The sequence below is a fragment of the Arachis ipaensis genome, chromosome B1 (genome assembly GCF_059453495.1).
Source record: "Arachis ipaensis isolate K30076 ecotype BB chromosome B1, ASM5945349v1, whole genome shotgun sequence".
Taxonomy (NCBI): domain Eukaryota; kingdom Viridiplantae; phylum Streptophyta; class Magnoliopsida; order Fabales; family Fabaceae; genus Arachis; species Arachis ipaensis.
The window spans coordinates 117,833,992-117,906,080 of record NC_142436.1 but is presented as its reverse complement, the minus strand read 5'-3'; the positions used below and the strand labels follow the sequence as shown (position 1 = coordinate 117,906,080).

At 36.7% G+C, this 72,089-nt stretch overlaps 4 protein-coding genes, 1 non-coding gene and 1 pseudogene across 5 annotated transcripts; 1 reads left to right on the top strand and 5 right to left on the bottom strand.

The window, feature by feature from the left end:
- Positions 1 to 20,416: 20,416 nt before the first annotated feature.
- On the bottom strand, positions 20,417 to 21,275 carry LOC148578078 (uncharacterized). Its single transcript, XM_088502956.1, has 4 exons — positions 21,207 to 21,275; positions 20,729 to 21,014; positions 20,546 to 20,656; positions 20,417 to 20,466 (listed from the first exon to the last, which is right to left on the bottom strand). The coding sequence occupies exons 1-4, from the start codon at positions 21,273 to 21,275 to the stop codon at positions 20,417 to 20,419; spliced, it is 516 nt and encodes a 171-aa protein (XP_088359082.1).
- Positions 21,276 to 27,765: 6,490 nt separating this feature from the next.
- On the bottom strand, positions 27,766 to 28,624 carry LOC148578077 (uncharacterized). The gene is made up of 4 exons (XM_088502955.1): positions 28,556 to 28,624; positions 28,078 to 28,363; positions 27,895 to 28,005; positions 27,766 to 27,815 (listed from the first exon to the last, which is right to left on the bottom strand). The coding sequence occupies exons 1-4, from the start codon at positions 28,622 to 28,624 to the stop codon at positions 27,766 to 27,768; spliced, it is 516 nt and encodes a 171-aa protein (XP_088359081.1).
- Positions 28,625 to 31,185: 2,561 nt separating this feature from the next.
- Positions 31,186 to 48,853, bottom strand: LOC107632640 (uncharacterized). Its single transcript, XM_088503352.1, has 9 exons — positions 48,645 to 48,853; positions 48,527 to 48,572; positions 47,979 to 48,044; positions 34,632 to 35,022; positions 33,697 to 33,937; positions 33,400 to 33,600; positions 33,214 to 33,306; positions 33,026 to 33,127; positions 31,186 to 31,771 (listed from the first exon to the last, which is right to left on the bottom strand). Exons 6-9 carry the CDS (start codon positions 33,553 to 33,555, stop codon positions 31,436 to 31,438), a joined length of 687 nt encoding a protein of 228 aa, XP_088359478.1. The 5' UTR covers positions 33,556 to 33,600; positions 33,697 to 33,937; positions 34,632 to 35,022; positions 47,979 to 48,044; positions 48,527 to 48,572; positions 48,645 to 48,853; the 3' UTR covers positions 31,186 to 31,435.
- A 4,686-nt stretch (positions 48,854 to 53,539) lies between these two features.
- On the top strand, positions 53,540 to 54,231 carry LOC107632661 (vacuolar iron transporter homolog 1 pseudogene; annotated as a pseudogene).
- A 2,814-nt stretch (positions 54,232 to 57,045) lies between these two features.
- On the bottom strand, positions 57,046 to 60,706 carry LOC148578076 (uncharacterized). The gene is made up of 4 exons (XM_088502954.1): positions 60,461 to 60,706; positions 60,110 to 60,394; positions 59,942 to 60,034; positions 57,046 to 57,189 (listed from the first exon to the last, which is right to left on the bottom strand). Exons 1-4 carry the CDS (start codon positions 60,704 to 60,706, stop codon positions 57,046 to 57,048), a joined length of 768 nt encoding a protein of 255 aa, XP_088359080.1.
- Positions 60,707 to 69,613: 8,907 nt separating this feature from the next.
- Positions 69,614 to 69,721, bottom strand: LOC148578075 (small nucleolar RNA R71). The gene has a single exon (XR_015903304.1). It is a non-coding gene; the product is annotated as a small nucleolar RNA R71 (small nucleolar RNA).
- Positions 69,722 to 72,089: the final 2,368 nt, after the last annotated feature.

Below are 72,089 nucleotides of genomic sequence, written 5' to 3'. Positions count from 1 at the left end.
TAGACTGCAAAGTGGTTTTTTCGCAAGTTTTCGACTCTTTCATGAACAATGTATTCGAAATTATTTTTAATCATGCTCTCGAGTTCTGTAAGCTTTGTCTTGGGTTTGAAATATTCTCTTCTGTAAACCTCATGTTTCCTCGACTTAGCTTGAGTTTGTTTCAAACTGATGCGCTGGTTTTCTTCTTATTGATCCTATTGAACTTCTTTGATCTAAGGGTTATCTTTGAAGTTGTCAACTGAATTGTGTCTAGCAAAATTCATTGCTTGAACATCCTTGTTTATCTGGAATTGGATACATTCTCTCAAATCTATGAGTACTACCCTTGACATTTGGCTCTCCTTTCTAAATCTTGTATCCTTCTGAGTAGACTCGAGAATTGTTTGATGTCACGTGCGATTTGTAGACGTAGTAACACAATGCATTAGTTCTTTGAGACGTGATATGCGTATACGGAAGTTGAAGCGGTAGGTGTGCAATGTTATGAGTTTTGGGTGTTTCGTTCCTTGCGAACGGGCTTGCAGTTGTTAGGCTTATGGTCGGATATGAGGATGGCAAAGTGCAAAGTGCTTAATGGGGTTGGAAAGTTGAAGCCTTGAGGTTGTTATGAGATTAGTGCGCGGATGTTAAGCACGTCGTTTTAACTCCATCCTGTTTTATATGCCTTTCTTTTCTACCACATGTTGAACCATGTCACTTTTTACATTGAGCTTGTCTTGTAATGTTTGCTTTGCAATCATACTTCTACCTTTGCATCCTTATGCATATGACTATTAAAGTATTTGAAGACCGTATATATGTTTATATTTTGAGATATTTTCACTTTCTTAAATGTGTTCAAGGGTAAACTGTTATGAAATTTCTTTCGTTTTGTATCAATTTTCGAGGACGAAAATTTTTATAAGGTGGGTAGAATGTAAGACCCAGAGCTTTTGAAAAAGGGCTATCATGAGCAAATTTCAAATTCAGTATTTTTGTAGCTTTAATTTCAGAGACTCTTTATTAAAGAAAATTAAAGCAAGTTTTGATTTATTGAATTTGAAATAAGTTATAGTTATTATCCAATTTTACAATTATTGGATTATTTTCTATATTCAAATTATAAAGTTGGTAGTTGTGAAATAATAAGGATTTCCTATATGATTTGGATTAGATAAGTAATATTTTAAATATTAATACTGCTATTTTGGAAATTGAAGAAATTAAGTATATTATTTCTAATTATTTGATTTGGTCCTTTTATTGAAAGTAATTTGTAAAATGGATGAGCAAATAGTATTTTTCTATATACAATTAGTATTGGATTTAATTTGGGTTTCAATTACTATATTATCCCTATTTTTAAGTGAAATTACTAAAATGCCCTTAACCCTAATTTTTAAAATAATGAAAACCCTAATTCCCAACCCAGCCGCCGCATCCTATCTGTTTCCCTTCCTTCTCTCAGTAACGCAACACACACAGCAGCAACAGCTGCAACACGATGCATAGGAAAGAAATGGGTAGGAGGAAAACGGGAAAGAGGAGAGGGGAGAGGGGAGGAACGGCGCCGGCGAGGAGCCGCTATCGCCGCAGCCGCATCGTCGCTGAGTCTCGAAGGGAGACCGTGTCTGGAGCTGTCGTCGTCAAGTCACCACGAGCCGTCGATCGCACTCCAGTTCAGCCCGCCACCACCGCACCGTCTGCGCCGTCGCCAGGGAGAGCGGAACCGAGGAGAAGGTTGGTCCGCGAGTGATGGTTATCGCGGGCTTGGGGGCCGTCGCACCTTCATCGCCACCGCGCCCATGCCGCGTCGCTGCCGTCGCCCTCACTGCATCGCCGCCGTCGAGCTCGCAAGCGTGGAGGAAGCACAGCGCCGCCGGCTTTGTCGGACTTCCACCGTCGAACCTGTCCCTACCACCGCTACTGGCCATACGCACAGAGAGAGAGAGAATCTGCGAAAAAGGAGCTGCCGCGGGGTTTCCGTTGCCACCACGAGGCTCGGCTTGCCGCTGTGGAGGGTTGCCCCCTTTCCTCCACCGTCGCCGAAAATCCATCACCGGAGCTGCTGGGCTTTCCGTATGTTGCTGTGGTGTCGCCGGAGCTTCAGGCCACTGTGCCGGCCGCCGGAGACCACAGCTGAAGCCTCTGGCTTCGTGGGTTCTTATTGTTGTAAGTTGCTCGGCTGTACGCCATTGTCGGAACCGAGCCAGATTTGCCGGTAACTGCTCTCTCCTTTCTTGAATCTGTTCCATTTCTATGTTTGCTCCGCTATTCTGATTTTGTTGGTAACCCTGCTGCCTTACCAAACAAAATGGTGTTACTGCAGCTAGGACGGTGCACAGGTCCCTGATTCTATTATGTGTTACTCCATCGTTTTGTTTCCAATAGCTGTAGTAGGTATTCTAATCTTGATATCATTACCGCTCTTATTTTTGCTGTGGATTAGTGAGAATTCTGTGATATTGACGTGCTAGGGTCGAGTTTTGGTAATCGCATGGTTGGAATAAGAGTCGTTCCTGTTGTTGTGAAAGTAAATGGAACTGTGTATGCAGCTGCCGCAGAATGCGAACCGAAAGAGAAAGAGTTTATGTCGCGTAGTTAGATTGCATTTGAGGTAGGGGCGCTTTCCGAAAACTATAGTTTATTATTGGAATTATTACATATGGATACTGATATGAGATATTGTGTATTTAGTGATTGTATCTGCCTTATGTATTATTTGATTGAGTCGAATGATTATGGATGTTTGTTTGGCTGAATTGTTGTGCGGCTTTGTGAAATGTAATGTTTTGAAGTGATTCTTTAAAGATTTGAAATCTGAGTTTAATCCGTTGAGGATTGATTTGATTTGAGTCAATTATTTGATGATGTGGAGAGTCGAATGCACTTTTGAATTCAGCCTAGTTTATTTTAATTGACTTGATCTTGGATAAATGATTTGTTACTGAACCGTTTCTTTAAAGCTTTGGAAATGAGTTAAATCGGTTGATATTGAGTTGACTTTGAAATGGTTTTCTTGAGATATGCCACTGAGGCGACTGTTGGATTTAGCTTGCTTTTGAATTGATTTCTGGATTTGAGCTGTTGAAAAGGAATGAGAAACGGTTTAGTTGGGACCCGAACCGGGTGGCAAAAGTCCAAGTTTTAGGGGAGGTGCTGCCGAAATTTCTATAAAATCCGAGTCTTTATTGAAATGTTGTCTGGAAAATGATGAGTTAAAGACTTCTGCTATTTTATTTGAATTATCAAGAAAAGGATGATTCATGCTTTCGAAACGAGTTAGTAAAGAGGAAATTGTGATTTAGTCTTGCTTCTTAAGAAAGGCATTGTATCTCTTTCGAGAGAAAGTTATTTAGATGAAACTTGTGTTTTAAAGCGGTTTGAATGCGAAAAGGGTTTATGCCTTTGAATTTGACTTGGGGGTTTCAATTAAAGAAGTTTCAATGACTTTGAAAGAACCTGAATGTCTATTGACAAGTTTTATTTTGAAATGTTGTGAGAAAGGTTTTAAGTACTCTTTGAATTCTGAATCCTTGCAAGACTAAAACAATTTTAACAGATGAAACGTTTTAGAATTTGTCATGGGGGTTAAAGCTGGTTTTGCCTAAGTAGAGGAAACGGCTTTGAAGGAAGTAAATGATTACGTGACTCGGTTTGGCTTGGATCCTATTTTATTACTCAAATCGGAAAGCCAATGTTTTAATGATTTTAAATGAATTTGGCGAAATGAGTTATGCTGTTCTCCCCTAAAGACTTGGGACTCTGTCGAGAAACTTTGTTATAAAATCCCATTGTGGGATGGGTGATTTTGAATGTTCCCAAAATGAATCTTTAACTTTCCATGGTTTTGGAAGTTTTGGAAAGAGAATGCCGAGAGTGGCTTTGTTTTAAAAAGGGAACTCACTTTGAGTAAATTTGGCTTGTGAGCCTGAGATGATTTGAGAAATGAGATCTTTAAAGTCAAGGCTAAAAAGAGTTGAAATTTGATTTCAAAGTGAAATGGCTTGAGAAAATGATTTATGGCTTAAATGCCGATTTTATGAATTTGATGATTTTGAATGTGGAAGTGCTGTTTTATTATGAGCCGGAACGGCTATGTATGATTATGAATATTGAGTGGTTCTGGATTGAACCGTGAGCCAGAATGGCTGTGTGTGATTATCAATATTGGCTGGTTCTGGACTGAACCGTAAGCCGGATGGATGAGATGGATGTTGATCCATGGATGAGAATGAATGCATGTATATGCTGAATTATTGATAATTGTGATTTTTGCACTCCCACTATTGGAGATGAGGGTTTCCCTGGGTAGTAGCAATGGCTAGCCACCATGTGCTCCAGGTTGAGACTCGAAGCTCTGTTAACCCAATGTCGTAAGTGTGGCCGGGCACTGTGAAAGGCCCGGATGAGCTCGCCCCCATAAATATTCACCAGTGATGGTGATGGATAAATATTCACCAGTGAGGGTGATGGATATGGATCATGATTATGATCAAGTTTATGATGAGTATAACTCGAGTTGGGGATGCACGACAGAGGGACAGTCCAATGGTTAGCTACCAGGACTTGTCGGGTTGGCTCTATAACCGACAGATGATATCATCAGCCACTAGGGACAGGCATGCATCATATGCATTTGTGTGACATTGGTTGGGTGTGCATATTATACTTGGTTTGCCTATGTGATTAATTGCTAACTGTTCTACTTGTAATAACTGTTTGTTTGTGCTTGAACTTCCTATCTGTGTTTGCATATGGGACTCTGTTGGATTGTGGTGATTGGTTGTTGGTTGGATTGTTTGGGCCTAGGGCCGTGGTTGGAAAGAGATGAACTGATGGTTGATTTCGGTTTTGTGTTTCTGGTTTGGAATAAAATTATGAAAGGCTATTTTGGTTCCGCATAAATAAACCGTTTTGAAATGCTTTTGAGTTTTTGAGAATTGAACGGTTCTTCTTTCCGAAAAGATTTCCTACTTTACTTTCATTGTAAACCGTTGCTTTTGAAAAGAGGCATAAGACGATTATGAATCACTGGTACGGTTTATCTTCACGTATCCTATTACAGTAATTCCCAAAAACCCTCTACTGAGAACCCTTTCGAGGATGATGTTCTCACCCCCCTACATTTTTCCCCTTTCAGGATATGGGCGCAGAAGTTACGAAGAGCTTATTTAATTGTTGTTATAATGCTCTGTATTGCTTTAGTTATGGTTTATTGTACCCTCGCCTTTATCTTGATAAAATCTGTAAGAGGGATAGGAATTGTATTGGATTATGTTTGTAGTATTACTTATATATATGTATGTATATATATGGATGTACTCTTTATGAGTTTTTGTACGTTGTATGGTATTTATGGATGTATGATATCGGATGAAAGTACTTTTGGATCGGTATTGCGGTTTAAAGTTTTTAAACAGGCTCATATTTTAGTATTAAATAATGTAAAAGTCGTCGTAATGTCCGAGCTATCAAAGGTGCGCAGCCGGAAGCGTGAGCTTTGGTAGTTAGGGTGTTACAAGTGCAGTGTGGCAAGATATCATTGGAGATGGTAGACAAGTCCCTGAAAAGGCATATGGCATGGTGGAAGATGTCCTAGTGAAGGTTGAAGACCTTTACATCCCTGCTGATTTTGTAATCCTAGACAATGGGGAGGACAGAGGAATCCATCATCCTAGGAAGGCCTTTTCTAGCCACTCCTAATGCCATTATTGATGTGGAAAGAGGAGAGCTATTCTTGAGACTACATGAGGATTGTATCTTGTTCAAGATACCCAACCCCCAATCTCCTTTTGACATAGGTGGTACCATTATGCAGCACATTGTGTTTCAGCCTTCTCTCTCAGTGCAAAGCTTTACAGAGTCCCTAGACACCAACTCTAAGTTTGGTGTTGGGCACCATCATCAAGCACTGGAAAGGAAGATAATAAGAAGAAGGTACCTAAAGGCTGAAAGGACAAGAAGATTCCCAGTGAAAGCCTCTCACCTGACATGAGAGTTGTCTTCACTAAGAGTCCAATCGTTCTACACACAGTGAGTAGGATCCTATCTCTAGATCATGTGGAGCTCATACATGAGAGTACAAGAAGAAAGTTCACTATAAGGGATGAAGATTTGAGCCCCTACCTACCTCTGTAATGGAGTTGTCCGTCAAGTTAATGATGGTAAAGAAGCTCTTGTTGGGAGGCAACCCAACTATTAGCATAGAAATTTCTATTCCTTTCTATTTACTTTAGCTTGAATTTTAATTTTAGTTTTAGTTTCTCCCTTTCTTTTTGATGTTTGTGATCATGTGCAGCACTTAGAACAGTGATAGAAATACTCATAACTGGAAAAAGAACACCCTGGGAATATCCTCTTGCTAGCATTGAATGCCAGACAAGGAGAAAGATCGGGGTTTAACGCCTACGAAGGAGCTAAGAAGACCCACTCCCTGATCCCCTTTGGGCGTTCAATGCTCATTGAGGAGGAATTGCTGGCGTTGAATGCCAGACAGGGGGCAGTCTAGGCGTTCAACGCTCATTGAGGAGGAATTGCTGGTGTTGAACGCCAGACAGGGGGCAGTCTGGGCGTTCAACGCCCTAAAGGGAGCATAATCTGGCGTTGAACACCAGCCAGAGAACAATGCTAGACGTTCAACACCCTAAAGGGAGCAGCCAGGCTTGCATCTTAACCCCCCTATGAGTGTTCAACGCCCATTCCTTGCATTGAACGCTAGGTAGGGGGCAGGGAATTCGAAGTTCAAGGCTTCTCAGCCAGTGGGTCCCACAGAATCTCCACATACCCCACCTTTCTTCTCTCTCCTACCTTTTCTAAACCTTGAAACCCACATCCTACTTTTCCTCTTCCCTATACACACTCTTCCCCAAACCCATCATAAATTCCATCACTTTAATTCCCCACCAACCCCACCAACTTAAAATTCAAATCTTTCCCACCCATTCTTCCCTCCTACATAGCTGAACCCAACCCCATCCCTACCCTATAAATACCCCCTCATACCTCTCTTCATACTCACACCTTCTACATACTCTCGCCCTCTTACCCTACACGCTTTCCACACCCATCTTCTTCCTCATCCCCCACTTGGCCGAAGCCTTCTTCCTCTTCTCCTTCCTTCCTTCTTCTTCTACACTATTTCTCTTTTATTCTTTTTGCTCGGGAACGAGCAAAATTCTTAAGTTTGGTATTGCGAAAGCTTTTCTTTTTTACTTCTACCATTCTTACGTATGGCACCAAAGACCAATGAAGCCTCAAAAAAGAGAAAGGGAAAGGCTCCCGCTTCCTCTTCTAAACCATGGGAATCATGAAAATTCCTCACCAGATCCCACCAAGATCACTTCTATACTATGGTGAGGCACAAAAGGGTGATTCTTGAGGTCCCCTCTAGGCTCAAAGAGGATGAGTATCCAAAAATCCTTGAAGAAATTTGGAGAAGAGACTAGGAAATTCTGGCCCATCCTATCTCAGCTGTTGGCACACTAATGGTGCAAGAATTCTATGCCAATGCTTGGGTCAGAAAGGGGCATGACACCAGCGTAAACCCACAACCCAAGAACTTCCGTACCATAGTTCGAGAGCAACTCTTAGACTTCAGCCAGGAAAGTGTGAGGTTGGCATTGCAATTGCCTCAATTGCAAGGTGACCCACGCTCTTACGTAAAAAGGGTCAACTCTGATCAGAGGTTGGAGCAAGTGCTCACAAACATCTATGTGGAAGGAGCCCAATAGAGGCTAGATGCACACGGTAAGTCGTACCAACTGAGTAGGCTTGACCTCAAGCCAGTGGCTAGAGGATGGCTAGACCTTGTGCAATGCTCTATCATCCCTACTAGTAACTGGTCTAAAGTCACTATTGACCAAGAAATAATGGTGCATTGCATCATGTTCAGAAATGAAGTAGAGGTGCACGAGGTAATCTCTCAAGAAATATACAAGGTAGCCACAAAAGCCTTTACCAAGGTAAGGCTAGCCTTCCCACACCTCATCTATCGCATGTGCAATTTGGTTGGGATCAACATTGCAGGTGACGCCCTCATTGAGAATGATAAGCCCATCACAAAGATGAGAATGGAGAATGTCAGAGAGCCAGCACAATGACCCCAACAAGAGCCTGTGCAGCCACCTCCACCAAAAATTTCTGACATGCCTCAAGGGATATATTTTCCTCTCCGTGACTATTGGGATCAACTAAATACCTCAATAGGGGAGCTGAGCACGCCACCATCCTCCATGAGATAAAAGAAGATTAGAGACGGATGATGGAGGAACAGGTGAGGCAAGGGCATGACATAGAGGAGATCAAACGCTCTATTGGATTCTCCAGAGGGAGCAGCAGCCGACATCAGTAAGGTTGTTGAGTCCCATTATCCCTCTATCTATTTCATTTTTGTTTTTACTGTACTTTTGTTTGTTGTCTATTTTCTTTTCTAAGTTCATGATCACGTTTAGTATTTTATTTTCTTGTTTTATTTTGGTTATAAGATATCCTCTGTATCCTCACCATGCTTAAAAGAAAAAAATTATTTGAAATAGTGAGATACATAAGTTTCAAGTATATCATGAGTTATTCCAATTATGTTGATGTGGTGGCCTTGCATTTACTTTCTGAATGTATGAATTAACAGTGCATGATTAATTTGGAATTGAGAATGTTGGCTCTTGAAAGAACAAAGAATTTAGAGAAGTATTATTGATTCTCTGAAAAATTAAAATTATTAATTCTTGAAGCAAGAAAAAGCAGCAAAAAAAAGAGAAAAATAAAAAGAGCATGGATCCAAGGCTTTGAGCATCAATGTTTAGGAAGGCAAAAAATTAGCCTAAAAAGCTCAAATGAGTTGCTTTCCCCAACTAAATGCTTGTGGTGTGAAGGGGTCAGGTAAAAAGTTTGAGACTGAGCAGTTAAAGTCGTGATCCTAAAGCTAAAGAGTACGCTTAAAAACTCTTGGAACCACTGTCTGGGAATTTAAGCAAAGCTAAATTCGAATCCAAAGGGTTCCCTCAGTTAAGTGCCTGTGGCATTTATGTATCCGGTGGCAATACGGGAAACAGAACGCTTAAAGTCACGGCTAGGCTCAAAAGGTGCAAGGCACCAAAAGAAGCTGTATTCAATAATCAAAAAGAGCTAAACTAAGAGAATCAATAATACCATCCAGATTCTAGTTCCAAGGGATGTCAATACCTCTGAACTCCAAAGGAAAGTGAGATGCCAAAACTGTTCAGAAGTAAAGAGCTATTAGCCCCACTCAATTAGTTGGAACCGAGTTCCATTGAAAACTCTAAGACTTATTGTACCTCTCTCTTGTTTTTTTGTCCTATTTGTTTTTGGTTGCTCGATGATAAGCAACAGTTTAAGTGTGGTGTTCTGATGAGCGGATATTTTATACGCTTTTTTATACTATTTTCTTAGTGTTCTTAGTATATTTTGTTAAGTTTTATTATGTTTTAGTAGGTTTTAATGCAAAATTCACTTTTTGGATGCTACTTTGAGCTTTTGTTATTTTTCTATGATTTTAAGTAAATTTTGGGTGAATTTGGTAAGTTTTGGCAAAGTCTGATTCAAAGGCAAGGAAAGCATAGCAGATGCTGTCAGATTTTGACCTCCATGCATTCAAATGAGCATTTCGGGAGCTATAGAAGTTCATATCATACGTTCTCAACGGCATTGGAAAGCTAACTGTAAGAGCTTTCTAGAAATATATAATGCTCTATACATTTATTTGGATTGGACAGTCCAAAATGGGCTTTGAATGCCCAAACTACCCTCTAGTGGTCGTTCAACGCCCCAAGAGGACCAAGACCAGCGTTGAATGCCCAAACCTGGCGTTTAACGCCACCAAGGAGCACAAGGCAGCATGGATACACCCCCTAATGGGCGTTCAACACCCATTCTTCAAGTTGGACACTAAGCTCAGCCCAAGACACTCACCAAGTGGGCCCAGAAGTGGATTTCTGCACCTTTCTGCTTAGCTTATTTCACTTTTGTAATTTTTAATTATTAGATTAGTATATATAAGGGGGAGATCTTCTCGACCACATTAGAACTGTACACATTATTCTCTGTACAGTATGAGCAACTAAACCTCCTAGGTTAAGGTTAGGAGCTCTGTTGATTTCTATGGATTAATACAATTACTTTTTTACTTCAATCTATATTTGATTATATTCTATGATGTATTGTCGTTCTTCATCCCTATGAATCTCGATTCTATATGATTTCTTTACGAGTCCTGACTCAGATAGTATTGAGCTACAGCTTGAGAATGTATCACGGGTTCCAACAAGTTATCTGGGCTAATTGGGGTATGTAACATAAAACCTCGTTAGTTAGGGGTAATTGAGGTTCATGTGGCTCTAAGGGCTAGAATCATAGAGCGTCAGTCTCTGATCCGGAAGATCCGACCATATTTGTGGCATTTTGAGTAGGGTCATCAAGAGATTGAATTGTGCGCGCTTCACCCTCTCCCAGATTGTTCTAGCCTGTTCGGGTGTTTGGTTTGGATCTGAGAAGATTAATGACCACGACCAATGGCTTAATCACTTACAGCCTTGCCATTGAAGGAATCATTCATCATTGGAGTAGTTAGTATGACGTGTTAATCAAGAATAAGAAGCATCTCTGAAGCGTTAACTGATTTCTCATCACTGTCTCTACATTAATTCTTTATCGCTCTCGTTATTTCTTGTTTATACGCCTTCAACAAATAATAACTATCTTTCTATTCGCCTGACTAAGATCTATAGGATAACCACAGCTTGCTCAATCCGACAATCCCCGTGGGATTCGACCCTCACTCACCTGAGGTATTACTTGGACGACCGGTGCACTTGCCGGTTCAGTTGTGTGAGTCACAAATTCGCACATCACTAAAGCACAAAAATATATTTATAGATATTTTACTTTTTTAACTACAAAATGTATTATTTTTTGCCATATTTGTTGAAATCCTAAGTTAAATATGAATATTAATTTTTGAAATAGAATAAATATATTTTAAATTTTTTACATTTAGAAACAATATTCTATTAATGTTAGAATTATTTGGATAAATAAGTAATAGTGAATATAGAATTATTTATGACGGATAGAACTAAGTACACCCTTTTATTGAAAATATAAATTTAAAAATATTATAATTCAATTCTCAATAGTCAATCTCTCATTGAACCATTGTATATTCAAAATATTTTTGAAGAAATGAAATAATTTTTGGTATATACATTTTTGTAAAAATTTAATTAATTCAAGATATTTATTGTCATTGATTAAAAAAAATTGAAATGATAATTTAATATTTTTATACTTTTAAAATATTATTTATTTATTTTTCTAGCATTCTTTATCATTCAATGATCATATTAATATAATTTAATTCAATAAAATTATTTATCATCATTTGATTGAATAAAAATTCTATTTTATCTGAAAATTTTAGGATTTCTCAACCTCAAGATCATCCATGTTAAATCATTAAAAAATATAATTGAGAATGCGGAAGCGTCCCTTCATTCGAGAGCATGATTGAAATTAGAGAGCTTGACTCTTGTGGTTCTTTGATTTTCGTCAACTAAAATCTTCTATATTCCTGATAGGGCTGAATCACAACTTCAATGTGGGAAAATAGCTACGGAGATGAGTTTGATGTGTTGGAGACTAAAATCCTGAAGTCATTATTTAGGTGAAAATTCAGATGCATTCGACTTCACGTGAAGTTGATAGCTGAGAGCCGTTAGATGAAAATTTAGTCAAATCAGTCAAATCATCTAACGATTCTCAATTATCAACTTCACGTGAAGTCGACTGCACCTGAGTTTCCACCCATTATTTATATTTGAGTGTGACACTCATTAAACCCTAAAACTCAAATAAAATAGTATCTGTGGTTTTAATCTCATTTATCCAAATCAAAAGTAATAATGACTTATTTAATTCAACATTTATGACAATAAATAAGATCACCGTTATATAAGTCATTTAATGTGAAATTATTTAATTTGTGATTATAATCAATATATGTATTACTCATAAATATATTAAGAAATAATAATTTTCTAATAATCTTCCACTTGGACTATACATATATATTTTTCTGAGATAATCACATCTTATAAATTTTATGCGCACATCTGAATGTTATTTTCCTGATTACTTTAATAATCTAGGCTGTCTCATATATTAGTTATGAAATTACCGCAACTTTTATCACATTAGTGTCGCAACGAAACCACGATGAATGCCATACTAAAATATTCAACCACATAGATCAAATTTAGATGAGAAAATTCAGAAATTACATGCAAAAATGATCTTATACATGCCTATTTTCAACTGGTCCAACGTGAATAAAAATTTATTTTATTCAATGACAGACTCAGATAAAACTACAACGGTAACGCTCGGGCTTATAGCGACGTCGACTAAGTAATGAGTCTGTGGAAGAAGAAGAGAAGAACTTAATAGACTCACAGTCAGAGAGAGAGAGAAGGGGAGAAATTTACCTAGAGAAAAGGGACTCGGCATGAGAAAGGTGGCGACGGGCTCAACAACAACGATAACAGGATAAGCAGCGATGGTGACATGAGCTGTGAAGGAAGATGGGAGCTGTGAAGGGGTAGGTGGCGATGGGCTCAGCAGCAACTAAGACGGGAGCTATGAAGTTTTTTGTGAAGAGGAAGATTTTGGGTGAAAATGACTGGGTTTCTCTTGCATGGATATAAAGTATGGATTGAAGCTGTGAATTACTGAATCTGTGATGTGAGGCAAATCCTAATTTCTAAAAAGTGTTTATATATATATATATATATATATATCCGGAGCTGGTACACCCTGAACCCGACCATGCGCTGTCCTAAGCAAAATCTGCCTCGACTCGGGTCAAGTCATTACCTTTCCCAATCGGATATGGACGGGTCGGTTACTCGCGTATTCGGGTACTTCTGTCAAGTCTAACCACGTATTGATACTTCATTTATTAAGAGTTTACCGCTAGCCAATAGATTGCTACACACAAGGCGAGATTCTAACTTCTAATAGTTGTTTAAGCGGACGAGTGAAATGATCACTCAACAAATTCAAATTGATTAAGACAAATACTAATTATTTTTAATATTTTAATATTATAAATTTTGAGAGTTTAATTTTAATTATAACTTTATAAAATATTTATAATAATAATTACTATATATATTTTATTTAATTTTTTAGTATAATTTTTATATAATTTTATATATTATTTCGTATTGAGTATGAAAATATACACTAATTTCTTTATATAAATAATGGGTGTCCCTATTAAGGGAGTTACACTTAGTTTTATACTTTAGTATATTTCTATATATAAGAAATGTTAGGACATTATTAATTTTTTAATATTAACGAATATTGACTCAATATTTTATTTTTATATTATTAAAATTTAAATTTAAAATTTAAAATATAGTACTTAAAATTTAAAATTTATAAAATATTAATAAAAAATTAAATTTTATTAGCTATATAATATTTATTAGAGATATAATTATTTATATTGCTTTCTTTTATACGATTAAATTTTTGAAAAAAATATTATAACATAGTTTCAGAATTCAATGTCAATCTAGAGTTGGATCTAACGTTATATCTGTATTGGAGTTTGATGAGACAAAGAATAATTGAGAACTCTCTGATTTTCCCTTGAATCTAGCTAGGCGTGAAGCAATGGAAGAGTTGAATTAATAAGCAAAGCAATGATGAAAGTGTTTGCGTTTGTAACTTTAATTAATTTGCATCTCTGATAGGATGAGATAATGCTTATTATTGTAGTGACTGATTGCTTTGGTGATCTTCACATTCCATACTCTTTCTTTTTTATGATACACACAACTTTAATGCTTTCCTCTTTAGTAATCCATATAACTTGTACTTCCTTTGTTCTCCATCAGTAATGTGTAGGGCTGGCAATTCATATCTTACTCGCGGATATCCAATCTGGTCTAATTCGTTCGGGTAGGGTAGGCTACCCAAACTGTTGCGAGTAGAATAGGGTACGGTCCGGGTATGCCTGCAGATAGGACAGGGTACGGGTTTAAGGTGTACCCTATCCTACCCCATCCGCACCTCATATATAACACATATTTTATAAAAATTAAGTATATAGTGAAGAAAATGAAAGTTGAACTCATAACCTCCCTTATGTAATGACTTACAATAAATGAACAACCACCAAACTAGTTAGTTAATTTAATAATTTATAGCATTAGTATTTTATTTTTTATATTATTAATATGTATAAAATTTGAAATGATTGAATTTTGTAATACCCGGTCTAACCGAAATTAATTAAATAATAAGTTAAATAAGAGCGAATATGGTTGGAAGATTTGGCAATTGGAATTTGATAATTCAAATATGATATTTGGATTCAGTGAATTTTTTCGAGTCGGAAAACATAGTTTTCTGCGTAAAAGCGCGCAGTGAAATTTTGACCGACAGTACCGGCTGAGATCTGTCTGGTACTACAGCTGAGGAAATTGATTATGGGTAAATAAGATTAATAAATGAGGAACTATAATTAGGGAAGGTAGAAATATTTAAAGTGCAATTTAGAGCGCTAATCTTAAAGGTTTTGGCCCAAAATTGGGTCAATGGGCAAAAATAAGTGAACCGGGCCTAAGTGGGCCCAAGACCCAACATATATAAACATTAGTTATGAGCATTTCAGCTCATTTTGTCCTAAAGAAGGGGTGTTGGGCGCTGAAATTGGGAAGAGAGAAGAGAAGAGAGAAAACCTAACTCCCTTTGATCTTCAAACCACCATAACTTGAGCTACGGAGCTCCGATTGACGAGCCGTTTGCGGCCACGCGTCGCTCTTCTCATCCTCTACAATTCTATCTAAGTTTTGTGGTGAGTATTCCATTCATCTCTGCCCAGTTTTCGAAATTCCCCACTGTTACACGTTTTTGGGTAATTAGTGTTGAAATCTTGTGATTTTGGGTGTTTAGGGATACTCCAACATGGATTCTAAGTGGGTTCTATCCCTACTTCATATGGACTGAGATAAGAAGTGCTCAAACCCTTGTGACTTGTCATTTTTATGAGCCCTAGGTTGATGTATGTATGTGATATTGGTTATGTTAGTGTATTTGGTGATGTTGGTGCACAATTGGGAGATTGGTATTGCTTGAGGAGCTTTGGTGAGGCTTGGAGCTAAGGTTGGTGAAGACTTCCAAAGAAGAGGATCAATTGGTTTGGCTACAAGAGGTACGGTTTAAGTTTCATTTAAGTATCGTGTGTTGTGATGAGAATTCCTAGGCTAGATGCCCCTAGGATTAAGTTTGGATTGTGTAAATGGTTGGTGCTAATATGCATAGTTGGTATGTAATGTGAATTAATAATTTGGGTTGAGAATTGTGTGGCCTTGTATGCTTGGTGTATTGAGAATTTGATGTACTGGGTAATGAGTATTGATTTGTGGTTTATGCATTTAAATTATGATATTGGGCCGGAGGCCGTGGATTTTGGGCCGGAGGCCGAAAAAAGGTAAGAAAGGTAAGTTGATGTGTGCATTGTATGATGACACAAGTGATTGGATGAATTTCAGATAATGAATATATGAATGATTGGGTTGGTTATTGAATAATAAGGTTTGAGGAGTTGAGGTATGGGATTTGGTAAATTTGGGTGCAATTATATAGATGAGGTATGTTGGTTTTGGTTGAGATATATTATATGGTCATATATGTGATTATGATTATTGATGCCTTGATGGTATGATGATGCATTAGAGATATGTTTGTCGTGATATATGCTTGAGGAATGATTAAGGTTGATTTGTGGGTAAAGCCACGTGATAGTGAGTACGATATTGATTATGTATACTGATGGTTGATTGGAAATAGTGTTGTTGAAATTTGGCATGAGAAAGAGTATATGATATGTAAATGTGTTTGAGTTTGAGAAAGTGTCAACGTGCGAGTTGAGGAGGCTTGATGTTGATTTTGGTATATTTTGATTGATTTCAAAGAAAAGGCTGAAATTGGCATGTTTTGATTGATTTTGAAAAGAGTTGAAAATGACTTGTTTTGAAAATGGCACTTTGTGGTTTTGTATGGAAACATGGTTTTGGGGCATACTTTGACGGGACATAACCTGGACTACGGATCTCTGTTTTCTGCCAAATCTGTTTAGAAATGAAATTGGATCCGGGATGTCCATGTCGTTCGAAGGACGGGTGAAAAACAATTTAAAATGAGAGAGTTATGTCCGTCGGAAGATTGGGGGTTGAATCTGTAAATTCTGCAGCTTTTAACTTAGAAAATTTTTAGCAGAACGACCCTAGGCGCGTAGGCGCACCTGGCGCGTGCGCGCCGTTCTTCCAGAAAGCACCATCCACGCGTGCGCGTGGTGTGCGCGGGCGCGTCGATGCGCTGTACCAAATGCCCATCTATTTTCCAGAGAGTTGTGCCAGGGTCGTGCCAGTTTTGTGCCTGAGCGCAAGAGCACCCACGCGTACGCGTGGCTGACGCTTGCGCGCCGTTTGGATATTTTTCAACCCGCGCGTTCGCGCGTATGACGCTTGCGCGTCGATGAGTTTTTGGCCATCCACGCGTGCGCGTGGAGTGCGCGTACGCGTGGCCCTATTTTCATGCCAAAGTTGATTTTTGAGTTTTTAAAGCCAAACCTCATACTTTTAAGCCTCCGATCTCACCCCTTATGTATCAAATCATTATGGTATGCCTAGCAATGAGGAAGGAGCTAGGGGATGTGGTAACTTGCGAGTGAAGCAAGGGAAAAGGTTATGATCAATGATGATCAGATATGATTATATGAGATATGGAGGATGGCGGTGGAAGTACCGTGTATGCCATGAGCCGAAGGGCTATATTTATTGATAAATGGTTGGTTCTTGATTGGACCATGAGCCGGATGGCTGAGTTCTTGCCAGATACGGCAGAGCCATGTTGATAAATTGGCTAGTTCTGGATTGAACTGTGAGCCGGGTGGCTGAGTTATTGCCGAGTTACGGCAAAGCCATTATGGATTATGGATGAGTATAAAGGCATATATGATAAATTAACGAATATGATAAATGAATAATGATGAAAAATGTTGAATGTAAGCATGCTTGTGTTTTCTCTCTGGTTGTAAGGGTGACAGGGCACCGATACCCTCTAATGGCGACAGGGCGCAGATACCCTCTAATGGCGACAGGGCGCAGATACCCTCTAATGGTGACAGGGCACATATTCCCTCTAATGATATTAATACGCAACAGAGAGACTGTGCCCGGGTTAGCTACCGGACATGTCGGGTTGGCTTGATAACCGACAGATGATATCATCAGCCATAGGGCAGGCATTCATCATTTGCATATGTTTGAATTGTTTGGGTTTGCCTATTTGTTTTGGATTTCTACATTATATATGCTAAGTTACCTGATTATGTGCTACTTGTTCTACTTGTACCCTAATTGTGTATTACTTGCCTGTATTGCTTGTGTTTGTACAACTGAGAGGCCCCTCATGTTGGTGTCGGTGGAGGTTGAGGGCTGTTCTTGATGAGATGAATTGGTGATGCGATTGCATGATGATGGTGATCATTAGTTGAGATGATTTGTGTAACACCCTAACTACCAAATCTCACACTTCCGGCTGCGCGACTCTGATAGTTCGGACATTACGACGACTTTATATTATTTAATACTAAAATATGAGCCTGTTTAAAACTTTAAATCGCAATACCGATCCAAAAATACTTTCATCCGATATCATACATCCATAAATACCATACAACTTACAAAACTCATAAAGAGTACATCCATATATATACATACATATATATAAGTAATATTACAACCATAATCCAATACAATTCCTATCCCTCTTACAGATTATATCAAGATAAAGGCGAGGGTACAATAAACCATAGCTAAAACAATACAGAGCATCACAACAATTAAATAAGCTCTTCGTAACTTCTGCGCCCATATCCTGAAAGGGGAAAAATGTAGGGGGGGTGAGAACATCATCCTCGAAAGGGTTCTCAGTAGAGGGTTTTTGGGAATTACTGTAATAGGATACGTGAAGATAACCGCACCAGTGATTCATAACCGTCTTATGCCTCTTTTCAAAAACAACGGTTTACAATAGAAGTAAAGTCGGAAATCTTTTCAGAAAGAGGAACCATTCAATTCTCAAAAACTCAAAAGCCTTTCAAAACGGTTTATCTATACTGAAACAAAATAGGCTTTCATATTTTATTCTAAATCAGAAATATAAAACCGAAATCAACCATCGGTTCATCTCATTCCAACCACGGCCCTAGGCCCAAACAATCCAACAATCAACCAATCACCACAGTCCAACAGAATCCCAGTAGCAAACACAAATAGGAAGTTCAAGCACAAACAAACAGTTATTACAAGTAGAACAGTTAGCAATTAATCACATAGGCAAACCAAGTATAATATGCACACCCAACCAATGTCACACAAATGCATATGATGCATGCCTGTCCCTAGTGGCTGATGATATCATCTGTCGGTTACCAAGCCAACCCGACGTATCCGGTAGCTAACCCGGACACAGTCTCTCTGTTGCGCTTTATTATCATTAGAGGGTATCTGCGCCCTGTCGCCATTAGAGGGTATCTGCGCCCTGTCGCCATTAGAGGTCGGTGCCCTGTCACCCTTACAACCAGAGAGAAAACACAAGCATACTCGCATACAACATTCATCTCAGCTATCCGGCTTAAGTTCACAATTCATTCAATTGCATACATGCATTTATACTCAACCATGGATCACCATCCATCTCAGCCATCCGGCTCACGGTTCAATTCAGAACCAGCCAATTTATCAATAAATACAGCCCTTCGGCTTAAGTTCATAATTCATAATCAGTCATACGGCTCACAACTCATTCGGCAATCAGCCATAGTTCAATAGCATACACGGCCATTCCGGCTCACAACAAAACAACACTTCCACCATTCAACATCATCAAATTCATAAAACCGGCATTTAAGCCATAAATCACTTTTCTCAAGCCATTTCACTTTGAAATCAAATTTCAACTCTTTTTAGCCTTGGCTTTAAAGATCTCATTTCTCAAATCATCTCAGGCTCATAAGCCAAATTTACTCAAAGTGAGTTCCCTTTTTAAAACAAAGCCACTCTCGGCATTCCCTTTCCAAAACTTCCAAAATCATGGAAAGTTAAAGATTCTTCTTGGGAACATTCAAAATCACCCATCCAACAATGGGATTTTATAACAAAAGTTTCTTGCCAGAGTCCCAAGTCTTTAGGGAAGGTCAACTTATATAAATTCCTTAAAATTCATTGAAACTTTTAAAATCATAGATTCCCGGTTCAAGTAAACAAAACTGAATTTATTATGAAACCGATCATACAAAATCACAAGTTCCAACCCGGTCCAAAAATCAACTCATTTGAAACGGAACCGGTTCATTTGAATCAAACCACTTTCAGGTTTCTTTTTGGAACCCATTTTTCTAGCTCTTCCAAAATGCCTCAAACTTGATTACTCAATCAAAAGTCTAAATTCCTTTAAAATCACTAAAAGCTCCTTTTTATATTGAAATCAATATTAGAGCATCATTCTTTCCTTCAGTGATTCAAACTGTACAAATAGTTCGTTTCTAAATAAGCCGAACTCAACGCATAAAGTTCATTAAATAAATTAAGCTTGAAAACATAAATATTCTCTTAATAAATCAATTAATACAATTTCTCAAATCCAACCCTTTTTAAATAACTTTACAAACAAGAGTAGGATTTTGTAGAAATTTCGGCAGCACCTCCCCTAAAACTTGGACTTTTGCCACCCGGTTCGGGTCCCAACTAAACCGATTCTCATTCCTTTTTAACAGCCCAAAACCAGAAATCAATTCAAAAGCAAACTAAATCCAACAGTCGCCTCAGTGGCATATCTCAAGGAAACTATTTCAGAAATCAACTCAATATCAATCAATTTAACTCATTTCCAAAGCTTTAAAGAATCGGTTCAGCAACAAATCATTTATCAAAACCAAATCAGTGAAAGCAAACCAGGTTGAATTCCAAAGAGTATTCTATCTTTCACATCATCAAAACAATTGACTCAATTCAAACCAATCCTTAACGGATTAAACTCAGATTTCAAATATTTAAAGAATCAGCTTCAAAACATTACATTTCACAAAGCCGCACAACAACTCAGCCAAACCAACATCCATAAACATTCGAGTCAATCAAATAATACATAAGACCGACACAATCACCAAATACACATTTTCTCACATCAGTATCCATATGTAATAATTCCAACATATAGAAATATAGTTTTTGGAAAGCGCCCCTACCTCACAACATTGGAACCACAACCCAACTCGTTAACCAACTCCTTTTATCTCGACCCGAAATCACCGGCAATCAAAATCTCGGCTCTGCCCGCTCTCTCAAAAGCAGAAACAGCCCCAAACGGCACAAGCAAACCGGATTCTAGCTCCTAAAACCATTAACATTACGATTACTTTATTACACAGAACAGAACACTAACGCAGAGCTCTCGAAACCGGAATACTTACTGAAACTAAGAAAGAACGGCTGAACCGAACAGCAACGGCCTCTGAACCGGTTGGGCGGTAGCCCCAACAGCCACCTCAAGCGGCAGCGGCAACGAATTCCAATCACGACAACTGAAACCAACATGCAGTGACCATAATATTCTCGGAATTCAAAAGGACGGAGGCTAATGACAAGACCCTTACCGGCAGTGGCTTTTTCGGTGATGGCAGCGAGGTTTTCCGACGGCATGAGCTTACCGGCACACCCCATGAACGACGACAAGGCTCCCGACAGCTGCTGGGCGCAGCGGCAGGGACAGCTCCGCGGTAGTTCTTCTCCGGCGTGGCTCTCCTCCTCTGACTCTCTTCCTTTCTCCAGCAATGGTGGGTCTTCAGTGACGACACCAGCCACAACAGGGACGGCGACGGTGAGACCCCAACAGCGAGGAGATTCACGGCGGCAGAGCAACCCAGACTGGCGACGGCGCGACTGGAGGCCACGGCGACGCTGGCAACGCGAAAAGGGTTCCGACGCGGTGGGTCGCGCTCCTCGCGTCACTGGCCGCGTCCTCCTCCCTCAGAGTCGCGCGGTGTCTCTCTCCCCTCTGGGCTTCTTCCTTCGTGACGTTAATGGCGGCGACGCTCCTCCTCGCACGGTTCTGACAGCAGCTCATGGATGGACCAAACGACGGCGGCACATGGACGGTGGCGCGGCGGCGACGCGTGGGTCGATGGCAGGGCGTGGGTCCATCTCTCCCTGTTTCGCGACCTCTCCTTTTGTCGTTCAGATCTCATTTCCTTCTCCCTCAAATCTCTCTTTCTCTTTGTTTCTTTCTTTCTTGGAGAACAAAGGAAACTGTGTGTGTCGTTGTTGTTGCTGCTGCGCAGCAAAGGCAGTGAGGAAAGGGGTTGGGCTGCGCAGCGTGGAGGAAGGATGGAAGGGAATGGGTTTAGCAAAATTAGGGTTAGGGGCATTATAGTAATTTTACATAAAATTGGGGATAATATAGTAATTGAAACCCAAATTAAATTCAACACTATTTGTACATAGAAAATACTATTTGCTCATCAATTTCACAAATTATTTTCAATAAAATGCCCAAATCAAAATAATTAGAAATAATATAATTAATTTCTCTCTTTTTCAAAATAGCAGTAGTAATATTTAAAATATTACTTATCTAATCCAAATTTTATAAAATCCTTATTATTTCATAACTATCAACCTTATACGTTAAATATAGAAAATAACCCAATAATTATAAAATTGGATAATAATCATAACTTATCTCAAATCCAATAAATCAAAACTTGCCTTAATTATCTTTAATAAAATAATCTCTGAATTTAAGGCTATAAATAATTGTAGGATTTGAGACTTGATCATAATAAGACTTTTCAAAGATTCTGGGTCTTACATTCTACCCACCTTATAAAAATTTTCGCCCTCGAAAATTGATACAAAATGAAAGAAATTCCATAACAGTTCACCCTTGAACACATTTAAGGAAGAAGTAAAAATATCTCAAAATATAATCATATATATACGATTTTCAAATACTTTGATCGTCATATGCACAATGGTGCAAAGATAGGAGTGTGATTGCAAAGCAAACATTACAAGGTAGGCTCGATGCAAAAGATAACATGGATCAATCATGTGATAGTAGGGCAAAGCATCAAAGGCTATAAAACAGGATGGGGTTAAAACAACGTGCTTAACATCCACACACTAATCTCATATCAACCTCAAGGCTTCAACTTTCTAACCTCATCAGGCACTTTTCAACCTCATAGCCAATCATAAGCCTAACACCCGCAAGCTCGTTTGCAAGGGACAAAACACACACAACTCATCATAACATTACACACCTACCGCTTCACCTTTCATATACACATATCACGTCTTAAAGAACTAACGTATCGCGTTACGTATACGTCTACAAGTCGCACGTGATATCAAAACAATTCTCGAGTCTACTCAGAAGGATACAAGATTTAAAGAGGAGAGTCAAATGTCAAGGATAATACTCAAAGAGTTGAGAGAATGTATCCAGTTCCAGAATAACAAGGATGTTCGAGCAATGAAGTTTGCTAGACACAATTCAATTGATAACTTCAAAGATAACCCTTAGATCAAAGAAGCTCAATAGGATCAATAAGAAGAAAACCAGTGCATCAATTTGAAACAAACTCAAGCTGAGTCGAGAAAGCATGAGGTTTACAGAAGAGAATATTTCAAACCCAAGACAAAACTCACAGAACTTAAGAGCATGATTAAAAAATACTTCCAAATACATTGTTCATAAAAGAATTGAAAACTTGCGGAAAAAAAACCACTTCGCAGTCTGAAATAGAAGGTTAAGTAACAATATCCTTCAAGAGAGTAACAAAAGCATAACCGTGTCTTTGCTTTAATGCAAATTCACGTTGAAGTAGACTTTGTAGAGTTCTAAAACAAAATGCACACAAGTTTGACTAATAGCTAAAATATTTCCTCAAACATTTTAGAAAGATAGTTAGGTGCACAACCTAACCAAAAGCAATCATAAAACTCGGAAGAGAATCAAATGCTTGTTCAAAAATTCCCAAAGTTCATATTCAAACAAGCGTGTATAACATTCATAGCAAGGGTGAAAGAGGAAGTCAAACTCTTTTTAGAAAAGAAATTCCGAGATAAAAATTTGCTTACAATTTGGTAAAGGAAATAAGTGGTGCATTAGAACAAACCAGTTTCCACTAAACAAGGAAGCTTTCCAAAACCTCATTTAAAATGGCGCATGCCAACTTTAAATTAATTTCGTCAAAATTGGACAATGGTTTCAATCTCAATCAAACAACAGAAATAAATTCCATCTAGTATTCTTCCAAAGAGAATTCAAAATTCCTTTGAAAGTTCAAAACAAGACTCCAAAAGTGTTTCTTGAAATCACCATCTCAGAAGAACATTCAAGAAGTTTAAGATGTACTAAAAATGAGTCAAGCCTTGCAAGAAAGGATCTTAAACCAAAGTAGTCCAAACAAGATTTACTAGGCATGAGTCATCAAACAAGCTTTCAATTGATCCAAAAGAATACAAAAGTCATAGGAAAAGACAACTCAACCATTAGTAATTTCTCAAGGATAAATCTTTGACTAAAAACTCTTGCAGAGATAATGAGAGAATAAACGATGTACTAATTTGAAACGAATCAAACTTACTCATATACGAATGAGATTCACAAAAAGGAAAAACCAAGATCAATGGCAATATTCACAAGATGCAGAAGATCAGTTAAAAACAAGGTCAAACATGACATTCATGGAGATGGAAGATTTTATAGAGAATTTAGTCCGTTCATAGGAAGAAAGCTATGAGTTCAAAATTTTCAAAAGAACAACAATGGCATAACTCAGGTGGTATGCTAAATCAAACTCAAATAAAAATGAATTAAGTAAAGTTTATCAAACAAAACTCAACCGGGACAAAAGCGAGAAATCCCCTTTTTTTTTCCAGAATTTCGGAAAATATCCAAATACACAATTAAATAAAGATGTCCATTGGAACTATAGTAAAATTACTAGAAAGTCAAATTTACTTTTAAGGTAAGTGCAATTGCGTAAACCAGTAAAAGTACAGGCAAGGTATTAGAAAGAAATAGTTGTTAAACTGCATAAATAATTTCAAAGTTTCAGATATAGAAAAGTATATATCTAATCAACAGCAATTTATAAAATCTCAAAATTGGCTGTGATCACTGTCCAGTAAGAGAAAAACTGAATTAACAATTTCTCAAAAAATGGAATCAGAACCCGGAGTTAAAAGTCACAGCACATTAAGACAAGTTCAAGGCTATATCAAAGAATACTTGAATCAAGAAGAACTCAAACAGAGGAAGATAGATGCAACAAGGATCTTAAACCAGCATATGCACTTAAGGTCAAACAAGAATGCATATGGATAGAGGAATAGAGTTGAAAAAGTCAAACTACTTTTCAGAAGGACTAGCAAACAAGAACTTCAAGTTAGGATATAAAAGAACGGGTCGACTTGAACAAAATTCAAGACACACAACTGAATAGCCTCGAGAAATAGTCTCCAACTTTTCCAAAACCCGCGATTCGCTTTACTCAAAACTCGGATTTCATCTATGATAAGCCATCAGTGCTTTCATATACATAATTCACTAGTATTAAGCCGGCCAAACTTAATACCAAGAATTATGCAATGCAAGACTAACAGCGTTAATCAATAGACTGTCATGTGCATAAAGCTCTAATTCTCGTCATTCGACAAGACCTAATACATGACAAACACTCAGAGTATGCAACTAAAGCATAGTCGGTCCATTCCTCAGGCTCTACAGGAAGGACTGCTCTGATACCATAATGTAACACCCTAACTACCAAAGCTCACACTTCCGGCTGCGCGACTCTGATAGTTCGGACATTACGACGACTTTATATTATTTAATACTAAAATATGAGCCTGTTTAAAACTTTAAATTGCAATACCGATCCAAAAATACTTTCATCCGATATCATACATCCATAAATACCATACAACTTACAAAACTCATAAAGAGTACATCCATATATATACATACATATATATAAGTAATATTACAACCATAATCCAATACAATTCCTATCCCTCTTACAGATTATATCAAGATAAAGGTGAGGGTACAATAAACCATAGCTAAAACAATACAGAGCATCACAACAATTAAATAAGCTCTTCGTAACTTCTGCGCCCATATCCTGAAAGGGGAAAAATGTAGGGGGGGGTGAGAACATCATCCTCGAAAGGGTTCTCAGTAGAGGGTTTTTGGGAATTACTGTAATAGGATACGTGAAGATAACCGCACCAGTGATTCATAACCGTCTTATGCCTCTTTTCAAAAACAACGGTTTACAATAGAAGTAAAGTCGGAAATCTTTTCTGAAAGAGGAACCATTCAATTCTCAAAAACTCAAAAGCCTTTCAAAACGGTTTATCTATACTGAAACAAAATAGGCTTTCATATTTTATTCCAAATCAGAAATATAAAACCGAAATCAACCATCGGTTCATCTCATTTCAACCACGGCCCTAGGCCCAAACAATCCAACAATCAAACAATCACCACAGTCCAACAGAATCCCAGTAGCAAACACAAATAGGAAGTTCAAGCACAAACAAACAGTTATTACAAGTAGAACAGTTAGCAATTAATCACATAGGCAAACCAAGTATAATATGCACACCCAACCAATGTCACACAAATGCATATGATGCATGCCTGTCCCTAGTGGCTGATGATATCATCTGTCGGTTACCAAGCCAACCCGACGTATCCGGTAGCTAACCCGGACACAGTCTCTCTGTTGCGCTTTATTATCATTAGAGGGTATCTGCGCCCTGTCGCCATTAGAGGGTATCTGCGCCCTGTCGCCATTAGAGGGTATCTGCGCCCTGTCGCCATTAGAGGGTATCGGTGCCCTGTCACCCTTACAACCAGAGAGAAAACACAAGCATACTCGCATACAACATTCATCTCAGCCATCCGGCTTAAGTTCACAATTCATTCAATTGCATACATGCATTTATACTCAACCATGGATCACCATCCATCTCAGCCATCCGGCTCACGGTTCAATTCAGAACCAGCCAATTTATCAATAAATACAGCCCTTCGGCTTAAGTTCATAATTCATAATCAGTCATACGGCTCACAACTCATTCGGCAATCAGCCATAGTTCAATAGCATACACGGCCATTCCGGCTCACAACAAAACAACACTTCCACCATTCAACATCATCAAATTCATAAAACCGGCATTTAAGCCATAAATCACTTTTCTCAAGCCATTTCACTTTGAAATCAAATTTCAACTCTTTTTAGCCTTGGCTTTAAAGATCTCATTTCTCAAATCATCTCAGGCTCATAAGCCAAATTTACTCAAAGTGAGTTCCCTTTTTAAAACAAAGCCACTCTCGGCATTCCCTTTCCAAAACTTCCAAAACCATGGAAAGTTAAAGATTCTTCTTGGGAACATTCAAAATCACCCATCCAACAATGGGATTTTATAACAAAAGTTTCTTGCCAGAGTCCCAAGTCTTTAGGGAAGGTCAACTTATATAAATTCCTTAAAATTCATTGAAACTTTTAAAATCATAGATTCCCGGTTCAAGTAAACAAAACTGAATTTATTATGAAACCGATCATACAAAATCACAAGTTCCAACCCGGTCCAAAAATCAACTCATTTGAAACGGAACCGGTTCATTTGAATCAAACCACTTTCAGGTTTCTTTTTGGAACCCATTTTTCTAGCTCTTCCAAAATGCCTCAAACTTGATTACTCAATCAAAAGTCTAAATTCCTTTAAAATCACTAAAAGCTCCTTTTTATATTGAAATCAATATTAGAGCATCATTCTTTCCTTCAGTGATTCAAACTGTACAAATAGTTCGTTTCTAAATAAGCCGAACTCAACGCATAAAGTTCATTAAATAAATTAAGCTTGAAAACATAAATATTCTCTTAATAAATCAATTAATACAATTTCTCAAATCCAACCCTTTTTAAATAACTTTACAAACAAGAGTAGGATTTTGTAGAAATTTCGGCAGCACCTCCCCTAAAACTTGGACTTTTGCCACCCGGTTCGGGTCCCAACTAAACCGATTCTCATTCCTTTTTAACAGCCCAAAACCAGAAATCAATTCAAAAGCAAACTAAATCCAACAGTCGCCTCAGTGGCATATCTCAAGGAAACTATTTCAGAAATCAACTCAATATCAATCAATTTAACTCATTTCCAAAGCTTTAAAGAATCGGTTCAGCAACAAATCATTTATCAAAACCAAATCAGTGAAAGCAAACCAGGCTGAATTCCAAAGAGTATTCTATCTTTCACATCATCAAAACAATTGACTCAATTCAAACCAATCCTCAACGGATTAAACTCAGATTTCAAATATTTAAAGAATCAGCTTCAAAACATTACATTTCACAAAGCCGCACAACAACTCAGCCAAACCAACATCCATAAACATTCGAGTCAATCAAATAATACATAAGACCGACACAATCACCAAATACACATTTTCTCACATCAGTATCCATATGTAATAATTCCAACATATAGAAATATAGTTTTTGGAAAGCGCCCCTACCTCACAACATTGGAACCACAACCCAACTCGTTAACCAACTCCTTTTATCTCGACCCGAAATCACCGGCAATCAAAATCTCGGCTCTGCCCGCTCTCTCAAAAGCAGAAACAGCCCCAAACGGCACAAGCAAACCGGATTCTAGCTCCTAAAACCATTAACATTACGATTACTTTATTACACAGAACAGAACACTAACGCAGAGCTCTCGAAACCGGAATACTTACTGAAACTAAGAAAGAACGGCTGAACCGAACAACAACGGCCTCTGAACCGGTTGGGCGGTAGCCCCAACAGCCACCTCAAGCGGCAGCGGCAACGAATTCCAATCACGACAACTGAAACCAACATGCAGTGACCATAATATTCTCGGAATTCAAAAGGACGGAGGCTAATGACAAGACCCTTACCGGCAGTGGCTTTTTCGGTGATGGTAGCGAGGTTTTCCGACGGCATGAGCTTACCGGCACACCCCATGAACGACGACAAGGCTCCCGACAGCTGCTGGGCGCAGCGGCAGGGACAGCTCCGCGGTAGTTCTTCTCCGGCGTGGCTCTCCTCCTCTGACTCTCTTCCTTTCTCCAGCAATGGTGGGTCTTCAGTGACGACACCAGCCACAACAGGGACGGCGACGGTGAGACCCCAACAGCGAGGAGATTCACGGCGGCAGAGCAACCCAGACTGGCGACGGCGCGACTGGAGGCCACGGCGACGCTGGCAACGTGAAAAGGGTTCCGACGCGGTGGGTCGCGCTCCTCGCGTCACTGGCCGCGTCCTCCTCCCTCAGAGTCGCACGGTGTCTCTCTCCCCTCTGGGCTTCTTCCTTCGTGACGTTAATGGCGGCGACGCTCCTCCTCGCACGGTTCTGACAGCAGCTCATGGATGGACCAAACGACGGTGGCACATGGACGGTGGCGCGGCGGCGACGCGTGGGTCGATGGCAGGGCGCGGGTCCATCTCTCCCTGTTTCGCGACCTCTCCTTTTGTCGTTCAGATCTCCTTTCCTTCTCCCTCAAATCTCTCTTTCTCTTTGTTTCTTTCTTTCTTGGAGAACAAAGGAAACTGTGTGTGTCGTTGTTGTTGCTGCTGCGCAGCAAAGGCAGTGAGGAAAGGGGTTGGGCTGCGCAGCATGGAGGAAGGATGGAAGGGAATGGGTTTAGCAAAATTAGGATTAGGGGCATTATAGTAATTTCACATAAAATTGGGGATAATATAGTAATTGAAACCCAAATTAAATTCAACACTATTTGTACATAGAAAATACTATTTGCTCATCAATTTCACAAATTATTTTCAATAAAATGCCCAAATCAAAATAATTAGAAATAATATAATTAATTTCTCTCTTTTTCAAAATAGCAGTAGTAATATTTAAAATATTACTTATCTAATCCAAATCTTATAAAATCCTTATTATTTCATAACTATCAACCTTATACTTTAAATATAGAAAATAATCCAATAATTATAAAATTGGATAATAATCATAACTTATCTCAAATTCAATAAATCAAAACTTGCCTTAATTATCTTTAATAAAATAATCTCTGAATTTAAGGCTATAAATAATTGTAGGATTTGAGACTTGATCATAATAAGACTTTTCAAAGATTCTGGGTCTTACAATTTGAGCTCCCTGGGTAGACGCAGTGATGTGGTTTCACTAGTTCCAGGGAGGGCATGATATATTGATATAGAATTGCTGAGACAGCACGACTGATGATGGCTTTTTTTATGATTCTGAAATCTGATTCGTGGGAGAGTCAGCGAGTTGGGAGTCATATGAGATGTGATCTAGATTTAGTATTCCCTTACGACAGATGCCTATTTATAGATTAGTGAGAATCTAGGCTGGATACTTGGTGAAAAGGAGTTTAGGATGCTTGGTGAGTTTTTATTGCAGTACATTGTATTTATTTGGCACTTTTACCGTACTGGGAACCCATGGGCCCGGGGTTCTCATTCCGTATATATCTCTTGTTTTTCAGATACAGGTCCAGGTGCTCAGAAGTGAGTTTGTGGGTCGTCTGAGAGACGGCGAAGATCTTTATTTCCTCTACTTTGTGTTTGATTAGAATCTCTCCACCTATGTTTTGAAAAGATTATATTATGTATTGAACTCTTTTGGAACTTGCCTATAGAGGCTCTTATGTTTCCTTTGGGAGAGATTAGGATGTACTGTTGTCATCTACTTTCATACTGTACCCTAGCCGGCCTAAACTTCGCGGGTCGCGACTAGTGGCTATTTACTTATGTTATATATATCTATCTGTTATCTATCTCTTAATCTCCTCTACGCCTTGTCCGTATATCGTTTTCGGCTTCACGATTTATCTTTTGTTGTCGAAACGTGAGTGATACGTCTTCGCGATTTTATTTCTACTCTTTTCAGGCTTCTCGATTAATACTCTTTTCGAAATTACCTATATTTATATATTAAAAATCCACCTGAGAGTCGTACCACCGTAATATCATTGACTTATGACTCGAGCATAAGGATTTGAATATTAGGGTGTTACAAATTTTATATTTACTTTGAAAAAATTTGATATTTCTGCGAGTAGAGTAGGATAGGGTAGGGTTTAGAACTTTAGGGTGCGGGTAGGGTTAGGGTTGAGAGATTCTCAACCCGCAGGTAGAGTAGAGTAGAGTTTTAATAAAATTTTCAACCCGCAGGTAAGGTTAGGATAGAGTCTAAACCCTACCCTACCCTACTCATTGCCAGTCCTAGTACTGTGTACTTAAAGCTCTACATTCATATTACTCAATTCTCTTTCTCTAGCTAATTGCATTGGAATGGTAAATAACTAAATATATATCCATCTATATGATTCAAGACATATATTATTAATATATTTATTTCTTGTTACTTCTTCCATTCTATCAAATAAAAAGGAATTGATATGGGTATTTTATATATATATATATATATATATATATATATGAGCCTAAATTAAAAGAGTGTGTTAGTTATAAAATTAGTTAAGTTTACTGAAGTAATATATCACTACGTTTTGTCATCATTTTGTGTGTCACTACAACAATATAGATTATTTTTTAGGGTTATATGTGTCAAAAAAGAATTAAAATTCGTCAAAAAAATAATTTTTGACACTATTTTAACTATGAAAATATGTTAATAAAAGTTGTGTCAAAAATAGTATTTTTAACATATAAGTAATTGTGAAAAAAGCTTAATCTTATTTTGATAATTATTGGCCGTCAAAAATAATGTTAAAAAATTTGAGAATATATTTTTTGTGATACTTATTAACCGTCAAAAATACTATTTATTTTGACACTTATTGACCATAAAAAATTCTCAACAATAATTTTTTACAATTATTAACCGTGAAATATACTATATCATGGATATTTTTTGACAATTTTTTACCATAAAAAAAACTCAATCATATTTTTTTTGACATTCATTATTATAAAAGTTAAGGTTTCACCTATTATTTATTTTTTAAATAAAAATGACTATAATAATAGACAAAATAAAAATTCTACCACTATGACATGAATATGCTTTCACTTTATCATACATAATCATTGTATAAAATCAAACAAAAACTTTGCAATTTTGATCATTGATCATGATTCAAAACTAGTACAAATAGCATTCTTTATTTAGCATTTGATAAGTATATCAACAACAATTAACACCAAGTACCAAAATCAATACTCAATATCATAATATCATATTAATGTTTTTTTTGTATAGTGCTATATGAATTATACATAAACTCATCAAAGTCTTGAGCATTAATCAAGTGAAGTAGGATTGTTATCACTTTGAACTATAGGCAACCTTCCATCCAATAGTTGCTCAAGTATTCCTGCCATATGATCTACTTTTTTCTTCAAATCTTCCACCTCTATTTTAGAGTCTTCATATTTTTTTTCTGCACATTGAAGCTTTATTTGGAGATCAGAAAATATGAATGATCTAGGACCCCATAACTGTGCAGGTGTCACGCCAGCTCCATAACCACGAACTCGTCCATGTCGTTCAGGTCCAAATACTTCTACCATCACCTCATGTTCATTCATCTCTAATATTCCCTCATTTACTTGAGATGATAATTCCTTAAGTAAATTCTAAAATGGATCAAATCAACCTAATAAAATCAATAAAAATATATGTAAACATGAATATAAATACTTACCGTAAAAATTAATGCCTAATTAATCCAATTTCTTCATTGCATAACAGAACTTTTCAAGACTTTCATAGTCCATTTAAACACTTTTTTCCTAAAAGTTAGATCTCATAAATATCAACATTGCACAATCCTCTTAAATTTATAAAGTAGCTACATTGCACAATCAACATGTTAAGGGTATCTTGCAGAACAATAAAAAAAATTTATAAAGATAATAAGGTTAGTTAGGACTCTTTTCTTATATTGAGTGTTAGGATGTTAGAGTCAGCAGCCAGTTTTGCTGAGTTTGCACCACAGCATGTAATATAAATAAAAGTAGAATGTATGCTTACAGATAGAACAGATTTACTGAATGATATACAAAGTGAGGTCATTTAGTTACAATGCAAAGCTTTCTGCTCTATTTTTCTTCTTGTCTAATCATAATTCAACGCAGTATCTCTTGCATCTTCGCTCATGAGATTTGGTCTAAGGTTGAAATTATTTTTCAAGATCCATGAAATAGAGAGTTAAACAACGTAACTCAAGAATCAACTCAAAACAATCAAGAAGCGTGGTCTCTCAACCTCAAATTATATTTCTAAGATAAAGCACCTGACATACTCTCTTGCAGCATTGGACAGTCCTTTATCCTCAGAAAAACACATTGAAACTTTTTTTTGAAGGTCTCAATGAAGATTATCAAATACTGTTGACTACCATCAATTTCAAAAGTCATTCTCCCTTTGAAAAGTAAAAATCTTGATTCTATATTATGATGATAGACCCAGATACTCATGAATCCCAGCAAATAGAGTGAAAAAAAATTAAATAAAAAGTAAAGAAAAACACTTCTTTATAACTATCACTTAATGCCATAAATCTGTAAGTTATAATAATATAAATCTCTATCACATTCAGCACAGCTGAAGCTAAAACCAAAATCAGAGGCTTCTTTAACAAGCAGAAAATTTAAATAAACTAAGGACAAAACAAACACAATTTTTCAAGACTTTCACAACAAAATCTGAAGCAGAAACAACTTCTAATATACTAGTACTTCCGACAAAGCACAACTAATTTTTTAATGATTCTATCTTTTGTAGAACTTATTTAAAGAATTACACAAGTTATCAAAGAAGGAAGAAATAATTTTGAGAAGTTATCAAAGTAATAAACAAAACTCACAATATGTGATAACATATCTTACAAGTTTTTCTTGAGTTTCTTCATTGCAAGCTTGTTCATTAACATGGGTATGCGTAAGCTCCCAAAGGCGAAGACGGTCAATTTCTTGTCCTGTTTGCTCAAACTGTAGGTACAAATAACATATCTTATAAATATAGCAACTAATAAATATCTTCAAATTAAGTCTATAAATTAGTAAAATTTAGATACCGCCTCTTCAGCTCTTTGTTGGGCTCCCTTAGCACCAGTGGTATGGATAATGCTATTTGCAGCTCGACTCATCTTGTTTTGTTGACTTATTTTCTAATAATTAACAAAATAGGTCATAACATGTGATAAAAGAGGCTAGTTAAATCTAAGTCAATTAACAATTATTATGTCATGTGAAGTACAAACCTGCCAGCCTTCATCAATCCAAAGATTCACAAGGTAATCCCAATCCTCTTTTTCCATTTCCAATGGTATATTGGCTCGAGCAATTTCAGGGTTATCATAAGGTTCAAAATACCTTTTCTTTAATAGATGTCGATAACTCCGATAAGAAAAATTCATTTGAGCCCATACTAAATGCTTTCAACCTTCAACTTTAAAGTATGTCTTAAAAGAACATAACATATACTATTAGTTTGAGTTTTATAAACATAAAAATAAAAAAAGCAAGTGAAAACATAACAAGGAGAACATGAATATTACCAAAACTAGGTCAAACATCTTTATTTTGTTCTCTATTTTGATATCAGCCCATTCTTTAACCTTTAGTGGTGCATTCTTCACATCACGAACTAGAACAGTGCATCTTGATTTGAACAGCTTTGCATTTGGACCAACTGGCCTATTCATTCTCCAGTTTATGTCAAGTCTTTTTCCAGCTGGTAACTTTGCTAACTCAAGATTGCGCATAGGTCCTCTCACTTTTTTTTCGGTGCTACAAAATCTGTTTAAATCAATGAGATAATAGGAGCAAGATGTTATTTTTTCAGACATATATTAGCCTTTGATAAATCAGACATTAAGTTCAAGTTGGCACATGTTAAATTCTATTCTATGCATTGTTCAATACAAGAAATTTATTTAGACAACAAGTGGAGAAAATACAAAGAAAACAGTGAATTTTAATTTAGAGGACAAAAAAATAACTAGCATAGGAAAAAGACAAAAGAAGCATACATTATACATAGACTAGATGGCATAAACCGGGTTCCTAGCTAGCCAAATATATAATAATATACTAGTATATAAGACTCACCTCTGCAGCTTAGAATTTAGTGGGGGGGGGGGGAGAATAATAAAGAGCTTGTCTTTGTCACACCTTGCACTGCACTGCACGCACCCACCCCTGACCCATGCCCCTGGCCCTTCCTTCAGTTTTTAATCACTGCCCTTCTCTTCTCTTCTCTTCTCTTTTTTTCTCACACCCCATCACCCTTTAAATCTATATGGTATAGCACTAATATTTTTTGGATTGCAGTCACTAGCTTCAAAGTTTATGGTATAGTATTAATGTCAAAAGGAAGATATACAAATAAAATTAGTCATGCTATTAATATTTTTATGTCAGAAAACTAAATCCACCTCATAATAAATATCCAAAAGAGATTAATGAAATTAAAGAATGCTAAAGAATATACCGGATTCGAATTCTTCTTCATCCACTTCATCATCATTAGAAAGGGAGTCAAATTGCCTTCTAAGTTGTGAGTGACTTGATGAACTTGCTTTTTTTCCATGCACTCCATCATTATTAGAAAGGGAGTCAAATGTCCTTCTAACTTGTGAGTGGCTTGATGAACTTACTTTTTTTCCATGCACTCCATCATCATTAGAAAGAGAGTCAAATGTCCTTCTAACTTGTGAATGACTTGATGAACTTGTTTTTTTTCCATGCTCTCCATCATTATTAGAAAGAAAATCAGCTTGTTGTAAGTGACTTGATGGAGCTAAATTTCTTTTAGATACAAGACTCTGAATCCCTTTCTTTCTTCTAGTAGCAACACTATTAGCAATCTTTGAGGTCTTTGGCTAAATCAACAAATCATATTCATTATTGTAAAAGGCAAAATCTAAGAACTCCTTGACACCTCTCCTATATTGTAAAAGGGCTCTATTCTTAATTTGTATCCAATCCTTGTCCATTGAATATATGACAAGCTTAACATACCTAAAAAAAATATTAAAAATAAGCACCAGAAATCACAAGCCTCAATAGAAAAAAAAAGTTAAAACACAAGTGTAGCTATAATAAAATCCAAAGAATGTATGACACATAGTCCATAGCAAACATATAACGCAACCACTGCTCACTATATACAAAACAAAAAATTAAGGAGCACATATAATGAACAAAAATATAAAAAAGAAAATAGATAAAGAGAAAGTAAAGGGTTAGTTAACAGAGAAAAAGAGAATATATTAGTCATCTAATTTTTTTTAAAAGAAAATGCTAATAGAATATTACTAGTTAACAGGGAATGAAAGAGAGATTGATTTGACAGTGAGAAAAATTAATAGATCAAGATCTCTCCTATAAATTAAATGAAGGATTAAATAATATAAAAATAAAAGCTATTCTATTATACAAGTGAACGGCTTAATGGTGAAAAAAATTTGGAAAAATTAAAAATTACTAGTGAGTTTCTAAACATTTCAATGAAATTAAGCCACAACTCTTAATTAAAAAAAAAATGATCAAATGGTGAGTGGTCGGATGTAACATGAATTTAGTCCTTGGTTTTTGCTGGTTTTAGGGGGATATAGTCGGTTAATTTCTAAGGCTTAATTAAACAACATTATAGTCACTGTCTTTAATTTCTTTTGTTTTTTATTTTTTCTAAAGGACCAAAATATATGACCATAAATAAATAGACAAGTAATTAATATCCCAAATGTACATAAGAAATTGTTAGCATTAAAATTTGGTAACTGATGTATGATCTAGTTATTACTGGAAAGAGTAACGTGTGTTTGTTAATAAAAAGGAGTGTATATGAAGGATCTGCTGCAGCTATACGAAACCAATCCAGCTTTAGTGCAAGAGGTATATTTCCTAATCAAGGAGAGTGATGAGCGGATATTTTATACGCTTTTTGGGGATAATTTCATATAGTTTTGAGTATGTTTTAGTTAGTTTTTAGTCTATTTCTAGTAGTTTTTAGGAAAAATTCATATTTCTGGACTTTACTATGAGTTGTGTGTTTTTCTGTAATTTCAGGTATTTTTCTGGCTGAAATTGAAGGAGCTGAGCAAAAATCTGATTCAGGCTGAAAAAGGACTGCTGATGCTGTTGGATTCTGACCTCCCTGCACTCAAAGTGGATTTTCTGGAGCTACAGAACTCGAAATGGCATGCTTCCAATTGCTTTGGAAAGTAGACATCCAGGGCTTTCCAGCAATATATAATAGTCCATACGTTGCATAAGGATAGATGACGTAAACTGGCGTTCAACGCCAGTTCTCTGCCCAATTCTGGCGTCCAGCGCCAGAAAAGGATCAAAAACTGGAGTTGAACGCCCAAACTGGCACAAAAACTGGCGTTCAACTCCACAAATGGCCTCTGCACGTGGATTGCTTAAAGTCTCAGCCCCAGCACACACCAAGTGGGCCCCAGCACACCAAGTGGGCCCCAGAAGTGGATCTCTGCATCATCCATCATAGTCCACTCATATTTTGTAACCCTAGGCTACTAGTTTAGTATTTAAACAACTTTTAGAGACTTATTTTGTATCTCATGACATTTCAGATCTAAACTTTGTATTCTCTGACGGCATGAGTCTCTAAACCCCATTGTTGGGGGTGAGGAGCTCTGCTGTGTCTCAATGAATTAATGCAAGTATTTCTGTTTTCATTCAAACACGCTTGTTCCTATCTAAGATGTTCATTCGCGCTTAACTGTGATGATGGTGATGAGCTGTGACACTCATCACCTTCCTCAACCCATGAACGTGTGCCTGACAACCACCTCCGTTCTATATCCGATTGAATGAGTGTCTCTTAGATTCTTTAATCAGAATCTCCGTGGTATAAGCTAGAACTGATGGCGGCATTCATGAGAATCCGGAAAGTCTAAGCCTTGTCTGTGGCATTCCGAGTAGGATTCAAGGATTGAATGACTGTGACGAGCTTCAAACTCCTGAAGGCTGGGCGTTAGTGACAGACGCAAAAGGATAGTAAATCCTATTCCAACCGGATCGAGAACCAACTGGTGATTAGCCGTGCTGTGACAGAGCGCGTGAGCGTAGTTTTCACTGGAAGGATGGAAGGTAGCCATTGACAACGGTGATCCACCAACACACAGCTTGCCATAGGAGGACGTGCGTGCGTGAATCAGAAGACAGAGGAAAGCAGAGATTCAGAGGACAAAGCATCTCCAAAACTCCAACATATTCTCCATTACTGCACAACAAGTAACTTTTAATTTATGCTCTACTGGTTATTCACAATTCAATTGATAAACATAATTGACTTCCTGACTAAGATTTACAAGATAACCATAGATTGCTTCAAACCAACAATCTCTGTGGGATTCGACCCTTACTCACGTAAGGTATTACTTGGACGACCCAGTGCACTTGCTGGTTAGTTGTATCGAAGTTGTGACAATTATGAATTAAGATCAGAGCACCAAGCTTTGGAGCCGTTTCCGGGGATTGTTTGAGCCTGGACATCACAATTTCGTGCACCAAGTTTTTGGCGCCGTTGCTGGGGATTGTTCGTGTTTGAACAACTGACGGATTATTTTGTTGCTTAGATTAGGAAAAATCTTCTCTTTTTTTGGTTTAGAGTCTTTTATTATTTATCCCTTGTTAAAACACTTTAAATTTATAGCTCAGTTAATTAGAACGTGGTGTTTATGTTCATGGTAATTGGCTATCATATTTTAAAAAAAAAAAAAAAACCTTTTTCAAAAAAATAATTTTTCTATTAATAAGGTCCCATAACTCATTTGGCTAGAACATTAATTTGATTGGGTTAGAATCTTTTATACTCTTTTTAAAACCTTCTTTTTCAAAAATAATTTTTCTATTAAATCCTGTGCCAAACTTTAATAAGGTCCCATAACTCATTTGGCTAGAACATTAATTTGATTGGGTTAGAATCTTTTATACTCTTTTTAAAACCTTCTTTTTCAAAAATAATTTTTCTATTAAATCCTGTGCCAAACTTTAAGTTTGGTGTTTTCTTGTTGATTCCCCTTTGATTTTCGAAAATTTTGGTTTGGTTTTCTAAAAATTTTAAGTTTGGTGTTCTTCCTTCATGTTCTTGTGTTCTTGTGAGTCTTCAAAGTGTTCTTGAGTTTTCTTGTGTCTTGATCTTAAAATTTTTAAGTTTGGTGTTCCTTGGTGTTTTCCCTCCAAAATTTTCAAAAACAAGGAGCATTAGATCTAAAAATTTTAAATCTTGTACTATCTTATTGTTTTTCTCTCTCCTCACTAAATTCAAAAATATCTTTTCAAAATATCTTTTCTAACTTCCTATCTTTTCAAAATTTGTTTCAACTAACTAACCAACTTTTTGTTTGTTTCTTAACTTTTTCAAAACTACCTAACTAACTCTCTCTCTCTCAAAATTTTCGAAAATATCTCCCCTCTTTTTCAAAAATTTCTGTTTTTTTTTTAACTAATTATTTTTAATCTTTTTACGAAAAAAAAATTTTCAAAATTCAAATTCTTTTTAGTTATTTTATTTTATTTAAGTATTTACTTCTTATAAAATAAAATAAATAAAAAGATAAATCAGTCCAAGTTATATCCATATATCCATCATGGACATAAGTGGAGATGGACAGTCCAGGAGGACTTTGGGGTCATATTCTAACCCCTCTACTGCTTCGTATGGGAGTAGCATATGCATACCCTCCATTGGAGTTAGTAGCTTTGAGTTGAATCCTCAGCTCATTATCATGGTGTAGCAAAGTTGCCAGTATTCTGGTCTTCCACAGGAAGAACCTACAGAGTTTCTGGCACAATTTTTACAAATTGCTGACACAGTACATGATAAGGAAATAGATCAGGATGTCTACAGACTATTACTGTTTCCATTTGCTGTAAAAGATCAAGCTAAGAGGTGGTTAAATAACCAACCTAAGGCCAGCATAAGAACATGGAAACAGCTGACAGAAAAATTCCTGAATCAATATTTCCCTCCAAAAAGGATGACACAGCTAAGGCTGGACATCCAAGGCTTTAAACAAGGAGATAATGAATCTCTTTATGATGCCTGGGAGAGATACAGAGAGATGCTACGAAAATGCCCCTCTGAAATGTTTTCAGTGTGGGTTCAGTTAGACATCTTCTACTATGGGCTTGCAGAAGGAGCTCAGATGTCTTTAGATTACTCAGCTGGTGGGTCTATCCATATGAGAAAGACAATCGAAGAGGCTCAAGAGCTCATTGATACAGTTGCCAGGAATCAGCATCTGTATCTAAGCAGCAACCCTTCCATGAATGAAGAGGTTAAAACAGTAACTGCTGAATTCAGTACTGTAAAACAAGCTGCTGAATTCAATCAGCAATTAGATTTTCTAACAAAGCAGCTAGCTGAATTCAAAGACAGGTTACAGGAGACAAGGATAGCTAATATAAATATGGAAGAACAGTTTAAGCAAACAAAGCAGCAGCTATCAAAGCAAATAGCAGAAGAATGCCAAGCAGTTCAATTAAGAAGTGGGAAAACATTAAATACCCCACCTCAAGGCATCAAAAATTCAAGAAATGAGCAACCCACCATAGATTCCCCTGAGGACAGTAAGAGCCCAGGGAAAAATAATTCTGGCACTAAAACGCCAGAAAAGGGGTGGAAGGCTGGCGCTGAACGCCCAGACCATGCCCAAAACTGGCGTTCAGCGCCAGAAACAAGGCAGGATTGGCGTTCAACGCCAGAAATGGGCAAGAATCTGGCGTTGAATGCCCAACAGGAGCACAGTTCTGGCGTTCAGGCGCCAGGAACAGACAGTGAGCTGGCGTCTAACGTCACTCCAGCTTCTGACTCTGGCATTCAATTGCCAGTGAGGGATCAGACACACACAAGTGCTGATAACAACCCCTCTAAAAAGGCTTCCTTAACCACTAAGGTTGAGGAATATAAAGCCAAGATACCTTATCCTCAAAAACTCCGGAAAGAGGAGCAGGATAAGCAATTTGCTCGCTTTGCAGATTATCTAAGGACTCTTGAAATAAAGATTCCATTTGCAGAGGCACTTGAGCAAATACCTTCTTATGCCAAGTTCATGAAAGAGATCTTGAGTCATAAAAAGGAGTGGAGAGAAACAGAAAGAGTTCTCCTCACTAAAGAATGCAGTGCAGTCATTCTGAAAAGCTTTCCTGAAAAGCTTAAAGACCCTGGGAGTTTTCTGATACCATGCATATTAGAAGGTGATTGCACCAAGACAGCTTTATGCGATCTTGGGGCAAGCATCAACCTAATACCTGCATCCACTATCAGGAAGCTTGGCTTAACTGAAGAAGTTAAACCAACCCGGATATGTCTCCAACTTGCTGATGGTTCCACTAAATACCCATCAGGCGTGATTGAGGACATGATTGTCAGAGTTGGGCCATTCGCCTTTCCCACTGACTTTGTTGTGCTGGAAATGGAGGAGCACAAGAGTGCTACTCTCATTCTAGGAAGACCCTTCCTAGCAACTGGACGATCCCTCATTGACGTCCAGCAAGGGGAAATAACCCTGAGAGTCAACGATGACGAGTTCAAGTTGAACGCTGTCAAAGCCATGCAGCATCCAGACACATCAACAGACTGCATGAAAGTTGACCTTATTGACTCTTTGGTAAAAGAGATCAACATGACTGAGAGTCTCGAATCAGAGTTGGAAAACATCTTTAAAGATGTTCAGCCTGATTTGGAGGATTCAGGGGACATGAAAGAGCCTCTGAACTTTCTTCTGAAAGAGGAAAAATCTCCTAAACCAGAGCTCAAGCCACTGCCACCATCCTTGAAATATGCATTTCTAGGAGAAGGTGACACTTTTCCAGTGATCATAAGCTCTGCTTTAAATTCACAGGAAGAGGAAGCACTTATTCAAGTGCTAAGGACACACAAGACAGCTCTTGGGTGGTCCATAGGTGACCTTAAGGGCATAAGCCCAGCTAGATGCATACACAAAATCCTATTGGAGGATAATGCCAAACCAGTGGTTCAACCACAGAGGCGGCTAAATCCATCCATGAAGGAAGTGGTGCAGAAAGAGGTCACCAAATTACTAGAGGCTGGGATTATTTATCCCATTTCTGATAGCCCCTGGGTGAGCCCTGTTCAAGTCGTCCCAAAAAAGGGAGGCATGACAGTGATTCATAATGAAAAAATGAACTGGTTCCTACAAGAACAGTTACAGGGTGGCGCATGTGTATTGACTACAGAAGGCTCAATACAGCCACCAGAAAGGATCATTTTCCTTTACCATTCATAGACCAGATGCTAGAGAGACTAGCAGGTCATGATTATTACTGCTTTTTGGATGGCTACTCAGGCTATAACCAGATTGCAGTAGATCCCCAGGATCAAGAGAAAACAACATTCACATGTCCATCCGGAGTGTTTGCTTATAGAAGGATGCCCTTTGGGCTATGCAATGCACCTGCAACCTTCCAGAGATGCATGCTCTCTATTTTCTCTGATATGGTGGAAAAATTTCTGGAAGTCTTCATGGATGACTTCTCAGTATATGGAGACTCATTCAGCTCCTGTCTTGATCACCTGAAACTTGTTCTGAAAAGATGCCAAGAAACCAACCTAGTTTTAAACTGGGAAAAGTGTCACTTCATGGTGACTGAAGGAATTGTTCTTGGGCATAAAATCTCAAACAAGGAAATAGAGGTAGATCAAGCAAAAATAGAGGTAATTGAAAAATTACCACCACCTGCCAATGTTAAGGCAATCAGAAGCTTTCTGGGGCATGCAGGATTCTATAGGAGGTTTATAAAGGATTTTTCAAAAATCGCAAAACCCCTAAGCAATCTGCTAGCTGCTGACACGCCATTTGTGTTTGACACAGCATGCTTACAGGCGTTTGAAACGCTGAAAGCTAAGCTGGTCACAGCACCAGTCATTTCTGCACCAGACTGGACATTGCCATTTGAGTTAATGTGTGATGCCAGTGATCATGCCATTGGTGCAGTACTGGGACAGAGGCATGACAAGCTTCTGCATGTCATTTATTATGCCAGTCGCGTTTTAAATGATGCCCAGAAAAATTACACAACCACAGAAAAGGAATTACTTGCAGTGGTTTACGCCATTGACAAGTTCAGATCCTACTTAGTAGGATCAAAGGTGATTGTGTACACTGACCATGCTGCTCTTAAGTATCTACTCACAAAGCAGGATTTAAAACCCAGGCTCATCAGATGGGTATTGCTTCTGCAAGAGTTTGATATAGAAATAAGAGACAGAAAAGGGACAGAGAACCAAGTAGCTGATCATCTGTCCCGGATAGAGCCAGTGGAAGGGACGTCCCTCCCCTTCCTTGAGATCTCTGAGACATTCCCTGATGAGCATCTATTTGCCATTCAGGAAGCACCATGGTTTGCCGATATTGCAAACTATAAAGCTGCAAGGTTCATACCCAAGGAGTACAATAGAATACAAAAAAAGAAACTAATTACTGATGCAAAGTACTACTTGTGGGATGAGCCCTATCTCTTTAAGAGATGTGCAGACGGAATTATCCGTAGGTGTGTCCCCAGAGAGGAAGCACAGAGAATCTTATGGCATTGCCATGGATCTCAATATGGAGGTCATTTCGGAGGTGAGCGAACAGCCACCAAGGTCTTCCAATGTGGTTTCTATTGGCCCACACTCTATAAAGATTCCCGAGAGTTTGTACGTAATTGTGACAGTTGCCAAAGAGCTGGTAATCTGCCTCATGGTTACGCCATGCCTCAACAAGGAATCTTGGAAATAGAGTTGTTTGATGTATGGGGAATTGACTTCATGGGACCTTTCCTACCATCATACTCAAACACTTATATTCTGGTGGCAGTTGACTATGTATCAAAATGGGTTGAGGCTATTGCCACACCCACCAATGATACTAAAACAGTGCTGAAGTTCCTCCAGAAATATATCTTTAGCAGGTTTGGTGTCCCTAGAGTGTTAATCAGTGATGGGGGCACTCACTTCTGCAATAAACAGCTTTACTCTGCCATGGTTCGGTATGGAATTCGCCACAAGGTGGCCACTCCATATCATCCACAAACCAATGGGCAGGCTGAAGTCTCTAACAGAGAATTAAAGAGAATCCTGGAATGGACAGTAAATACCCGTAGAAAGGATTGGGCAAGGAGCTTGGATGATGCTCTGTGGGCTTACAGAACAGCATTCAAGACCCCTATAGGGACCTCTCCATACCAACTCGTGTATGGTAAGGCATGCCACTTGCCCGTGGAACTGGAACATAAGGCCTACTGGGCAACCAGATTCCTAAACTTAGATGCCAAATTAGCAGGAGAAAAACGATTGCTCCAGCTAAATGAGCTAGAGGAATTCAGATTCACAGCTTTCGAAAATGCCAAACTTTATAAAGAAAAATAAAAAAAATGGCATGACAGAAAGCTGTCATCTAGAATCTTTGAACCAGGACAGAAGGTCCTGTTGTTTAACTCTAGACTCAGGCTATTCCCCGGGAAACTGAAATCCCGGTGGATGGGACCATACGTGATTACAAGTGTGTCACCATATGGTTATGTGGAGCTTCAAGATATTGATTCTGATAAGAAGTTCATTGTCAATGGACAGCGAATCAAGCATTATCTTGAAGGCAACACTGAGCAAGAATGCTCAAGGCTGAAGCTAGATTAAAAGCTCAGCAAGGTCCAGCTAAAGACAATAAAGAAGCGCTTACTGGGAGGCAACCCAGCCATGGGGCAACAATCCTCTAAGCATTTTGCCCTATTTTTATTTTTATTTGTTTATATAAAGTTCACTGACACTAAGGTAAACAATCATTTGCATAAGTTTACAGGGTTACAGAAGGAATCTACACACAAAACAGAGATAGGGAGCTTACTGGCAAGAAAACGCCAGTGAAGGCCATTTTGGGCGTTCAGCGCCCAAAATGGGCATCCAGTGGGCACTGAACGCCAGTAAGGATAGCTATCTGGCGTTCAACGCCAGAAAAGGGCAACAACTGGGCGTTGAACGCCCAGGAGAGCAACATTTGGGCGTTGAACGCCCAAAACAGGCAGTGTTTGGGCGTTCAAACGCCAGGATGGTGGGGAGGAGCTCTCCTTCTACCCATCTCCTTCTTTTTCTTTTTGCTTGAGGACAAGCAAAGCTCTAAGTTTGGTGTGCTTATCCGTGATCACTAAGATCATGGCCCCTAAAGGAAAACAACCCACTCCAAGAGGAGCAAGGGCGTGATTTAAAGGAACCGAAGCACCAGAAATTCTCTCTTAAAGGACCAAGCACCTCACAGACTAGAGGAACATCCACTTCCCAAACCTCAAGGTTGTTGAGTTCTAATCTTAGCCTTAACTCTGTGATAACTGCTCTTATTTTAATTTTACCTTAGGAGTCATATAGCAGTAATTAGTATCTATTTTGATTTTATCTCCAATTAAGCTATAGTTTATTTTTCTCATCATCAGCAAACATGAATAAAGTAGTAGATCTTTTGAATAAGAAGCAATAAAATTTTGAGTTTTAATAAGAGAAATTCTAATTAGTTAAATATGGTGGCAATGCTTTCTGTCTTCTGAATGAATGCTTGAACAGTGCATATATCTTTTGAATTTGTTGTTTAAGACTGTTAAATATGTTGGCTCTTGAAAGAATGATGAACATGAGACATGTTATTGAGAATCTGAAAAATCATAAAAATGATTCTTGAAGCAAGAAAAAGCAGCAAAGAACAAAGCTTGCAGAAAAAAAAAAAAAAAGAGAAAGCAAGCAGAAAAAGCCAAAGCTCTTAAAACCAAAAGGCAAGAGCAAAAAGCCAAAGCCCTTAAAACCAAAAGGCAAGGGTGATAAAAAGGATCCCAAGGCTTTGAGCATCAGTGGATAGGAGGGCCAAAAAGGAATAAAATCCTGGCCTAAGCGGCTAAATCAAGCTGTCCCTAACCATGTGCTTGTGGCGTGAAGGTGTCAAGTGAAAACTTAAGACTGAGTGGTTAAAGTCAAGGTCCAAAGCAAAAAGAAGAGTGTGCTTAAGAACTCTGGACACCTCTAATTGGGGACTTTAGCAAAGCTGAGTCACAATCTAAAAGGTTCACCCAATTATGTATCTGTGGCATTTATGTATCCGGTAGTAATACTGGAAAACAAAGTGCTTAGGGCCACGGCCAAGACTCATAAAAAAGCTGTGTTCAAGAATCATCACACTGAACTAAGAGAATCAATAACACTATCTGAATTCTGAGTTCCTATAGATGCCAATCACTCTGAGCTTCAATGGATAAAGTGAGATGCCAAAACTGTTCAGAAGCAAAAAGCTACTAGTCCCGCTCATCTAATTAGAATCTGAGCTTCATTCAAAAACTCTGAGATATTATTGCTTCTCAACCTATTAGTCTTCTATTTTATTTGTCTAGTTGCTTGAGGACAAGCAACAGTTTAAGTTTGGTGTTGTGATGAGCGGATATTTTATACGCTTTTTGGGGATAATTTCATATAGTTTTGAGTATGTTTTAGTTAGTTTTTAGTCTATTTCTAGTAGTTTTTAGGAAAAATTCATATTTCTGGACTTTACTATGAGTTGTGTGTTTTTCTGTAATTTCAGGTATTTTTCTGGCTGAAATTGAAGGAGCTGAGCAAAAATCTGATTCAGGCTGAAAAAGGACTGCTGATGCTGTTGGATTCTGACCTCCCTGCACTCAAAGTGGATTTTCTGGAGCTACAGAACTCGAAATGGCATGCTTCCAATTGCGTTGGAAAGTAGACATCCAGGGCTTTCCATCAATATATAATAGTCCATACTTTGCACAAGGATAGACGACGTAAACTGGCGTTCAACGCCAGTTCTCTGCCCAATTCTGGCGTCCAGCGCCAGAAAAGGATCAAAAACTGGAGTTGAACGCCCAAACTGGCACAAAAACTGGTGTTCAACTCCACAAATGGCCTCTGCACGTGGATTGCTTAAAGTCTCAGCCCCAACACACACCAAGTGGGCCCCAGCACACCAAGTGGGCCCCAGAAGTGGATCTCTGCATCATCCATCATAGTCCACTCATATTTTGTAACCCTAGGCTACTAGTTTAGTATTCAAACAACTTTTAGAGACTTATTTTGTATCTCATGACATTTCAGATCTAAACTTTGTATTCTCTGATGGCATGAGTCTCTAAACCCCATTGTTGGGGGTGAGGAGCTCTGCTGTGTCTCAATGAATTAATGCAAGTATTTCTGTTTTCATTCAAACACGCTTGTTCCTATCTAAGATGTTTATTCGCGCTTAACTGTGATGATGGTGATGAGCTGTGACACTCATCACCTTCCTCAACCCATGAACGTGTGCCTGACAACCACCTCCGTTCTATATCCGATTGAATGAGTGTCTCTTAGATTCTTTAATCAGAATCTCCGTGGTATAAGCTAGAACTGATGGCGGCATTCATGAGAATCCGGAAAGTCTAAGCCTTGTCTGTGGCATTCCGAGTAGGATTCAAGGATTGAATGACTGTGACGAGCTTCAAACTCCTGAAGGCTGGGCGTTAGTGACAGACGCAAAAGGATAGTAAATCCTATTCCAACCGGATCGAGAACCAACCGGTGATTAGCCGTGCTGTGACAGAGCGCGTGAGCGTAGTTTTCACTGGAAGGATGGAAGGTAGCCATTGATAACGGTGATCCACCAACACACAGCTTGCCATAGGAGGACGTGCGTGCGTGAATCAGAAGACAGAGGAAAGCAGAGATTCAGAGGACAAAGCATCTCCAAAACTCCAACATATTCTCCATTACTGCACAACAAGTAACTTTTAATTTATGCTCTACTGGTTATTCACAATTCAATTGATAAACATAATTGACTTCCTGACTAAGATTTACAAGATAACCATAGATTGCTTCAAACCAACAATCTCTGTGGGATTCGACCCTTACTCACGTAAGGTATTACTTGGACGACCCAGTGCACTTGCTGGTTAGTTATATCGAAGTTGTGACAATTATGAATTAAGATCAGAGCACCAAGCTTTGGAGCCATTGCCGGGGATTGTTTGAGCCTGGACATCACAATTTCGTGCACCAGAGAGTTACAAAGATCAGAATTTTTATTCTTTCCTATTCGTGAATGGAAATTATTTTTTACTACTTGGTAAAAGTGTACTTTAATTTGATGTATCAAATTTTATCTGAATTTAGCTACTTGTGACTGTGACCTTAATTAGAAATTTGATAAACTTTCAACAAAGCTAAAGGGAACAATTGAGCATGCTAACACCTATACTACTGAGGAAGTGATGATATCCCATGGACAAAATGATATGCCTTTGTAATGTAACAGTGCGCCGTATTTGCCAAACGCACACCAAGGTACTTCTAAGTTTGTTATTACATACAGTGATGTGTGTGTTTATATATATCTTGATTACCTTTTTGTTTTTGATCACAAATTTGATCACAAAAATAGCAGAGGCAAAGAGGCAGAACAGAAAAGAGAGAATGCATAGCAGAAGCACAAGTAGAAGCCTATTTGTTATAGAACACTACTTAAACAAGTCATGAAAGATATTCTAATCCTAAATATTGAGAGCGACGAAAGTGTATACCTCAGAATAATTATAGTTAGATGTGGATTCAGCCGTAAAAAATTACTCGACAGGCAAAGAGAGAAGTGAGAATTGACATTGACTCCTCCAAAATAAGCATGAATATGTCACTTAATACAGAGTCATACATAGAAAACACAGCAAATTATAGAATATTCAGCATTACCAAACAATAATAAACAAGAAAAATGCATTCTAGAAGACTATAAATGACCTTAACAATTACAATTCACATAAATAAGCAATAATAAAAAAATACTTGTCTCAGTTGGTTGACTTTGTTTCTTTAATAGCAATTTGGAAGCCATTGATAAAATTGTTTGACCTACATTAAGCAACTATGCAAATAAGCAATATCACTAATGTAAACTAATATATTATAGAAATTCAAACTCTATACATATATATATAGAAATCCAAACTCTCAAAATAAAGTTAGATACTCCTATTTGATATGAACCTGTGGTTTAGGAAAAAGAACAAACACATGGTGTGCAAAAATTAGAAAGAATAAAAATGAAAGATTAGAAGTCAAATTAGATAAAACATAAAATGAATAGAACTCTGAAACAGAACAAACAATAGCATTGCATCACCAAGTCACAGTTATCTTTCTCTCATTTTTTATTATGAATAAAAAAATAGAAAAATTAAATGAGAAAAAGCAAAAACTTTACCAAAATTACAGATCAATTTCCACAAATCAGCTATGAGGAACAAATAAAAAGTACAAATCATAGAACAGCTCAATAAGAAGCCAAATCAGAAAATATAAATTAGGGAATAGATCTGAGAATCTGAACTTACCTTAATACGTATAGTATAAGAAGCTTGAATAAAAAAATTTTGAAATCTGAAGCATCAAACAAAAATTAAATCAGATTTGTGAGAGAATAAAATATTTTGAGAGAGGAAAAAGAAATACCTAACAAGACTAAGTTGATTTTGGAGCTGAAGAATGAGATGAATCTTGAAATTGAAGAGTAAACTGAGATTTTGAATATGAAGAGTGAGTATTGGAATCCAAAACTGAAAGCCGGAGCCAAGGAAAGAAGAGGAGCAGGTGATCTCAAATTTGACGGAAGAGAAAAAGAGAAACAGGGTCGTTGATAAGAGAAGAAGAGGAATAGTGGTAAGCTGAAAATAAAGACCGTCAAAAATAAACAATAATTCTTCACGGTCAAATTACGTATCAAAACAAATATGATAATTTGACATTTGTAATATTTATTAAATATATATATTAATTTTTATATTTAATTATGATTGTCAAAAAAAAGTGTTAAAATAATTCTTTTTTCTTGTTGTAGTGTATGTCATGCAAAATTCCTGAGCTTGAGGTCAGGTGTAACTTCCCATATAGAGATGATCTATATGAGATGGTCTCTATTATCATCATGACATTCTAACATCCACGTGGACCTACCAAAGCCCTAATTTTCTGCTTTCATCTCCACTTGTACTTTGTTTTCAATAATTATGTTGCTCCCCATGATCTTATAAATATATGAGCAATCACATATATATATATATATATATATATATATATATATATATATATATATAGCGTCTTTAAAATATATCTTTTTAATTTATTTTCTATTTAGTAGTTATAAATTATATATTCATGAAATAAATGATAAAAATTGATTTAAATGATAGACTAAATTATTTAATATAACATTCTCAATATATTTGAATGATTTTTTTAATAATATAAAAAGATATATATTTTTACGTGAATATATAATCACTAAATCAAATCATTATTTCCTTTTTATTTTGGAATTTTTGTCAAAGAAGTGCACTTCCTTTTGTGAGCATAAATTAAAGCATAGTAAATTAGTTATATACTCTCTTACTTTTTCATGAATTAATATGTTTATTAACAATTTAGCATTATATATATTTGGTGACCCTCACTTGTCTCAGGAACTTAGCATGCATTACTCCAAGTGATGACCAGTATATCTGATTCTTTATTACCAACTTTTTAGATACATTCATTAAAGGTTAATACAAGAAATGGGAACTGGTATGGGACAAACAAACATTTGACCGATCGACCAATGGTCTTGACTTTTGGATCGAAAGATAATATTTACGAGATCTGATTTCTAAACTGTGTTCAACTTTTTATGTTAATTAAGTAGGATTTTGATATCTAAGAGCGAATACTTTTTTACATTTTTATCAATTTTTACATATACACATATACACAAATCAATTTAATTTACATCCTTAACTATATTATACAGAATCTTGCACACACATTAACAGAAAGAGGAATCTTAAAGCCCATCAGCATGTATTATTTTTTGCTATTAGCTAGTTATCAACGGTTAAATGTATATGAGATAAAATATATTTTTGGATGGATTAATCCTTGGTTTGTAAAATTGGAAATCGAAATATCGTGGACAAAAAAAAAAAAAAGTATGTTATTAGATTATTAGACTAAAAAAATTGAATTAATAACTAAGTGATGATAAAAAAAATTAAATTTTGATGACTTTCTAAATATATATATATATATATATATATATATATATATATATATATATATAAAACAGAAAAATTAAAATACCATAAGAATTTATTATTTTTAACTAACATTTTTAGACTTCAATCTAATATTTTTATTCTAACAATTCAACAATCTTTATTAGTAGAGAAATCATCCCACTCCTCCAATAGTAACCATTTATATAAATTTATTTTTGTTAAAGTGAAAAGAATAATAAAAGTTTGATATATAGCACACTTTAATTTATTAGTGGAATGGTTCCTCTTCTTACGGCATCTTTCGTATGGGCCTATAAGCTCAGGTTGGGACTTATTTTGGGGTGGATTAGTTTTCCTTTGATTTTGTTTGGTTACGTGGCTGCCACTCTTGATAAGGCTCTTCCATTTAAATCTTGTGTTAGGACCTTTTTTGGTAGGTGATTAGCCATGGCTATAACTTTTGGCCTAACCAAGTTGATTGGCTCAAGTGTCCTTTAGCTACCTTTTGTCACACTAGTTTTTCTTGCTAACTGGGTGCCTAGTTACGCGTTAAAGGTGAATAAAATATAGAACTCATTTTGAATTGATGAGTTCATATCACATTAAATTATATAAATAGAGTATGAGCTGGTATAATATCTCATACAATATATATTTGGTGATTACTCACATAAAATTTTCATATGTCGATGATTACTCACATATAATTCAATATATTAAATCATTTAACCGTCGTTAAGAATGGTCATTTTCATATACCGAGTGGTCATCACATATCCTACTTCTGCTTTAGAGAGGCCACTTGCGGTTTTTGTTCTATTATGCTTTTTGCCTTTTTCTCCTTTATATATTAAAAGTAAATGTTGGCTTCATTTGTTGGCAATAAGCAGTAAACGAATCCGTTGAAATTTGGGAATGTCTAACTTAGCGTTTCAGTTATCATTTGAAAACAATTAATAGGAAGTCACGCTGCTTCAGTTATGGGAATCCATTAAATCTTGTATGTTATGGGAGCTGGATGGGAAGTGCCCCTCTTCTGAGTAATAACAGCCAAATGAGGAAGCTTAAACCCATGCTTTAGGAAAGAATTTTACCCCTACTACGAACAAAACTATTGGAAGCAAGGTTCACCCATTAACAAATTACAAAACAGCTACATTTTTTATTTATCATAAAAGTTAAAAATTAAAACTACTATTAGTACTTTGTAGTTAACAGAACTAAAGTAAAATACAAAAATAAACCTTACACAAAAATACATAATACAAAATTTTGAATCTCAAAATATAAAATGGTTATAAGATAAATAAAATTGACTTAAATATCATTTTTTGTAAAATACTCCATTAATGAACATAAATACAAAATAAACTTTGATATATTAGATCTCATTCATGCTGTTTTTTACCATAAAAATAAAATGTAACACATAAATGTACAATTTTTTTTAAAGAAAAAAAAATCAATATTCAATAAGAAAAATACCTAATATTCTTTAGCAAAGATAGTTGTTCAAATTCAAACATATTCTCTCAAATTACTTATTAATTAGATGACTACAACTATTTAAATTAAAAATACTCTAAAATTTACACTCATCAATGACCTTAATACTACACACAGAGTACTATTTTTTTTCACAATGATAAGTATTATTCTAAAATTGTGAAAATTTGGTATTCATGACCTTGTTTATGTTTAACACTTCAAAGTTAAAAATGAAATAAATAAGAAAAACTTAATAAAATAAAATTGTTAGAAAAATAGAAGATATATAATAGAAAATATAATAATAAATTAGAACTTACATTATTTAAGACATAGAAGTAGATAGAAAAAAAAGTAATGTAAATTTTGATACACTAAAAATATACGTATTAATTATAGGAGACTATAAAAATAATTTTCGTAAATGAAGATTAATAGATTTTGTTATTATTTTTCTTACTTTTTTTTTTGTATGTCATAAGATGATGAATTTCACATGCATATACTCGTTAATATTCTTACATAAAAATTGAGTTTTTGATGATAAAAAAGAAGATAACGTGAGTAAAAGTTATATATAGAATAAAAAGGTAATCATAATATGAATAAAAAAAATTAACTGATAATTATAGTTTTAACTAATTTTTAAATTAATTAATTATTATTTATTGATAGGAGTAAGATAAGAAAGCAGAAATAAATATCAAACTTTTTATAGTTTTTTTATATATTATTATAGATAATTTATAAAAAAAAATCCTATTGTTAAGATTTGTTTTTTGAATAAATATGGTTGAGTTTTTGATGTACTCTAAAATAATTTGTGAGCTATTGTATTATTTTGGATGTACCATAAGAATTTAATATAATATTTTTTAGTTTGTTTATTTAACACAAGACAATCATTATTTATCAAGAATTGTAACCAATTTATGGAAACAACTTTATCCTTAAGATTTTTTGTTATCACTACTTATTAATCATAAGACTCTTAATTGTATTTTGTTTTTCCTTTCTTTATTATGTATCTTCGAAATTATTATTCTCTTTTAATATTTTATATAATATCACAAATATTTTACATAGCTACTATTTACATAAATAAAGACAAGATCTTTTGTTAGGTCCAAATAATATATATATATATATATATATATATATATATAGTCATAGGTTTAAATGAGTTTTGAATTGGTTCAAAAATTATTTTGTGTGAAGTTTTATGATTTTGGATGCATGATAAATCTATATTTTTAGTATCTTTTAGAAAAGACATATATACCTTTAAATTTGTCTAACATAAGCACAATAATTTTATGCGCATTGAATATGTTACTTTTTATAAACTATTAGATTTTATTAAATGAAAATCAAAAGTTGATATATAAAAGATCATTGACGGACTATAATAAATATAGAATATCCTAAGAATTTATTGTTTTTAACCAACATTTTTAGACTTCAATCTAATATTTTTATTCTAACAATTCAATAACTTTTATTAGTGGAGAAAGTATTCCACTCCTCCAATAGTAACCATTTTATTTTACTTTTGTTAAAGTATAAAGGCCAGGATAATAAAAGCTTGATAGATAGCACACTTTATTAGTGGAGAAATCATCCCACTCCTCCAATAGTAACCATTTTATTTTATTTTATTTTTGTTAAAGTGAAATGGACAATAAAAATTTGATAGATAGCACACTTTATTAGTGAAAAAATCCCAATCCTCCAATAGTAACCAAAATTTCATCCATAAATACCATTAAATTGTGTGTGTCCTCCACACTTTAATCATTCTTCATCATCCATCATTTTTCGATTTTCATGACATCCAATCATAGTAATAATAACAATAATAGTGATCACCCATTAATAACGAAATCAAATTTGTAGTGAGTGACCTTGAGCAACAATAACAATTATCAAGAACCCAGAGAACGAAGAAGAAGCAAATAAGAAGGAGGAATTTGATTACTCAAAAAGATCCCAGTGGCTGCGTGCAGCATTGTTGGGAGCGAATGACGGGTTGCTGTCGACGGCGGTTCTGATGATGGGAGTGGGAGCAATAAGGAAAGACATGAAGGCCATGGTGTTGTCGGGTTTCGCAGGCCTTGTGGCAGGGGCATGTAGCATGGCCATTGGTGAGTTTGTTTCTGTGTATTCACAATTAGACATAGAGATTGCACAAATGAAGAGACAAGAAGAAGAAAAAGTAGAAGATGAAAAAGAGAATGAGGGTTTACCAATCCCTTTGCAAGCAGCGGCAGCATAAGGTTTTGTATTTTCGGTAGGTGCAATGGTTCCTCTACTTGCGGCATCTTTCGTAAAGACCTATAAGCTCAGGTTGCGACTTATTTTGGGTCAGTTAGTTTTGCTTTGATTTTGTTTGATTACTTGGCTGTCACTCTTGGTAAGACTCCTCTATTTAGGTCTTGTGTTTGGGCCTTTGTTGATGGTGGTTAGCCATGGCTATAACTTTTAGCCTAACCAAGTTGATTGGCTCAAGTATCTTTTAGCTACTTTTTCTCACACTAGTTTTTCTTGCTAATTGGGTGCCTAGTTACGTGTTAAAGGTGAATATAATATAGAAATCACTTTGAATTGATGAGTTCATATCACATTAAATTATATAAATAAAGTATGAGTTGGTATAATATCTCATACTTTATATATTCGGTGATTACTCACATATAATTTAATATATTAAATTATTTAACCGTCGTTAAGAATGGTTATTTTCATATACCGAGTGGTCATCACATATCTTGCTTTTGCTTTAGAGAGGCTACCTACGATTTTTGTTTCACTCTACTTTTTGACTTCTTCTCCTTTACATATTAAAAGCAAATGTTGGCTTCATGGGTCGGCAATAAATAGTAAACGAAGCTACGGTATATTTGAACGTTTCTATTTATACATGTTAGCACGCACAACATAAGGCAACTAGCTGTTGGGATTTGAAAATGTCTAACTCAGCGTTTCAGTCATCATTTGAAAATCAATAATAGGAAGTCATGCTGCTTCAGTTATGGGAATCTATTAAATCTTGTACGTTATAGGAGTTAGGTGGGAAGTGTCCCTCTTTTGAGAAAGCTTAGACTCATGCTTTAGGAAAGAATTTTATTCCTATTAAGAACAAAACTATTAGAAGCAAGGTTCACCCATTAACAAATTACAAAACAACTACTTTTTTTATTTATCATAAAAGTTAAAAATTAAAACTACTATTAGTATTTTGTGGTTAACAGAATTAATATAAATTACAAAAATAAATCTTACCAAAAATACATAATACAAAATTTTGAATCCCAAAATATAAATTGGTTATAAGATAAAAAAAATTGACTTAAATACATTTTTGTAAAATACTCCATTAATGAATATAAATACAAAATAAACTTTGATATTTAGATCTTAGTCATGCTATTTTTTACCAAAAAATAAAATATAACACATAAATACACAATTTTTTTAAAAGAAAAAAAACCAATATTCAACAAGAGAGATACCTAATATTCTTTAGCAAAGATAGTTGTTCAAATTCAAACATATTCTCTCAAATTATATATTGATTAGATGACTACAACTATTCAGATTGAAAATACTCTAAAATTTACACTCATCAATAACCTTAATACCACACACAGAGTACTACTTTCTTTTCAAAATGAGTATTATTCTAAAATTGTGAAGATTTGGTATTTATGACCTTGTTTATGTTTAACACTTCAAAGTTAAAAATAAAATAAATAAAAAAAAACTTAATAAAATAAAATTCTTAGAAAAATAGAAGATATATGATAGAAAATATAAGGGTAAAGTATATTTTTTGTCCCTGAAGTTTGGCAAAAGTTTTAAAAATATCCTTAAGTTTTATTTTGTTTCAATTTTGTCCCAGAAGTTTTCGATTTGCATCAAATATACCCCCGACGGCTAAATTTTCAAAAAATTTAAGACCAATCTAACAATAATGCATGAAAATGATGCTTGATTTGCTTGTGTTGAGGGTTGTTCTTATGAAATTGTTGTTGAATTGGTCTTAAATTTTTTGAAAAATTAGCCGCCAAGGGTATATTTGATGCAAATCGAAAACTTTTGGGACAAAATTGAAACAAAATAAAACTTAGGGGTATTTTTGAAACTTTTGTCAAACTTCAGGGACAAAAAGTATACTTTACCCAAAATATAATAATAAATTAAAACTTACATGATTTAAGACATAGAAGTAGATAGAAAAAAAAGTAATGTCAATTTTAATACACTAAAAATATACGTATTAATTATAGGAGACTATAAAAATAATTTTCGTAGATAGAGATTAATAGGTTTTTTATTGTTTTTCTTACTTTTTTTTTCTTTTTGTATATCATAAGATGATGAATTCCACATGCAAATACCCGTTAATGTTCTTACATGAAAATTGAGTTTTTGATGGTTAAAAAGAGGATAATGTGATTAAAAGTTATGTGTAGAATAAAAAGGTAATCATAATATGAATAAAAAAAACTTAACTGATAATTATATTTTTAACTAATTTTTAAAATAATTAATTACTATTTATTGATAAGGGGTAAGATAAGAAAGTAGAAATAAATATCAAACTTTCTATAGTTTTTTTTTTATATATTGTTATAAAAAATTTATATATAAAAAACACTATTGTTAAGATTTGTTTCTTGAATAAATATAGTTGAGTTTTGGATGTATTCTAAAATAATTTGTGAGCTATTATATTATTTTGGATGTAAAATAAAATTTAATATAATATTTTTTTAGTTTATTTATTTAACACAAGACAATCATTAATTATTAAGAATTGTAACCAATTTATAAAAACAACTTCATCCTTAAGATTTTTTGTTATCACTACTTATTAATCATAAGACTCTTAATTGTATTTTGTTTTTCTTTCTTTATTTTGTATTTTCGTAATTATTATTCTCTTTTAATATTTTATATAATATCACAAATATTTTACACAACTACTATTTACATAAATAAAAACAAGATCTTTTGTTAGGTCCAAATAATGTTTATATGTAACACCCTACCACTCAGAGTTTTACGCTTAAGTTGTAAAACAGAGGTGGTGTGTAATACCCTAACTACCAAAGCTCGCACTTCCGGCTGTGCGACTCTGATAGCTCGGACATTACGACGACACTTATATTATTTAATACTAAAATATGAGCATGTTTAAAACTTTAAACCGCAATACCGCTCCCAAAGATACTTTCGTTCGATAACGTACATCCATAAATACCATTCAACTTATAACAACTCCTAAAGAGTACATCCATATATATATACATAAATATATATAAATAATATTACAAACATAATCCAATACAATTCCTATCCCTCTTACAGATTATATCAAGATAAAGGCGAGGGTGCAGTAAACCATAACTAAAACAATACAGAGCATCACAACAACAATTAAATAAGCTCTTCGTAACTTCTGCGCCCATATCCTGAAAGGGGAAAAATGTAGGGGGTGAGAACATCATCCTCGAAAGGGTTCTCAGTAGAGGGTTTTGGGAATTACTGTAATAGGATACATGAAGATAAACCATACCAATGATTAATAACCATCTTATGCCTCTTTTCAAAAACAACCGTTTACAATAAAAGAGAAATCTGAAATCCTTTTTCTGAAAGAAGAAACTGTTCATTTAAAACAATATTCAAAAGCATTTCAGAAGGTTTATCTATGCTGAACCAAATTAGCCTTTCACGCATTTCCAAACCATAACCACAATACCGAAACCAACCATCGGTCCATCTCAATTCAACCACGGCCCTAGGCCCAAACAATCCAACCAACAACCAATCACCACAATCCAACAGAGTCCCAGATGCAAACACAGGAAGGAAGTTCAAGCACAAACAAACAGTTATTACAAGTAGAACAGTTAGCAATTAATCACATAGGCAAACCAAGTAAAATATGCACACCCAACCAATGTCACACAAATGCATATGATGCATGCCTGTCCCTAGTGGCTGATGATATCATCTGTCGGTTATAGAGCCAACCCGACAAGTCCTGGTAGGTGGTAGCTAACCATTGGACTGTCCCTCTGTCGTGCATCCCCAACTCGAGTTATACTCATCATAAACTTGATCATAATCATGATCCATATCCATCACCCTCACTGGTGAATATTTATCCATCACCATCACTGGTGAATATTTATGGGGGCGAGCTCATCCGGGCCTTTCACAGTGCCCGGCCACACTTACGACATTGGGTTAACAGAGCTTCGAGTCTCAACCTGGAGCACATGGTGGCTAGCCATTGCTACTACCCAGGGAAACCCTCATCTCCAATAGTGGAAGTGCAAAAATCATAATTATCAATAATTCAGCATATACATGCATTCATTCTCATCCATGGATCAACATCCATCTCAGCCATCCGGCTTACGGTTCAGTCCAGAACCAGCCAATATTGATAATCACACACAGCCATTCCGGCTCACGGTTCAATCCAGAACCAGTCAATATTCATAATCATACATAGCCATTCCGGCTCATAATAAAACAGCACTTCCACATTCAAAATCATCAAATTCATGAAATCGGCATTTAAGCCATAAATCATTTTCTCAATTCATTTCACTTTGAAATCAAGTTTCAACTCTTTTCAGCCTTGGCTTTAAAGATCTCATTTCTCAAATTATCTCAGGCTCATAAGCCAATCTTACTCAAGGAAAATTCCCTTTTTGAAATAAGCCACTCTCGGCTTCCTCTTTCCAAAACTTCCAAAACCATGGAAAGTTAAAGATTTATTTCAAAGTATTCAAAATCACCCATACAACAATGGGATTTCATAACAAAAGTTTCTCGGCAGAGTCCCAAGTCTTTAGGGGAGAATAACATAACTCATTTCGCCAAATTCATTTAAAATCATTAAAACATTGGCTTTCTGATTTGAGTAAGCAAATAGGATCTAAGCCAAACCGAGTCATGTAATCATTTACTTCTTTCAAAGCCGCTTCCTTTACTTAGGCAAAACCAACTTCAACCCCCATGATAAATTCTAGAACGTTTCAACTGTTCAAAATTGTTTTAGTCTTGCAAGAATTCAGAATTCAAAGAGTACTTAAAACCTTTCTCAAAACATTTCAAAATGAAACTTGTCAATAGACATTCAGGTTCTTTCAAAGTCATTGAAACTTCTTTAATTGAAACCCCCAAGTCAAATTCAAAGGCATAAACCCTTTTCACATCCAAACAGCTTTAAAACACAAGTTTCATCTAAATAACCTTCTCCTGAAAGAGATACAATGCCTTTCTTAAGAAGCAAGACTAAATCACAATTTCCTCTTTATTAATTCATTTCGAAAGCATGAATCATCCTTTTCTCGATAATTCAAATAAAATAGTAGAAGTCTTTAACTCATCATTTTCCAAACAACATTTCAATAAAGACTTGGATTTTATAGAAATTTCGGCAGCACCTCCCCTAAAACTTGGACTTTTGCCACCCGGTTCGGGTCCCAACTAAACCGTTTCTCATTCCTTTTCAACAGCTCAAAACCAGAAATCAATTCAAAAGCAAGCTAAATCCAACAGTCGCCTCAATGGCATACCTCAAGGAAACTATTTCAAAATCAACTCAATATCAACCGATTTAACTCATTTATAAAGCTTTAAAGAATCGGTTCAGCAATAAATCATTTATCAAAACCAGAGCAATTAAAGCAACCCAGGCTGGATTTCAAGAGCATTCTATCTTTCACATCATCAAAATAATTGACTCAATTCAAACCAATCCTCAACGGATTAAACTCATTTCAAATATTTAAAGAATCAACTTCAAACATTATATTTCACAAGCCACACAACAATTCAGCCAAGCTAACATCCATAATCATTCGAGTCAATCAAATAATACATAAGGCAGATACAATCACTAATTACACCATATCTCACATCAGTATCCATATGTAATAATTCCAATAATAAACTGTAGTTTTCGGAAAGCGCCCCTACCTCAACACGCAAATCCATAATCCAAACGCCTCATAAGTTCTTTCCGCCTCAACTCGAAATCACCAGCAACCAAAACCTCAGCTCCCAGCCACTTTCGCAATAACAATAGCAACACTAATCGCAACATACAACAACCGAAACTCAATCTTATAGCAATTAATGCCACAAACCTCAGCGTGAGATAACGGAACAATAACAAAAGGGCTTTCCAATTGAAACGCTTACCGAACCGAAGAAGGAACGGCTGAACCGAAACAGCGACGGTCTCCGAACCGGTTCGGCGGCAGCCCGATAGCCACCTAAAGCGGCAGCGGTGACCTAAACAACATGCAGCGACAATGAGGTTCCCGGAAACTCAACGGAAAGGAGAATCAACTTAAAACCCTTACCGACATAATTTTCCGGCGACAGCAGTGGCATTCCCGGCCGCCAGGCACGGCGGCGCAACTGATTTCTCCCCCGGGAACGGCTGTGACAGAACCAGCGTCTCCTTCTTCCGTTCACAATCCCAGCGGCAACCACAGTGGTGGTTCTGGTCAGCTCTGGCGGCAGTGGGCTCCGGCAACTTACATAATCCCGAGGCAGAAGCAGACAGCAACTCCGGTGGTCTTCTCCGGCGACGACACCAGCCACCACGGGGACGGCGGCGGTGAGACCCCAACAGCGGCGAAACCCCACCTCCTCCCAGTCTCAGACGCGAGTTCTCCCTCTCCTCCACCCATCATGCTCGACGGCGACCACTACAGCCCCTTTCAGAGGAGCGACGGCGGCGAGGCGTGAAGCAGCACCCTTCCTTCTCTTCGCAGCGGCTCTATCGGCGAGAACAGCAGCACCGTTGGAGGACATGGGAGCAGCAGTGGTCGAACAAGAACGCCATGAGGCTGAAGACAAATGGCGGTGACGAGGGCTGAATGCGATCTGGGCACGGCGACGAGGTGACCGGTGACAGTAGCGCGGCTCGTCCCTCCCCTGTTCGTAGCTCTGCTCCATCTCCCCCTTTCTGCTTCTGATTCATTTCTTTCATGGAAAAGGGAAAGAAACCGTGGGGTTCTGCTGTTGCTGGATGAGGGAAACATCGTGGGTGTGCTGTGCATTGAATTGAAGAAAAGGGGGGAGAGGTCTGCTGAGTATGGGAAAAAGGGGAAACCGGGTCGGTTACGGGTTACTGGGTTAGGGTTTCATTTTTGAAAATTAGGGTTAGGGGCATTTTAGTAATTTCAAATGAAATTGGGAAAAATATAGTAATTGAAACCCAATTTAAATCCAACACTATTTGTATATAGAAAAATACTATTTGCTCATCAATTTTACAAATTATTTTCAATAAAATGCCCAAATCTAAAAATTAGAAATAATATAATTAATTTCTCTATTTTCCAAAATAGCAGTATTAATATTTAAAATATTAATTATTTAATCCAAATCATATAGAAATCCTTATTATTTCACAACTACCAACTTTATAATTTGAATATAGAAAATAATCCAATAATTGTGAAATTGGATAATAATCATAACTTATCTCAAATCCAATAAATCAAAACTTGCCTTAATTATCTTTAATAAAATAATTTCTGAAATTAAGGCTGTAAATAACTATATGATTTGAGACTTGATCATAAAAAGACTTTTCAAAGTTCTGGGTCTTACATGGTGTGGTATTACGATCTCTAAAATAAAATGTATATATATAATAGCAGAAGAATTATAATATGCTAGGAGCCTTGAAGAATAGAGGAAATAGAAATCGTGAAATAAAAGCGCAACGCTCGAGAAACGAGTTAACTTGCGTGCTAAGAAAGCTACCGCTGTCAAGTGTAAAGTAACCCAAAACAAGAACAGAGAGTCAAAGATACAAAATAACGAGCACCTGACTCAGCCTGCGAAGTCAAGACTGGCCGGAGAATATACACACATATATACATATATATACATATCCAAAACCCAAATGTACATAAACAAAATCCTACCTCTCCATACACCTCTAGGAGGATCAAAAAGAATAAGTTATGTGGAGAGAAAGCTAAGTACATATATATACATCATAGCATAACAAAATAACCCAGTAACCACTCCGCTTCAAGAGTCCAAACGCCTAACGAGATGCCTCTCGACCTGCATCTGAAAAATGACGACATAGTATGGAATGAGAACCGGAGGTTCTCAGTATGGTAAAGGTGCCACACACATAATATATAAGGTCTTGGGAATGCCAGAGGCAATCCTAGAACGCCGACACTCAGATTATAGAGTTTAAAGTATTAAACAGAAGCCATAAAAGGTGGTTTCTAAGAATATTTAAACCTAACTTAACTTAATCTTAAATCTAGGTCCCATACTGCCATTCCTCCATACCTCCAACTCCATCATGCATTTTCACAGACAAATAGACAGATAAAGGCAAGCACAAGAAGGTTACAAATACTGCAGGTAACAAATACACATTTAACATGGCAAGTACATATAGGCACACCCAATTAAAGCACAAGCAAGTAATTCAAGTAATATGTAGATGATGCATGCCTGTCCTATGGCTGATGAGGCTCATCTGTCGGTTATCCAGCCAACCCGACAAGTCTGAGTTGTCCTTAGACTGTCCCCCGACGTGCATCCCCAAGAGTCTATGCATAGCTTTATCTCAAATAATCAATATTACTCAATGGGGGTAACATTCCCGGGAATTTATATAGTGCCCGGTCACACTTACGTCGTAGGGTCAACAGAGTATCGAGTTTTCAACCTGGTACACGTGGTGGCAAGCCACGGCACTTAATCCAGGGAACCTCGTATCTCAGATCATTAAATTATTCAAGCCATATAAATAATTCAATTATAATTCATCAACATCTACATCATTCTCAATCGCATCTCATTCATCATCATACATCAATCATATTCAATCCTTATCTTTCATTATCACACCTCCCATTCCGTCCATCAATAGTTTCAATTCAAAACATAATTCATTCTTTTCTAAATGAATCAAACTTAAAACATGCTCATTTTCTTAATAACTTAAAATCAAACCATATAACCTTTGAATCTAAATCTTTTTAAATAATCATCTAAACAAAATCTCTAATTTTTATAAAATTTCGGCAGCATCTCTTCTAAAACTCGGACTTTGCCACCCTTTTCGGGTCCAAACCTGTATTCTTTTCAATTCAACATACCCTTCCTCATCATCATAACAATCACCACAATAAATCTACCTCAGATCAATAATTATACTCATACAATATTCAAATCCAACAACCAAAATTCAACTAAAAATCATAGTTCACAAATCCTAGGATTTTAACACAAAATACCTCATTTTTCATTCAAAATTTCCATTCCAATTATTTTCAAACCTATTACCACCAATCCAAATTGCTAACAATAATCCTCAACAAGCTCCATATCTTTTCATCAATCATCATTCAACCAAACTAAAATATAGCCATTTAATCAACAATTCAATCACATATCCTTTCAAAGATCCAACTAGCAACCAATATCATCTTACAAACAAATCACCAAACCAAACCAAGCATATTCATCAACCCATTACTAAACATTAAATATACACCTGCATTCTAACTTATCCTATGGTCATCTAGCCTAAGTTTTCACAGAACATTATATATTAAATGCAAGAAACCTAAACCATACCTTAGCCGATTCCCAAGAATTATTCCAAGACAATTTTCCTAAAAGAACACAGCCCTCAAAACCTCAACTAATCCGCTTCCTCCAAGCTCCAGTATTCACAATTTCAAGCTCCAATTATTTATTTACAACCTAATACACATTTATAACACATATATACCCAATTTAATACTCAAAGCTCAAATTAAATGAAATTAAAATGGAATTATTATTTTCTCACCTTACCCAAGCTTCACATAAGCAAGAGTGAACGTTTTCCTCAAGCTAATTGGATCCTAAAATATCAAAGAGTAAAGAAATTTAATACCTCCACTTAATTTCCCAAAAATTGGGGAAGAAGAGGCTGAGAATAAAAGAATGATTTACTTATAAAATTGTTCCGGTAGAAATGTAGAGCTCGACGCGGTGGACGCGTGGCCACAAACGGTGTGGCGATCGGAGCTCGGACGGAGGAGTTACGGCAAATTGAATTTACCGTAAGGGTTGGAAACGTTCTTCGTTTCTCTCTTCCCCTAAATGTGTTTCACGCTGCCTCTGCTGAATGGGGAAGAAGAGAGACTTGGATTCATTAAATGCTGGGCCGGTTGGGCCCACGGGCCCGGTTTGGGCCCGGTTCAACCGGTTCGGCCCGTTCGGTCTAATTTTGGACCGATTTTTTCGAAATTGGTGTCAAAATTCTCGTTTTGACGAGCTCTATCCTAATTTAATATAATATTCACATTTCTAATCCTCCTTATTAAAAACTAATTTATTGACTAATTATTTACTAATTTAACCGGGGTATACATTCTACCCACCTAATAAAGAATTTTGCCCTCAAAATTCAAATTCAATTACCTGAAAAGAGATGTGGGTAGTCCTTTCGCATATCTGATTCGAGTTCCCAGGTATGTTCCTCGATATCAGCTCGAATCCAAATTATTTTTACTAATGATACTTCCTTCCCGCATAATCGTTTAATATTAGTATCATCAATTCTCACTGGAATTACTCGAAGTGTTAGATCTTCTCTTACTTGGGCTGGTTCCGATTCTAGAACATGACTTGCGTCAGGAGTATACTTCCGAAGCTGTGATGCATGAAACACATCGTGCAAATTCAAAAAATACGGCGGTAAGGCAATTCTATAAGCCACTAGTCCAATTCTCTTCAAGATCTCAAACGGTCCAATATAACGGGGATTTAGTTTCTTAGTCTTAAAAGCTCTTCCCACTCCAATGGTTGGTGTAACTTTCAGAAAGACATGTTCTCCTTCTTTGAACTCCAAAGGCTTTCGCCTCTGAACAGCATAGCTCTTTTGGCGGCTTTGGGCTATAAGCATTCGACTACGAATTTTCTTTATCTGTTCAGTCGTTTTCAGCTATCATCTCAGGACCTAATAAACTCCTTTCTCTAATTTCATACCAACATAATGGAGATTGACATTTCTTGCCATACAGAGCCTCATATGGAGCCATTCCGATGCTCGCATGATAGCTATTATTATAATAAAATTCTATCAATGGCATATACCGATCCCAGCTCGCTGGCTGGTCCAAAATACAAGCCCTTAGCATATCCTCCAAGGTCTGAATAGTTCTATCTGACTGACCATCTGTCTGAGGGTGATGCACAGTACTCAAGCTTAACTGAGTCCCAAATGCACGCTGAAAAGCTCCCCAGAACCTTGATGTAAAACGAGGATCCCTGTCAGATATAATGGTAGAAGGCACGCCATGTAACCTGACAATCTCTTTGATATACATTTGAGCCAATTCCTCCATTGTGCAACTTATTCGGATAGGAAGAAGGTGAGCTGATTTCGTCAATCGATCCACAACCACCCAAATAGCATCACAACCAGATCGGGTTCTAGGCAAACCTATCACAAAATCCATTACGATACTCTCTCATTTCTATTGTAGAATCTCTAAAGGCTGAAGGGTCCCTGATGGTCTCTGATGCTCAATCTTAACCTTCTGACATGTTAAACATTTAGATACGTGCAATGCCACATCATTCTTCATACCTGGCCACCAGAACATCGCTTTCAGATCCTGATACATTTTAGTACTCCCTGGATGAATTGAGAATCCACTCTTATGAGTGATGAGCGGATAATTTATACCCTTTTTGACATTGTTTTTAGTATGTTTTTAGTAGAATCTAGTTACTTTTAGGGATGTTTTCATTAGTTTTTATGTTAAATTCACATTTCTGGACTTTACTATGAGTTTTTGTGTTTTTTTGTAATTTCAGGTATTTTCTGGCTGAAATTGAGGGACTTGAGCAGAAATCAGATTCAGAGGTTGAAAAAGGACTGCTGATGCTGTTGGATTCTGACCTCCCTGCACTCAAAGTGGATTTTCTGGAGCTACAGAATTTGAAATGGCGCGCTTCCAATTGCGTTGGAAAGTAGACATCCCGGGCTTTCCAGCAATATATAATAGTCCATACTTTGGCCAAGAATAGACGACGTAAACTGGCGTTCAACGCCAGCCTTCTGCCCAAATCTGGCGTCCAGCGCCAGAAAAGGATCCAAAACCAGAGTTGAACGCCAAACTGGCACAAACACTGGCGTTCAACTCCACAATTGGCCTCTGCACGTGCAACACTTAAGCTCAGCCCAAACACACACCAAGTGGGCCTCGGAAGTGGATTTATACATCAAATACTTACTCATGTAAACCCTAGTAGCTAGTTTATTATAAATAGGACCTCTTACTATTGTATTAGGCATCTTTGGTCTCAGTTTTAACCCATTGTTCATCTTAGGAGACTATTGATCAAGTTTTAGGGGGCTGGCCATCTCGGCGATGCCTGGACCTTCACTTATGTATTTTCATACGGTAGAGTTTCTACACTCCATAGATTAAGGTGTGGAGCTCTGCTGTTCCTCAAAGATTAATGCAAAGTACTACTGTTTTCTATTCAATTCTTCTTATTTCGCTTCTAAGATATCCATTCGCACCCAAGAATGTGATGAAGGTGATGATTATGTGTGACGCTCATCATCCTTCTCCCTTATGAACGCGTGCCTGACAAACACTTCTGTTCTACATGAAATAAAGCTAGAATGAATATCTCTTAGATCTCCTAACCAGAATCTTCGTGGCGTAAGCTAGAATGATGGCGGCATTCAAGAGAATCCGGAAAGTCTAAACCTTGTCTGTGGTATTCCGAGTAGGATTCAATGATTGAATGACTGTGACGAGCTTCAAACTCGCGATTGTTGGGCGTTAGTGACAGACGCAAAAGGAGGGTGAATCCTATTCCAGCATGATCGAGAACCGACAGATGAATAGCCGTGCCGTGACAGGGTGCGTGAGCATATTATTCACTGAAAGGAGGGGATGTAGCCACTGACAACGGTGATGCCCTTGCATAAAGTCAGCCATGGAAAGGAGTAAGACTGATTGGATGAAGATAGCAGGAAAGCAGAGGTTCAGAGGAACGAAAGTATCTCCATTCGCTTATCTGAAATTCCTACCAATGATTTACATAAGTACCTTTATCCCTATCTTACTAATTATTATTCGAAAACACCATTATCCATTTATATCTGCCTGACTGAGATTTACAAGGTGACCATAGCTTGCTTCATACCAACAATCTCCGTGGGATTCGACCCTTACTCACGTAAGGTATTACTTGGACGACCCAGTGCACTTGCTGGTTAGTTGTATCGAAGTTGTGACAATTATGAATTAAGATCAGAGCACCAAGCTCTGGAGCCATTACCAGGATCTGTTCGAGCCTGGAGATCACAACTTCGTGCACCAAGTTTTTGGCGCCGTTGCCGGGGATTGTTCGAGTTTGGACAACTGACGGTTCATCTTGTTGCTCAGATTAGGTAATTTTCTTTTTGTTTTCTTTTCAAAAATTTTTCAAAAATATTTCAAAATCTTTCTCATCTGTTTTCGAAAAAAAAATGTTTTCAAAAATTTATTCAAAATTTTTAAGAATGAATTCTAGTGTTTCATGAAGCATGTGAAGCCTGGCTGGCTGTAAAGCCATGTCTAAATTCTTTTGGACTGAGGCTTCCAAACCATCAGAGGCAAGTTACATACTTGGTAAATGATGAGCAGCAATTTGTTATCAAGAGCAATATACTCTGGTGTTACATGCTGAAGCTTGGCTGGCCATTGGCCATGTCTAGTGTTTTGGACTGGAGCTTTCTTTGAAAGCTTGGCTGGCTAGTGAGCCATGTCTAATTCCTGGACTGAAGCTTTAGACTAAGAATGCAAGATTCCTGGAACTCATATTAAAAATTTTGGAATCCTTATTTTTCTTTTTTCATAATAATTTTCGAAAAATACCAAAAAAATTAGAAAATCATAAAAATCAAAAATATTTTGTGTTTCTTGTTTGAGTCTTGAGTCATATCATAAGTTTGGTGTCACTTGCATGTGCATTTTGCATTTTTCGAAAATCTCATGCATTCATAGTGTTCTTCATGATCTTCAAGTTGTTCTTGGTAAGTCTTCTTGTTTGATCTTGATGATTTTTGTGTTTTGTGTCTTTTCATGTTTATCATATGCATTCTTGAATTCTTAGTGTCTAAGCATCAAAGAATTCTAAGTTTGGTGTCTTGCATGTTTTCTTTGCATTAAAAATTTTTCAAAAATATGTTCTTGATGTTCATCTTGACATTCATAGTGTTCTTGGTGTTCATCTTGACACTCATAGCATTCTTGCATGCATCACATGTTTTGATCTAAAAATTTCATGCATTGCATCTTTTTAGTGTTTTTCTCTCTCATCATAAAAATTCAAAAATAAAAAAAAAATATCTTTCCCTTTTTCTCTCATCAAATTCGAAAATTTGAGTTGACTTTTTCAAAAATTTTTTAAAATCAAGTTGTTTCTTATGAGTCAAATCAAATTTTCAATTTGAAAATCTTATCTTTTTCAAAATCTTTTTCAAAAATCAAATCTTTTTCAAAATTCTTGGTTATTTTCGAAAATTTTAAAAAAAATATTTTTCAAAAAATCTTTTTCTCATTTTATATCATAATTTTCGAAAATAACATAATCAATTAATGTTTTGATTCAAAAATTTGAAGTTTGTTACTTACTTGTTAAGAAAGATTCAAACTTTGAGTTCTGGAATCATATCTTGTGATTTCTTGTGAATCAAGTCATTAATTGTGATTTTAAAAATCAAATCTTTTTCAAAAACTAATTTCAATCATATCTTTTCAAAATATCTTCTTATCTTATCTTTTTCAAAAATATCTTTTCAAAATATCTTTCCTAACCTCCTAACTACTTATCTTTTCAAAATTGGTTTTCAAAATTTGTTTCAACTAACTAACTAACTTTTTGTTTGTTTCTTAACTTTTTCAAAACCACCTAACTAATTCTCCCTTTCTAATTTTCGAAAATACCTCCCCCTTTTTCAAAAATTTCTTTTTAATTAACTAATTATTTTTATTTTTATTTTTGATTTCAAAAAAATTTTCGAAAAAAAAATATTAAATATTTTTCAAAAACTATTTTCAAAAATCACTAACTCCTTTTCAAAAATAATTTTCGAAAAATCCCTCCTTCTCTCTCATCTTATTCTATTTATTTATTCATCTACTAACATCTCTTCCTCACATCATCACCAAATTCGAACCCCCTCCTCTATCTGTGTTCGAATTTCTTCTTCTTTTCTACTAACAATAAGGAACCTCTTTACTGTGACATAGAGGATTCCTCTTCTTTTCTTTTTCTCTCCTCTTTCTTATGAGCAGGGACAGAGAAAAAGGCATTCTTGTTGAAGCTGATCCAGAACCTGAAAGGACTCTGAAGAGAAAATTAAGAGAAGCTAAATTACAACAATCCAGAGACAACTTGATTGAAAACTTCGAACAAGTAAAGGAGATGGCAGCCGAACCCAACAACAATGCAAGGAGAATGCTTGGTGACTTTACTGCACCTAATTCCAATTTACATGGAAGAAGCATCTCCATTCCTGCCATTGGAGCAAACAACTTTCAGCTGAAACCTCAATTAGTTTCTCTGATGCAGCAGAACTGCAAGTTTCATGGACTTCCATCTGAAGATCCCTTTCAGTTCTTAACTGAATTCTTGCAGATATGTGATACTGTTAAGACTAATGGAGTAGATCCTGAAGTCTACAGGCTCATGCTTTTCCCTTTTGCTGTAAGAGACAGAGCTAGATTATGGTTGGATTCTCAACCTAAAGACAGCCTGAACTCTTGGGATAAGCTGGTCACGGCTTTCTTAGCCAAGTACTTTCCTCCTCAAAAGCTGAGCAAGCTTAGAGCTGATGTTCAAACCTTCAGACAGAAAGAAGGTGAATCCCTCTATGAAGCTTGGGAAAGATACAAACAGTTGACCAAAAAGTGTCCTTCTGACATGCTTTCAGAATGGACCATCCTGGATATATTCTATGATGGTCTGTCTGAGTTATCTAAGATGTCATTGGATACCTCTGCAGGTGGATCCATTCACCTAAAGAAAACGCCTGCAGAAGCTCAGGAACTCATTGACATGGTTGCTAATAACCAGTTCATGTACACTTCTGAAAGGAATCCTGTAAGCAATGGGACGCCTATGAAGAAGAGAGTTCTTGAAGTTGATACTCTGAATGCCATATTGGCTCAGAACAAAATATTGACTCAGCAAGTCAATATGATTTCTCAGAGTCTGCATGGAATGCAAGCTGCATCCAACAGTACTCAAGAGGCATCTTCTAAAGAAGAAGCCTATGATCCCGAGAACCCTGCAATAGCAGAGGTAAATTACTTAGGTGAACCTTATGGAAACACCTATAACTCAACATGGAGAAATCATCCAAATTTCTCATGGAAGGATCAAAAGCCTCAACAAGGCTTTAACAATGGTGGAAGATACAGGTTTAGCAACAGCAAGCCTTTTCCATCATCAACTCAGCAACAGACAGAGAACTCTGAACAAAATGCTTCTAATTTAGCACATCTAGTCTCTGATCTATCCAAGGCCACTGTGAGTTTCATGAATGAAACAAGGTCTTCCATTAGAAATCTGGAAGCACAAGTGGGCCAGCTGAGTAAAAGGATCACTGAAATCCCTCCTAGTACTCTCCCAAGCAATACAGAAGAGAACCCAAAAGGAGAGTGCAAGGCCATTGACATAAGCGCCATGGCCGAACCTGTGAGGAGAGGAGAGGACATGAATCCCAAGGAGGAAGACCTCCTGGGACGTCCAGTGATCAATAAGGAGCTTCCCTCTGAGGAACCAAAGGACTCTGAGGCTCATCTAGAGACCATAGAGATTCCATTGAACCTCCTTATGCCCTTCATGAGCTCTGATGAGTATTCCTCTTCTGAAGAGAATGAGGATGTCACTGAAGAGCAAACTGCCAAGTTTCTTGGTGCAATCATGAAGCTGAATGCCAAATTATTTGGCATTGATGCTTGGGAAGTTGAACCTCCCTTGTTCATCAATGAACTAAGTGATCTGGATCAACTGACATTGCCTCAGAAGAGACAGGATCCTGGAAAGTTCATAATCCCTTGTACCATAGGCACCATGATCTTTAAGGCTCTGTGTGACCTTGGTTCAGGGATAAACCTCATGCCCCTCTCTGTAATAGAGAAACTGGGAATCTATGGGGTGCAAGCTGCTAAAATCTCACTGGAGATGGCAGACAGCTCAAGAAAATAGGCTTATGGACAAGTAGAAGATGTATTAGTAAAGGTTGAGGGCCTTTACATCCCTGCTGATTTCATAGTCCTGGATACTGGAAAGGAAGAGGATGAATCCATCATCCTAGGAAGACCTTTCCTGGCCACAGCAAGAGCTGTGATTGATGTTGACAGAGGTGAAATAGTCCTTCAATGGAATGAGAACTCCCTTGTATTCAAAACTCAAGGATCTCCCTCTGCAACCATGGAGAGGAAGCTTGAAAAGCTTCTCTCAAAGCAGAGTCAACCAGAGCCCCCACAGTCAAACTCTAAGTTTGGTGTTGGGAGGCCACAACCAAACTCTAAGTTTGGTGTTGAACTCCCATATCCAAACTCTAAGTTTGGTGTTGGAGAGTCTCAACAAAGCTCTGCACATCTGTGAGGCTCCATGAGAGCCCACTGTCAAGCTATTGACATTAAAGAAGCGCTTGTTCGGAGGCAACCCAATGTTTATCTAATTCTTATTTTTATTGTTTTTCATGTTTTCTTAGGTTCATGATCATGTGGAGTCACAAAATAAATATAAAAATTGAAAACGGAATCAAAAACAGCAGAAGAAAAATCACACCCTGGAGGAGCATCTGTCTGGCGTTCAGCGCCAGAACAGAGCATGGTTCTGGCGCTGAACGCCCAAAATGGGCAGCTTCTGGGCGCTGAACGCCAGAACAGGCATGGTTCTGGCGTTCAACGCCAGAAATGGCACACAGATGGGCGTTGAACGCCCAAAATGGCCACCAACCTGGCGCTGAACGCCCAGAGTTGGATACAAACGCATTTTTACATGCCTAATGGGTGCAGGGATGTAAATCCTTGAACACCTCAGGATCTGTGGACCCCACAGGATCCACTCAGGATCTGTGGACCCCACAGGATCCCCACTTACCTCCACTCACTTCTTCTCACCACTCTCTTTCACACAACCCCATAAACACTCTTACCCAAAAACCCTTCACCAATCACCTCAATCTCTCATCCCCACTAAACCTTCACCACTCACATCCACCCACTCTTCCCAATAAACCTACCTCATAAACTCCACCTACCTTCAAAATTCAAAACCAATT

Bases quoted from the DNA above. Each gene is read 5' to 3' on its own strand.
- LOC148578076 (XM_088502954.1), bottom strand. From the start codon at position 60,706: ATGGAGCAGAGCTACGAACAGGGGAGGGACGAGCCGCGCTACTGTCAC. The intron at 60,035-60,109 runs GTCGGTAAGGGT...CATGTTGTTTAG, and splicing joins TGCTGTCGCCGGAAAATTAT to GTCACCGCTGCCGCTTTAGG. The intron at 57,190-59,941 runs GTAAGCGTTTCA...TTCCCCTTTCAG, and splicing joins GCCGTTCCTTCTTCGGTTCG to GATATGGGCGCAGAAGTTAC.
- LOC107632640 (XM_088503352.1), bottom strand. From the start codon at position 33,555: ATGAATTTTTCTTATCGGAGTTATCGACATCTATTAAAGAAAAGGTAT. The intron at 33,128-33,213 runs GTATCTAAATTT...TTGTACCTACAG, and splicing joins AACAAAGAGCTGAAGAGGCG to TTTGAGCAAACAGGACAAGA. The intron at 31,772-33,025 runs GTAAGATATGTT...GATCCATTTTAG, and splicing joins AAGAAACTCAAGAAAAACTT to AATTTACTTAAGGAATTATC.
- LOC148578077 (XM_088502955.1), bottom strand. From the start codon at position 28,624: ATGGACCCGCGCCCTGCCATCGACCCACGCGTCGCCGCCGCGCCACCG. The intron at 28,364-28,555 runs GTCCATCCATGA...CGTGGCCTCCAG, and splicing joins CCATGTGCCACCGTCGTTTG to TCGCGCCGTCGCCAGTCTGG. The intron at 28,006-28,077 runs GTAAGGGTCTTG...TGTTGGTTTCAG, and splicing joins CACCGAAAAAGCCACTGCCG to TTGTCGTGATTGGAATTCGT.
- LOC148578078 (XM_088502956.1), bottom strand. From the start codon at position 21,275: ATGGACCCACGCCCTGCCATCGACCCACGCGTCGCCGCCGCGCCACCG. The intron at 21,015-21,206 runs GTCCATCCATGA...CGTGGCCTCCAG, and splicing joins CCATGTGCCGCCGTCGTTTG to TCGCGCCGTCGCCAGTCTGG. The intron at 20,657-20,728 runs GTAAGGGTCTTG...TGTTGGTTTCAG, and splicing joins CACCGAAAAAGCCACTGCCG to TTGTCGTGATTGGAATTCGT.